We start from the raw sequence: 72,089 nt of genomic DNA on the forward strand, positions 1-72,089 counted from the left end.
AGTAGTAGACAGCAAGCTCCCTGCACCCTTGGGATCCAAAGAGCAAACATATATAACAGGTACCATCTCAGGACCATTATTAGTGTAAATACTCTTGCAATCGTTTCCCTACAATCTCCATTTTTCCATATTTCCATACCTTACACTGGGAAGGAGGGACATACTTCACTTACAATCTAAACAGTATAAGGGCATTTCCCCCAATTTGTCCTGTTTATTTTAACATTGACATTAAAGTCCCATAAATAACTCACTGCTACTGCTCAGCCCAATCATTGAGCTGCCTGCCTACATCATCTTCCTCTGTGTGATGGGCGGTATCATGAAGCACTGTTTTTTTTTTTTTTTTAAGTTTACCAATCTTTTTTTTTTTTTTTTTTTTTTTTTTTTTTTTTTTTTTTTTCACTGCAGTTTATTCAGGAACATTGAACAATCCTCGGACCCCGGGGAAAGCCAGCCCACAGCTTAAATAGCCTCTGGGTAGCCAACCCAGGCGTGCCACGGGGGCAATGCAGATAGGTCCACATACATGGAAGCAAGCCAGATCCTCGGCCTTAGCCAAATGTGGAGTTGTTCGTGACAGAGAGCACTCACCATCAGGAAGGTGGAAGGCGGAAACCAGCTCCATCTTTAAGGCATAGCATTCCACAGCTCTCTACAGTTCCCCCTTTTTGTTTTAGACGCATCAGGCAAGAGTAGAGGTCTGATCTCTGATATTAGAAATAAATTGGGACTTTGTACAGATGTTCATTTAGGTGTCATCCACCCAAAGAGCATCAGACCCTTCTGATACCTTTTTCTCAGAGGCGGGACCTGGGGCATCAACCCGCATGCAATCAGACATGCTCTTCTCTGGGTCCAAAGCGACTGACCCTGAGTGCAGTGCTTAGCCTCGCATCCTGAGCATAACATTTTGGCTTTTTATGGTAGCCAACCATGCTTGGGGAGACTGTCCTCCTTCAGTGGCTGTAAATGCCTGAATGCTCATGGCTGCATTACTCTGTTGTGAGACTCTAATCTTGCATATATACCACAGGGAAACCAAGGAGACCAACACCAGAAGGCCTGCTAACACTCCCATGCCCGCCCATTCCTTCAGCTGATTCACGGCTGCAGCAATCCATGTTGATAATCCTGTGGCTAGTCCTGCGTCCACTCCGGTAGAATTTACTGTGACAATGGCCACTCTCAGCTGCTCCATCATAGTATCGAATTCTCCAGTCCAATTACCTAAAATATATCTCGACAATTGTTTAGACAGATTTGCAGCACAGGAAAAATTCTCATGTTGTATGCTAGTGACACAAAGTCCAGCATACTTTCATTGACAGCCAGGTTGAGCGATTTGCCATAGGGTATCAATTTGCTCCTGCAAGAGGTCAATCCTCTGATTGAACACCATCAAGCTTCCTTTTAGTTGAGCATTAATTCCTTTATGTACAACTAAGGCATGAGCTACATTGGCTAAATGATTATTCAGGGTCTGAGCAGTCTGCCCAGTATGACTCATGGCTAATGCCCTGGTGGTAGCTCCAACAGCCGTCAATGAGATGGTAGTAAAACTGGTGGCTGTAGTTCCAAGATCCCTTTTCTGTCTGAAGAGAGTCATAGCGTGAGGGGCATCAATGGGCACAGGCACCCAGTGAGGCATGCGACAAACCCACTAAAACCTGTGCATCTAAAGAAACTAAGCAAGAGAGAGGACCCTAACTAAAACGTCCAATCCCCATCCAGAAAGGCAAAGAGGATGGACATCAGAAGAAGAAGAAAACAGGAAACAACCTAGGAACCTACCACAGAGGGCCTCTGAAAGCCTCTGCCCTTCAGACTATCAAAGCAGATGCTGAGCCGGATGGGCAACTGTTGGGCAGGAGAACGGAATTTTAGGTAAGAACTGGGAAATAGTAAGACCTGGAGAGCACAGGGTCTCCACAAGGAGAGCAACAGAACAAGAAAATTTGAACATAGGGAACTTTCCAGAGACTCATACTCCAACCAAAGACTATTCATGGAGATAACCTAGAACCCCTGCACAGATGTAGCCCAGGGCAGTTCAGAGTCCAATTGGGTTACATAGTAATGTGAAGAGGGACTGCCTCTGACATAATCTGATTGGCCTGCTCTTTGATCACCTCCCTCTGGGGGGGGGGGGGAGCAGCCTTACCAGGCCACAGTAGAGGACAATACAGCCACTTTTGATGTGAACTGACAGACTAAGATCAGAAAGGAGAGGAGAACCTCCCATATTAGGGGACTTGGGGAGTGGCATGCAAGCAGAGGGAGGAGGGAGGGTGGGATTGGGAGGAGAGGAGGGAGGGACTTAAGGGGGGATGCAGAATGAATAAAGTGTAATTGATGAAAAATTTAAGAAAAAAGGGAAAAAATAATTTAAGAACCTTAAATGACTTTCAAAATTGGAGGAAAACATGGAGTTAGTCAATTGGCATGGAGCATGTCTCGCCCCTGGGGACAATGGTCTCCTGAACCTACTTAGACCTCGGACACCACCACTGCTAGTTCTAGAACTGACGCAGGATGTTCCAACGAGGGGTTAAGGCTTCTCATAATATTTCCTATAAGCCCACACCTGTTTGTCTATATCCCCCATTTTTATTCATTATTAGCCAGATAGAGCCAAGTAATTGTGGTAATGATACTTGCTTTTTTGCCCAATGCTGGAATGCTAGTAAAGTTAGGTATACCCTGGTTACTCACAGACTCTATCATTTTAACATACTTTGCAGCTATGGACTGTGTGGGAGGGACACTGAAGTTTTGGGACTCACTATTCCGTGGTGATAAGCTCAGAGTAAGAGGTTGGTTGAGGTGCCATCTTACTAAGGAAGCCCTGTCTATTCAAAAGATGTAAGAAGGGAGAAGATGTGAGTGTGTGTATTTTGTGTTCACTGGGCCTGGAGTTCAGTATTTCATCTAGACTGGCTGGCTAAAGATCATTTTGTTTCTTCTCTCCTGTGCTGGGGTTACAGATCCATGAAACTGTACCCAGAGTTTTATGTGGACACTAACAGTCTGAATTCAGCTCTGAATTCAGTCTGAATTCAGTGAGACAACAGTATACCTACTGAGCCATCTCCACAGTCCAATTTTATGTTCTTTTAATCATATTTTGTAGGCATTTTAGTACTCTGGAAAGCAAGACTAGAAAGAAAACTATGGTAAGCAGTGTCACTTGGCAGTATATGGAATCATAATTTCCCATAAAAGCTAAATCTCTTACTTAACACTGCTGTGAGAAAAGTGTCTGGATAATGCAGGGGGAATGGAAGGATTGTCAAAATCATGGAGACCTCCAAACATCCACTCTTTTGAACAGAAATTGTCCTGTTAAGGTTTTTAGAAATTGAGGATATAAATGCCAAATGAGAACAATTTATTGAAAATACAAGGTAATAATTCTCTCCCTAGGCTTATACCTCCTGAACATTTCCTGTGTGCTGGAAATTTCTTCTAAAATGAAGATGCTAACATAGTAACTGGAACTCATGAGTTAGCTGACAACCCATTTTCCACGTTTTTCTTCTTTTGCATGCCTATGAGTACTTTTGAATTGGGACTTAGGTGAAAAGTGAAAATTTTTTGGATGTTTTCCTAGTTTTCTTTCCATTAGATTCTTCTATTCCTCTTCTTTCTTAGGATTCCTTGTCACATGGAGGGGAGTGAATAATGATAACCAATGTCTTTCTCCCTTATTCTTGATTTTAGACTTGTGCCTCTTAATATGTTTCAATGTATGTGAGAGAGAATATGCATGAGGCAACATGAAACTGAGGCCCTGCTGCCAGAGAGGAGAGGTGTGGTGAATTAGAGAGCAGTGTCTGATTGAAGGGAGAGAGCATCATGAGATTCTAGCAAATATAGTGAAGCACAGGCAGACTCATTTGACAAACTGCACTATAAAGGAAGACATCACAGAGGGGAAGCAACTCTGCCAGGTGGGAGGGGGCATCTTTAACTTGTTGATGATGTATATCACTCCTTTTCTTGCTGCATTGTCACCGTCCACAATGGATGCCCCCAATTGTGATATTTTGCAAGTGCAAATTCAATGGGAAAGTGATTGCACTTGATTTTGTATTACCTCTGGGTTTTCTACCTTTTGAGCATCAGTATACATGTAGTTTTGTGCCATTGATTATTTTAAATTGTGACCCATTAGAGATCACAACCTGATAGACAATCCTATTCTACACGTGGGGTATTCTCTGACTGTCTATTTCACTCTTGAAGAAAATTTTCATTCAAAACATGGCTTCACTGACGAGAGAAGCTCCTTAGAGAAAAGACAGAGAGAAAGAGAAATAGAAGAGAGATATGAGAGAGAAAACGGGAGCCAGTTTTACTGGGACAGTGATAGGTAGGTTTCAGAGACAGAACAAGATAGACTGAGGTGAAGAACAAATGAGCCAGAGAATGAGAAGATTAAGCACATTGCTGGAGTTAGTCTGAGGTCAAGCAGAGCAATTCAGGAGCTGAGAGAAAAGCCAGATTGAATCAGTCAGCTGGAAGAGGAGTTTGAGCCAGAACAGCTGAGTTGAACCACCCAGCTCAGATCTCAGAAATAACAAGAAAGGGGGAGCTTATTAATCAGTAAGTCTCAGAGGTTGACAGCCTTCCATGTCTAGGTTAGCAGAGAGTGGCAGTAAGCCTTCTAGTCAACAATTGAAACAATTGAATAAAGTTTCTGTTTACACAGTCTCTTTGAGTTCATAAAAAAAAATGTAGAAGGAATTTAAACAAAGAACTATTCAAAGTAGATTTCTTTAGATCAGTACCATGGAAATCAATAAGCCAAGGATGCAGCCTGGAACATCTCCTTTCTTCAGTTCCCTCCCAGGGAATCAATTCTTGCCAATACCTATTTTCGCCTGCCAGAGGCCTTCAGCTCTATGAGGATATCAACTCTTGTTAGAGCCCCCTCATTTGTTGTACCTTTTACAGAGATCTCTGCAAACTAATAGAGACAGTGACTACCGTTCAAAAGAAACTGAGCTCCATTTTTCTTTTTTTCTTTTTGTTTTTTTTTCAATGCAGTTTATTCAGGAACATTGAACAATCCTCGGACCCCGGGGAAAGCCAGCCCACAGCTTAAATAGCCTCTGGGTAGCCAACCCAGGCGTGCCACGGGGGCAATGCAGATAGGTCCACATACATGGAAGCAAGCCAGATCCTCGGCCTTAGCCAAATGTGGAGTTGTTCGTGACAGAGAGCACTCACCATCGGGAAGGTGGAAGGCGGGAACCAGCTCCATCTTTAAGGCATAGCATTCCGCAGCTCTCTACAGTTCCCCTTTTTGTTTTAGATGCATCAGGCAAGAGTAGAGGTCTGATCTCTGATATTAGAAATAAATTGGGACTTTGTACAGATGTTCATTTAGGTGTCATCCACCCAAAGAGCATCAGACCCTTCTGATACCTTTTTCTCAGAGGCGGGACCTGGGGCATCAACCCGCATGCAATCAGACATGCTCTTCTTTGGGTCCAAAGCGGCTGACCCTGAGTGCAGTGCTTAGCCTCGCATCCTGAGCGTATCATTTTAGCTTTTTATGGTATCCAACCATGCATGGGGAGAATGTCCTGCTTCAATGGCTGTAAAGGCCTGAATGATCATGGCTGCATCACACTGTTGTGAGACTCTAATCTTGCATATATACCACAGGCAAACCAAGGAGACCAACACCAGAAGGCCTGCTAACACTCCCATGCCTGCCCATTCCTTCAGATGATTCATGGCTGCAACAATCCATGTTGATAATCCTGTGGCTAGTCCTGCGTCCACTCCGGTAGAATTTACTGTGACAATGGCCACTCTCAGCTGCTCCATCGTAGTATAGAATTCTCCAGTCCAATTACCTAAAATATAGCTCGACAATTGTTTAGACAGATTTGCAGCGCAGGAAAAATTCTCACGTTGTATGCTAGTGACACAAAGTCCAGCATACTTTCATTGACAGCCAGGTTGAGCGATTTGCCATAGGGTATCAATTTGCTCCTGCAAGAGGTCAATCCTCTGATTGAACACCATCAAGCTTCCTTTTAGTTGAGCATTAATTCCTTTATGTACAACTAAGGCATGAGCTACATTGGCTAAATGATTATTCAGGGTCTGAGCAGTCTGCCCAGTATGACTCATGGCTAATGCCCTGGTGGAGATAACCTAGAACCCCTGCACAGATGTAGCCCAGGGCAGTTCAGAGTCCATTTTTCTTTTTTTGGTTTCCTTTTTTTCCCTTACTGGGCCCTCTGTTTGCAATTTCTTTGTGATCTTACAGAGGAGGGACATTTGCTTAAACCTGCACATGAGTTCCATGTACAAAGGCTGTGGTATCACATGTCATCTGTCACATCTTCTTTTGTTAAAATGGGATAATTTTATTGTATTAGACACAGGAATGAACTTGAGAAACACTTGTGTTTGATGGTTATCTTCTGTAGGCCAGGATCTTAATGGATTTATTTTGGGACTTGTACAACTTGTAGAATGCCAGTGTAGATGTTAATGTTTTGAAGAAAATTGACGTTTTGAAATGCCAATGAATTTACTAAGCACATTATATGAGTACACAAAGTCATGCTGTAAATTAAGAAAATTAATAAGGATAATTACCTCTTGTGTGCAGTGTGGTGTTTCAGTGCAATTTTATACACTAGGCAGTGGTCTAATTAGGAAACTTAGGCTCTCTGTCATCCTCATCATTTATTCCTGGGATGACCATGTTCAAATTCTCTGTTCCAGCTATTTGGTTGATTTACGTGGGAGCTCTGGAGATTACATGTGGGACTCCACACAAGTGCTCACAGAGATCCACTTGACTCTGTTTTCTCTGGGGCTGAGGTTAAAGTCTTTTTTCACAGTGCCCTATTGTACACCAAATTTGTATTTAAACAATTCAGAAAATAACATGAGTGTCCCGGTAATTTCCAAAGATTTGTAAGATATCCATGAACACACATGTAGGCTATCACATGTACATACTCTGTAGGCTCAGCTCACTAAATTCTTTTGCCAGTGCTCATAGTGTGCCAGGGAAGTTCGGATTCTTCGAGCCATTGCTGCCTAAGGAGTCATTGTGACAGTAGTTGCTTGCTAGAACCCTCGCATATTTGTACCTTGTCAACTCATGGAAAGACTTTAACACCCAACCCCTCATAGGTATCAAGCCAGACTTACCCCGTGAAGTGGCATGGGAGTCCTTGACAGACTATAGGAAACTGGAAAGAGACAAACAAGTTCTCTGGAGCTCCTTACTTCTGTGGACATTGCCCTTGCTCTATCACCAAGATACCTGTGTCTGCAGAGTTGGCACTCACCATAGGCTTGTAGTTTAGCTAACTTACATGACATCCTGTTACTGGTGATGGAACCACTGGGAGGTTTGTGTCAGTACACACCAGAATGAAGTATGTGGAATTGAATATGTTGACCGTTTCTAGGTCATGTCAGGAGGAGCTTGCTGGTCTGCATTTTGGATTACTGCTTCAGAGAGCTAATCCTTTTCTTTTGCCTTTTTTCTTGTTCTTTTTCATATAATATATATTTTAAAGATTCCTTTATTTTATACATATGAGTGATTTGCTTTCAGGCCCACTAGGAGAGGGAGTTAGAATGCACTACAGACAGCTGGGAGCCACCATGTGTTTGCTGGGAATTGAACTCTGGAAGAGCAGCCAGTGCTCTTAACTACTGAGCCTTCTCTACAGCAACATACAATATATTTTGTTCATGTTTTCCTGTTCCCTTAACTACACGCAGATCCTCACCCCTTTCTTCCCCACATAACATTATGTTCTTTCTCTCTTAAATACACAGACACACACAAATGAAAATCAAAACAAACAAAAAGGCAGTAAGACAAAAAAATAGAGAGCAAAAAAAAAAAAATCACACAAAACCTGAAATACAACCATCAGATTCGTTTTCTGCTAACCATGAACTCCCAGTCATGAGTCCAGCCCTGGAATATGGTTAATATACACCGTGACACTCCATTGGATAAAAATAATTTTCCCTTTTGTAATAGCAAGTCTCAATGATTTCTGGACTCTCCATGGAACAAGTCCCACAGCTCATGAACAAGGGAATAGGAAGAAGTACCTAAATCTCAGGAATGTCAGTTCCTGGGCTGGAGCCCTGAAGTTCACAGAAGGTAGAAAGCTAGCCAAGCACCCTCCCATTAAGCTCTCCTGATTGTGGGCAATGTGAGCATCTACTTTCTGCTCTTGCCATGGTAATTTCCCCTTGATTTGAGACTGTTCCCTCAAACTCTGAGTCAGAATAAACACTTACGTTGCTTTTCTCAGACACTTAGTTAAATTCCTGGGCAGAAAATTAATGAATATATTGCTGTAGCCTAGTTGTTTTTTGTTGTTGTTGTCATTGTTTTCCTCTCTATTTATTCTCTTTAATATGTGTATATGTGTGATCATTGTTGTTACTGGGTGATGCTCACACAGGCATCTATTCTCTCAGTGTATATACCTAGAAATTTCCATCACAATAATTCAGAAAGGTACCACTCCCCAAAGAGCCAGAGGACAGTGTTCTTACCCCATCTGCCTTGTCCAGGTAAAGGAAGATTCCCAGCAATGATGTTGGGAGCATATGCAAGGAAGACAGTGTCTGCAGATCCCCCACTCTGTAAGTGCCTGGGATTGTGTGGTATCTAAAGCGCCTAGTCATAAGGGTCACAATAAAAAATAAATCCATGAATCAGGGATAAATGCAACAGGAAAATCAGCTCTGAGGTCAAATTATGACATTCAAATTTCATATTCTAACGTATGCAAACTTCACAATCACTTTTGCAGTGATGAGTCTTGGCTGGAATTAGTTTTAACCACTTGTTCCTCACTTTTCACATCTGTAAAAAGTGTAACAACCATCTCAAATGTGTTCGATGGGTTAACTTAGCTTTATAGAAAGCACATTGCTTGGTTTACCAGTGGTTCCTCAAATGTGGGTTGCAAACCATTTGGTGTTCCCATATCAGATACCCTGCCTATCAGATTTACATGACAATTCACAACACTGGGAAATTTTCAGTTATGACATGGCTATGAAAATAATTTCATGGCTCAGGTCAGCACAACATGAGGAACTATATTAAAGGGGTGCTACATTTGGAAGGTTAAGAACCACTGGTTGAGAGTCAGCTGTTAACAGATAAATTGTCCTGACTCAGAGAAGGGTTGCTTGTGCCATGCTGGTGAAGGATCTTGTCTCTTTTCTGCATCAGATTAAGGAATGTTCATCCAGACTACAGTCATATAACAAGGAAGATAAGGTAAAGGACACCCACCTTATCAGGGCTGCATTATTGTTCTTTGACAACCAGGAGGTTTTCTCATTCTTGTCCATGTCCTCAATGGCTTGCTTGGTTGGCACAAGGACAGTGAGATTTGAGGTGGTAGTCAGCATGGACGGCAAGGAAATATTCTGAGTCACAGGAGGAGAGAAAGTGGCCTGAGTACTGTTAGCTACTAGCTGAGCAGACTTATATGATAACAGAGAAAATGGCATCCCATGTGATGTAACTCCAGGCACACTGGGAAGATCCTAGTCTTTCCTTCCCCACTCCACCCAGAACATGGCATGATGACTCACTTTCTCTTTTGAGACTCAATCTGTTTTTCCTCCTTCATATGTGGATCTTTATAACAGTGAAGATTTTCCTGATTTGGTCATACTTGTAAATTGGAATGAAAAGGCAGATAAAGAGCCTTGTGTGTGTGCATATGGGTTTTTGAGTGCAAATGTGTACAAAGGTCTACGTGACTTCTACTATGTCTTACAGTAAGAAGATTGCAGAGAATGAAGGCCTGTCTCAAATTCAACAATGTCTCATTCATGCCCTGAAAGGTTACTGTTATGTTCAACAATTGAATAGAAAAATATTCAACCAAAAATAGATAAAAAACAACCCATACCCCCTAAATCTTAATTTATAGAACTTAGATATATTGTTTTTTAGCTCTATTCCCATCACTCAGGGAGTCAGAGTAAGGTGCATCTATGTGAAATAGAGTCCAGACTGGTCTACAAATTGGGTTCAGGACAGCCAAGGCCACACAGAACATCCCTGCCTCAAAACAAACAAAACAAAACAACAACAAGAAAACCCAACAAAGAACTTACTGATTTCTGGTGAATATTATCCTTGGAAAGATTTTCAAGTTTGAACACAAAACCATTTAAAGCAATTCGTGGGGAAATGTGCCCTATCTAACCTGCTACTGGGCTGGCATTGCCAGGGGTGAGACTGGGCATAGCCACAGGGAAGCCAGTATGCCCAGAGAGGAAGCAGTTTCCTGCCTTGCTTTATGGAGAGGGTTGTACTGGGCCTCCACTGTAGAAACAAGTGGTTCTTCAGGATACAGGGAGCTGTTCTCTGAGTGACTGCTGCTGAGGAAGACCTATTTTGGCCCATACTTACATAGAAGGACAATGTTTTATGATGTTTGGCTAGGTCAGACATCCCAATCCATTCAGCCCAAGAAGACAGAGATCTGGAAACTGGGCAGGGGAGACTGGATTCTTTTAGCTTTGCTTTTGAAACAGTGTTTCTGGGTGTAACAGCCCTGGCTATCCTGGACTCTCTCTGTAGAACAGGCTGGCCTTGAACTCATAGAGAACCACCTGCCTCTGCTTCCAGAGGCCTAGGATCAAAGGCATGCCACCAAAACCTGCTTGAGATGAAATTTTTTATGTGATCCTCCATGGGGTTGGAAAGTAAGCTCTACAAATATGTTAGGCAGAGAGCTAAACATATATGCAGTTCCCAGGTGACAACTGTAAGTCCAAATTGTAGTGAATTATTATTTAAGTCATATTAAACTTTCTGAGAAAGCTAAGTGATTTCTTTAAAATCCATGTGGTGGCTAGTGCTATTCTTATGCATTTGAATTGCTTGGAAATCAGCTACATGGCCTTTACCTGCAGTTTCCAGCTTGGCTATCCATGTTAACACTGGTGACCACACCAAGCTCCACTGACTTTTAAATCAAGGTCTCCAGGGGTGGGATTGATTGAGCAGAAAATGAGGAGGAACAGATCCTCAGGTACCTCCCATCTCCACCCCCAAGATACATTGCCAGTTTTCTATTACACAAACTCCTTATCTGTAAACTAATTTATGTTGTTAGGGCTAGTGTGCTAAGGCTGATACTCACATTTATCCACTGGTAAAATACAGCTGCTTCTGAGAGAATTGACAATTCCTTATTCATTCATTCCAAGGAGGGTGGGAGAGCAGAAAGAGAACATAGAAACCTCATCTCAGTCTCTTTCTGGATAGCCAACACCTGCCTCCTTGGCCTGTGCTGTCTACAGAGCCGGCCTCCCTAGGCTGATGTGAACCAGTGCCCCACCTATGTGAGCCTATAAGCAAAAACTGCAGGTGGCCTCCACAGTCAGGGGCCTGACTCTCCTCTAGAGCAGAGGTCCTCAAAATTCCTAGTGCCATGACACTTTAATACAGTTCCTCAAGTTGTCCTCCCCACAACCAAAAATTATTTTCTTTTCTACTTCATAACCGTAATTTTCCTATGGTAAATAACTTTGCTTTTTGATGGTCTTTGGAGAGTCCCATGAAAGGGTCATTCTACATCAAAGGGGTTGAGACCACAGGTTGAGAACTGCTCCTTTACAGGTAGCCATGTGCAACCTATTGCCACTACAAAACCGTGTTGTTGTATACAAAGTTGACACTTGGAAACCATAGAACAAAGAAGAATTACAAAGAAAAATGCAAGAGCAGGCTTGATAAAGTTTTAAATAAAACAATTTTGGACCATAGTAATCTGGGGGTTTAGAGACCTATGGGCTACAGTTAAGACATGCCTGTCCCATTCAGGTTAATTCTAGCTTACTAGACACCTAGGCCTTAAGGAGGGTCCTAAAGCAAACAGCCTCCAGTCAGAGCCCATGTGGAGGAAGCCCCACACTGGGGCATGGGGCTAACATGCCTGGACTTATACTGTAGTTTTGCCACAGCCTACAGAAAACAAGTTTGGACAGAAATGAGTAAGCCTGGGTGAAGTCTCATCAGGGAAGGGCAGAGGAAGTTATTCTAGGATGCAAACTGACTAGGCTGGAAGGATGTTTGAAATGTTAGTTCATTCTTAATTCTTTCTCTTAATTTTGTTTTCCATTTAGAGAAAATTTCATCATATACAAAAGGCTTTATGGATCCAGCTCGAAATCCCTTCTAACTTCCATTAACTTTTGTTACTTCTTTGCTTATCCTGAGAACCTTAATTCTACTATACTCCAGTGACCTGAATTTGCCTGCCAATTGTTTTCCTTGATAAAACTAAAAGGACAGGCAATTTCACATGAATAGTTATATTTCTCTCTCTCTTTCTGTGTGTGTGTGAGAGGGGGTTGAGAGTCATGTGCAAATGGCACGAGAAGCTATTAGTGAGACATTTCCCTGACTATTTGACCACACGCCCACCTTAATTCTTCCCATTTTTTTTTTTTTCAATGCAGTTTATTCAGGAACCTTGAACAATCATCTGACCCTGGGGAAAGCCAGCCCACAGCTTAAATAGCCTCTGGGTATCCAACCCCAGTGTGCCACGTGGCCAATGCAGATAGGTCCACATACATGGAAGCAAGCCAGATCCTCAGCCTTAGCCAATTGTGGAATTGTTCATGACAGAGAGCACTCACCATCAGGAAGGTGGAAGGAGGAAACCAGCTCCAACTTTAAGGCACGGCATTCCGCAGCTCTCTACAGTTCCCCCTTTTTGTTTTAGATGCATCAGGCAAGAGTAGAGGTCTGATCTCTGATATTAGAAATAAATTGGGACTTTGTACAGATGTTCATTTAGGTGTCATCCACCCAAAGAGCATCAGACCAGTCTGATACCTTTTTTCTCAGAGGCGGGACCTGGGGCATCAACCCACATGCAATCAGACATGCTCTTCTCTGGGTCAAAAGCGGCTGACCCTGAGTGCTGTGCTTAGCTTCGCATCCTGAGCCTAACATTTTAGCTTTTTATGTTAGCCAACCATGCTTGGGGAGACTGTCCTGCTTCAATGGCTGTAAAGACCTGAATGGTCATGGCTGCATTACACTGTTGTGAGAGTCTAATCTTGCATATATACCACAGGGAAACCAAGGAGACCAACACCAGAAGGCCTGCTAACACTCCCATGCCTGCCCATTCCTTCTGATGATTCATGACTGCAGCCATCCATGATGATAATCCTGTGGCTAGTCCTGTGTCCACTCTGGTATAATTTGCTGTAACAATGGCCTCTCTCAGCTGCTCCATCATATTATAGAATTCTTCAATCCCATTACCTAAAATATAGCTAGACAATTGTTTAGACAGATTTGCAGCTCAGGATAAATTCTAATATTTTATGCTAGTGACACAAAGTCCTGGAAACTTCCATTGACAGCAAGGTTGAGCGATTTGCCATAGGGTATCAATTTGCTCCTGCACAAGGTCAATCCTCTGATTGAACACCATCAAGTCTCCATTTAGTTGAGCATTAATTCCTTTTTGTACATCTAAAGCATGACCTACATTGGCTAAAAGATTATTTAGGGTCTGAGCAGTCTGCATAGTATGACTCATGGCTAATGCCGCAGTAGTAGCTCCAAAAACTGCCAATGAGATGGCAGTAACTATGGTGGCTGTAATTCCAAGATTCCTTTTCTGTCTGAAGAGAGTTATAGCGTGAGGGGCATCAATGGGCACAGGCACCCAGCGAGGCATGTAAGTAACCAGGGCATAGTTAAATTCACTAGCATCCCGGCATTGGGCAAAAAAGCAAGTAACGTTACCACAATTACCTGGCTCTATCTGGCTAACAATGAATAAAAATGGGGGTTATAAACAAACAGATGTGGACTTATAGGAAATATTATGAGAAGCCTTAACCCCCTCATTGGAACATCCTGCATCAGTTCTAGAGCTAGCAGTGGTGGTGTCAGCGGTCTGAGTAGGTTCAGGAGACCATTGCCCCCAGGGGCGAGACATGCTCCATGTAAATTGACTAACTCCATGTTTTCCTACACTTTTGAAAGTCATTTAAGTTTCTTAAATAATCTTTTCTTTTTTCCTTTTTTAAAATATTTCATCAATTACACTTTATTCATTCTGCATCCCCCCATAAGCCCATCCCTCTTCCCCTCCCGATCCCACCCTCCCTCTCCTTTCTACATGCATGCCACTCCCCAAGTCCACTGATAAGGGAGGTACTTTTCACAGTGATCTCTGCAAACTAATAAGACGGTGACTATCTACCATTCAAGGGAAACTGACCTCCATTTTTCTTTTTTTTATTTCCTTTTTTCACTTCCTGGAACCCTTGTTTTCAATTTCTTTGTGATCTTACAAAGGAGGGATACTTGCTTAAACCTGCACATGAGTTCCATGTACAGTGGTATCACATGTCATCTGTCACATCCTCTTTTGTTAAAATGGGATATTTTTATTTTATTAGACACAGGAATGAACTTGAGATACATTTGTGTTTGATGGTTATCTTCTGTAGGCCAGGACCTTGATGCATTTATTTTGGTACTTGTAGAACTCTTAGCATGCTAGTGTAGATGTTAATGTTTTGAAAAAAAATTGAATGTTTGAAATGCCAATGAATTTACTAAGCACATTATATGAGTACACAAAGTCATGCTGTAAATTAAATAAATTAATAAGGATAATTACCTCTTGTGAGCAGTGTGGTGTTTTAGTGCAATTTTATACACTATACAGTGGAATAATTAGGAAACTTAAGCTCTCTATCATTCTCATCATTTATTTCTTCCTGTGTTGACAATGTTCAAATCCTCTGTTCCAGCTATTTCTTGATTTACGTGGGAGCTCTGGAGATTGCATGTGGGACTCCACACAAGTGCTCCCAGATATCCACTTGACTCTGTTTTCTCCAGGGCTGAGGTTAAATTCTTTTTTCACAGTGTCGTATTGTACTCCAAATTTTTATTTTAAACAATTCAGAAAATAACATGAGTGTCCCTGGAATTTCTAAAGATTTGTAAGATATCCATGAAAGCACATGTAGGCTATCAGATGTACCTGCTCTGTAGGCTCAGCTCACTAGATTCTTTTCCCAGTGCTCATAGGCAGACGGGGAAGGTGGGATGCTCTGAGTCATTGCTGCATAAGGAGTCATTGTGACAGTAGTTGCTTGCTAGAACCCTCGCATATTTGTACCTTGTCAACTCATGGAAAGACTCTAACACCCAACCCCTCATAGGTATCAAGTCAGACTTACCCCATGAAGTGGCATGGGAGTCCTTGACAGACTATAGGAAACTGGAAAGAGAAAACAGGTTTTCTGGAGTTCCTTACTTCTGTGGACATTGCCCTTGCTCTATCACCAAGATACCTGTGTCTGCAGAGTTGGCACTCACCATAGGCTTGCAGTTTAGCTAACTTACATGACATCCTGTTACTGGTGATGGAACCACTGGGAGGTTTGTGTCACTACACACCAGAATGAAGTGTGTGGAATTGAATATGTTGACCCTTTCCAGGTCATGTCAGGAGGAGCTTGCTGCTCTGCATTTTGGATTACTTCTTCAGAGAGCTAATCCTTTTCTTTTTTCATTTCTCTTATTTTTTTTCATATAATATATATTTTAAAGATTCCTTTATTTTATGCATATGAGTGATTTGCTTTCAGGCCCACCAGGAGAGGGAGTTAGATTGCACTACAAAGAGCTGGGAGTGGCTGGGAGCCACCATGTGGTTGCTGGGAATTGAACTTTGGAAGGGCAGCCAGTGCTCTTAACTACTGAGCCTTCTCTACAGCCACATGAAATATATTGTGTTCACGTTTTCTGTTCCCTTAAATCCCCCGAGATCCTCCCTCCTTTCTTCCCCACATAACATTATGTTCTTTCTCTCTTAAATACACAGACACACACAAATGAAAATCAAAACAAACTAAAAGACCGTAACACAAAAAAAATAAAGAGAAAAAAAATTCCCACAAAACCTGAAATACAACCATAGAATTTGTTTTGAGCTGACCATAAACTCCCAGTCATGACTCCAGCCCTGGAGTATGGTCAATATACACAGTGACACTCCATTGGATAAAAGTGATTTTCCCATTTGTAATAGCAAATCTCAAGGAGCTCTGTACTTGCCATGGAACAAGCCCCAAGGCACATGCACAAGGAAATAGGAAGAAGTACCTTAAATCTCAGGAATATCAGTTCCTGTGCTGGAGCCCTGAACTTCACAGAAGGTAGAAAGCTAGCCAAACACCCTCCCTTTCAGCTACCTGGCCTTTACCTGAAGTTTCCAGCTTGGCTATCCATGTTAACACTGGTGACCAGACCAGTCTCCACTGACTTTTAAGTCAGGGTCTCCAGGGATGGGATAGATTATAAAGAGCAGAAAAAGAGAAGAAGCAGCTGCTAAGCTACCTCCCAACTCCACCCCCAAGATACATTGCCAGTTTTCTTTTGCACAAACTCCTTTTCTGTAAAATAATTTATGTTGTCAGGGCTAGCATACTAAGGATGGGACTCACATTTATCCACCGGTAAAATATAGCTGCATCTGAGAGAATTGACAATTCCTTATCCATTCATTCCAAGGAGGGTGGGAGAGCAGAAAGAGAACATAGAAACCTCATCTCAGTCTCTTTCTGGATAGCCAACACCTGCCCACTTGGTCTGTGCTGTCTACAGAGCCGGCCTCCCTAGGCTGATGTGAACCAGTGCCCCACCTCTGTGAGCCTGTAAGCAAAAACTGCAGGTGGCCTCCACATTCAGGGGCCTGAATCTCCTCTAGAGCAGAGGTCCTCAACCTTCCTAGTGCCATGACACTTTAATACAGTTCCTCAAGTTGTCCTTCCCACAACCAAACTTATTTTCTTTTCTACTTCATAACAGTAATTTTCCTATGATAAATAACTGTGCTTTTTGATGGTCTTTGGAGAGTCCCATGAAACGGTCATTCTTCCTCTAAGGGGTTGGGACCCACAGGTTGAAAACTGATCCTTTACAGGTAGGCATGTGCAACCTATTGCCACTACAAAACCATGTTGTTGTCTACAAAGTTGACACTTGGAAACCATAGATCGAAGAACAATTACAAAGAAAAATGCAAAAGCAGGCTTTATAATGTTTTAAATAAAACAATTTTGGACCATAGTAATCTGGGGGTGTAAAGACCTATGGGCTACAGTTAAGACATACCTGTCTGATTGAGGTTAAGTCTAGCTTACTAGATACCTAGGCCTTAAGGAGGGTCCTAAAGCAAACAGCCCCCAGTCTTAGTCCATGTGGAAGAAGCTCCACACTGGGGCATGTGGCTAACATGTCTGGACTTGTACGGTGCTTTTGCCATAGCCTATAGAAAACATCTTTGGATAGAAATGAGTAAGCCTGGGTGAAGTCTCATCAGGTATGGACAGAGGCATTGAAAGTTAGTTTGTTTACTTGGGAAGACAGGAACATGGGAGTTGGAGTTACTGGAGGTATTCGGGTCATAAACTACAGTTGGAAGAGTCCAACCTCCAGGGTGGGGTCAGGTACAATGAGTGCCAATGAGAAGCAAACAATGGGACCTGGAGGCACACAACAGGGGTGTGTGTGTTGGGTCTTCTGGTGGGGGTGTCACAGCATCCAAGGGACAAGCACTGGAGTGGTTTTTGGTATCCAGGCTTAGGGTCCTATGCAATTTCTGGAGTTAAATTATGTAGGAGAAGAGGCAAAAGAATTGGATTGTGTTAAAAAAAACAGATGAGGAAAGAAATCATCACAATGTCACATCTCAAACCCTGGACAAGTTGCTAAGTTTTGTCCTTGTTAATACATCAAAGCTGAGGCTGGCTAGCCAAGTTCTCCAAGCATCCTTCCATTTCTATCTGGTTCAGGGTCCTCCTGGCTTCCATATCCTGCCCATACACTGAAACCTATAGCTCCAGGCCTAGCCTGCCATTCTGCCAGCTGCTTATCCCTATGTAATCCAGTTATTATGGGCAGGCTGGTTGTTCTGGCCCTTTTACCTCTTGTTCACTCTCCTGGCCCAGGCAGCTGCTCTTGGTTTATGACTGTCTCCTCTCTTGCTCTCCCTTCTCCTCTCCCCACAAATGACCCTGCTCAGCGTAGCCATATTCACTGTGGACTCTCCCAGATGTCTCAGCCTCTGCCTCTATTTAACCTTTTATCTACAATAAAAACTTTTTCTCTACTATACTTAGAAGAATTCTTTTCCTTCTTCTTGTTTTTTATTTATTTCTTCTCAGTCATTTGGTGTCAAAACCCAGAATTTCTGTAGGCTTACATGTGGCAAAGGAGTAAGGTGAAGATGCTCCATCTTGAGATTAGAGAACTATTCTGTGGGAGAAAGCGATGGAGAGGTAGTGACAGTTGGGCATGACCCATACTACACAGATAAAATACTCTATGTTTGTGATTAAGTGTTGTGCCTGGCACATGGACAGACACCAATTCTGAGGCAAGTAAGTGTTCTTAGCCTCTGGTTACTGACCTGCGGAGTGGGGTGCATAATAGCACTAAACCCAGACAACTGTGGTGAGTTTTGAATGTGATGCTACTATATAAGGGACCTAGAAAGAACCTCCTATACAGAAGGCATTTGCATGTGCATATGAGCACATATGTACACATGCATGTGAACACACCTCAATCAGGATGAGCACACACACACACATGGGCAGGCCCTCTGATCACTGACCCTGAGGGGGGTAGGGGTGAGTGTAGCCTTGACAGGCCACAGCGGAAGACAATGCAGCCACTCCTAATGAGAACTGCTAGGCTAGGATCAGAGAGAAGGGGAGGAAGATCTCCCCTAACAGTAGACAAGGAGAGGGGCATGAGGAGAGAAGAGGGAGAGAGAGAGAGAGAAGATTGGGAGGAGATGATGGAGGGGCCCACAGCTGGGATACAAAGTAAAAAAAAATGTAATAAATAATTAATAAAAAAATTAAAAGCACACAAAAAATAAAAATCTTTTTTGTTTGTCTTTTGAAAGAGAGTGTCTCTGGTTGTCCTGGACTCACTTTGTAGATCAGGCTGTCCTGGAACACACAGAGATCCTCATGCCCCTTGCTTTATAAGTGCTGGCATTACAGGTGTGCAACATTGCATCTGGCTCTAAAAAGAAAATGTTGACTACTGCTGTTGACACTTACTAGAGTTGTGGCTTTCTTCTCCCTGACATACTTCTTGATAGCCTCATTGTTTGGAGCAAACACTGGGTAAGCACCTGCAGCCTTGATTGCATTTTCCACATTGTATTGTTGCGAAGACAGGCTAGACAATGAGGGGACCCTCGTTCCTAGACAGTTTGAAAAATGGTTTTGCAGAGAACATGTAACTTTCAATAATGTCGCCTTGGAAGATGGAATAGGCAAGCATCTGGTCCAGTCACATGAGTAGGGTTGGTGAGGAGCCACTTAGACCTCTTTGTGGATCAGCACCTGGGAAAAGAAGCCCCAGATTTCTAGTTAGCAAATTCTGTTACCATATGCGGTTCACTGATGACTATGGAAGTCCTCCTGGCTTCTTTGGCCTGTTAAAAGAATTGACTGAAAACATTTTATTTACCAAGGAAGTTATTCCAGGATGCAAACTGACTGGGCTGGAAGGAACTTCGAAATGTTAGTTCAATCTTAATTCTTTCTCTTAATTTAGTTTTCCATTTAGAGAAAATTTCATCCCATACAAAAGACTTTATGTATCCAGCTACAAAATCCTTTCTAAATTCCATTAACATTTGTTACTTCTTTGCTTATCCTGAGAACCTTAAGTCTACTATACTCCAGTGACCTGAATTTGGCTGCAAAATGCTTTGCTTGATAAAACTACAAAGACAGGCAACTTTACATAAATAGTTATATTTCACTCTTTCTGTGTGTGTGTGAGAGAGTGTTCAGAGCCTTTTGCAGATGGGGCAAGTAGCTATTGCTGAGATATTTCCCTGGATAGTTGACAACCCGCCCCCCTTAATTCTTCCCATTTTTGAAACCGAATCCTGCCATGAAGTCCAGGCTGTTCTCAAGCTTTCTGTGATCCTCCTGTTGTAGCTTCCTGAGGTTGGGAACTACAGGCATACCTGGATGCAAAGCTATTTACTGAAGCGAAAGCCAGCTAGTGAGCCAACGCCATTTAGTGGAGCCAATGCCAATTAGTGGAAAAATTACCAAAAACCACACTAGGACCCTAGGTCATGGATGAGAGATTTAGGTGAGAACATGTGCTTGTCATTCTTGGAGCATCCTTGAGATATCTTAAGGAAACATTCTTGAGATATCTTGCAGGAAGTATCTCAAACCATAAAACTGTTTTGCAATCTTCTGCAGCAGTAAATTAGTAAGAGGTAAGTCAGAATGATTATTTATGGGAGTAAGCATGACTTATTTTTACAGGGTCTCAAGGAGTTCATCAGGATGGGAGGAGTAAGGTGAAGGAGTCTGGTGATTGGAATTCTGCCTCCTGGCCTTGGCAGATGAGGATCTTATCAATAGTTCCATTTTTTTCAGAGATTGTCCTTGGTGGTCAGTCTCTGCAGGTGGGTATCTCTGAGACTGAGAGGTAGATAGCGATCTCCTTGCACCCTTGGAAACCAGACAGCAAACTTTGTGTAACCTTGAGTTAATTCCTGCAAGCCTTGCCAGGTGGCTCAGATGTGTTGCTACTGTGAAAAATATTTGCTGTACCCTTTGCTTTATAAGTGTTGTGTGCACATTCAGTAAATTGAGACTTGATCAGGAATCTGTCTTGCCTCCATTATTCACATCTCTGTCTCCCAATTTCCGTCTTTCAGGTTGATCCTGTTCATCTAGCCTGTGGGATGGGTCGGTTGGTGCCCAAAAAAGGGACCTTGAAAAAGAGGAGCAAAAGTGAGAAACACTGGTTTATGGAGCTCCAGATGCCTAAGTAAAAACAGTGCTTCATGATACTGCCCATTGCACAGAGGAAGACAAGGTAGGCAAGCAGCTCAATCATTGGGCAGAGCAGTAGCAGGGAGTTATTTATGGGACTTTAACGTCAATGTTATAATAAACAGGACTAATAGGGAGAAATGCCCTTATACCCTTTAGTTTGTAAATTAATTATGTCCCTCCTTCCCAGTTGAAGTTATGTAAATATGGAAAAGTGGGAGAGTGTAGGGAAAATATTCCAAGAATATTACAATAATAATGGTCCTGAAAAGGTATCTGTTATATCTGTTCCTCTGTGGAATCTAATTACAGATGTGCTGGATCCTAGGCATGAGACTGATAAAATGAAAAATTTTGATCTCACAAGCTAAAGAATTGCTTGAAGAAAATGGAGCAGCCAAAGAAGCAGGAAAAAAAAAAAATTACTTCTAAGGTTATTTCAAAGGTTTATATAGGAGCCCAAACGGATTTGTGTAATTTGAGAGCCAAAAATAATTTAAGAGCTAGATAGTGAGGATGAAAGGGAGTCAGAGAAAGAAACTGCCAAGTCTCATAATTCAGATTGGCTACCTTGCCCTCTGCCCACCCCCTCTCCCCCATGGATTTCCCTGCCACATGTGCAGGAGATACAGGACCACTGCAGGAAGATATTACTGTTTTTAAGAGAAAATCCAATTAGAAGGGAAACAAATAAAGTTATTAAGAGAATTACAAAAATTAAATAAAATCAATAGTAATAATAATAATAATAACAGTAATACTAAATAATAATAACCAAAGTAAAATCGGATTGTTTGCACTGGTGAATTTTAAAGTCTGGTTTACTTTTAAAATTATAAATGTGCCCTATGATTTCACTCCTAAAGAGCATGCTTTGTTTTAATATTACAAAACAGGTTTTAAAAAAATATGAGAGATGGAAGAAAGAATCTCAGGTGTAGAAGATACAATGGAAGAAATCGATGTATCTGTCAAAGAAAAAGTTAAATCCGAAAAATTCCTGACAAAGACCGTCCAAGAAATACAAGACAATATGAAAAGACAAAACCTAAGAATAATAGGTATAGTGGAAAAAGAAGACTCCCTTCTCCAAGGCCCAGAAAATATTTTCAACAAAATCATTGAAGAAAATTTCCCCAAGCTAAAGGAGAGGCCAATTAGAATACATGAGACCTACAGAACACCCAACAAATTTGACCAGAAAAGAAAATCCTCCTTCCACATAATAATCAAAACAGTAAGTATACAGAACAAAGAAAAAAATACTAAAAGCTGCAAGGGAAAAAGGCCAAGTAAAATATAATGGCAAACCCATTAGAATCACACCTGACTTTTCAACAGAGACTATGAAAGCCAGAAGGGCCTGGACAGATATCATGCAGACCCTAAGAGAACACAGATGTCAGCCAAGGCTACTATACCCCGCAAAGCTCTCAGTCCTCATAGATGGAGAAAACAAGATATTCAATGACAAAAACAAATTTCAACAATACCTACAATCAAATACTTTTTGTGTACTTGAACCTCTTTTGGATATATGCCCAGGAGTGGTATGGCTGGATCTTGAGGAAGCATTATTCCTAGTTGTCTGAGAAAGCACCAGATTGATTTCCACAGTGGTTATACAAGTTTACATTCCCACCAACAGTGGAGAAGGATTCCCCTTTCTCCACAACCTCTCCAGCATGTGTTGTCACTTGAGTTTTTGATCTTGGCCATTCTTATGGGTATAAGGTAAAATCTCAGGGTTGTTTTGATTTGCATTTCCCTAATGGCTAGTGAGGTTGAGCATTTCTTTAAGTGCTTCTCTGTCATTCAGTATTCCTCTACAGAGAATTCTCTGTTTAGCTCTGTTCCCCATTTTTTAAGTGGATTACTTGGTTTGCTGCTTTTCAGCTTCTTTAGTTCTTTATATATACTGCATATGAGTCCTCTGTCAGATAAAGGGTTGGTGAAGATTCCTTCCCAATCTGTAGGCGGTCGCTTTGTTTAATGATGGTGTCCTTTGTTTTGCAGAAGCATTTCAGTTTCATGAGGTCCCATTTATTGATTGTTGCTCTTAGAGCCTGTGCTGTTGCTGTTCTGTTCAGGAAGTTGCCTCCTGTACCAATGAGTTCTAGGGTATTTACCACTTTTCATTCTTGTAAAAATTTTCACAAAAAATAATAGATTATGGTTTACAAATTGCACTAAATAAAATTCAATTAAAAGAGATATATTTTTATTTAGGAGTTGAGCTCCATTGTCAAAAAATTACTACACAAATGATCCAATTAAAAACTAGCCATTTAAGACTTTCAATGATTTCCAAAAGCTCCTAGGAAATATCAATCAGATAAGACCTTTTCTTAAACTCACTACAGGGAGCTTAAACTTCTTTTTTATATTCTCAAGAAAGATTCTAACCCTTATTTTCTTCGCTCCTTAACCCCAGTGGCAACAGAAGCCCTTCAGGCTTTGGAAACAACTATCCAAAACAAGCTAGGTACATTTTATTTCCTCTAAGGAACCCCTTCTCTTTGTCTTATGTTCCTCATCCCATAAGCACACTGGGGTGTTTTGGCAACATAATCTTCTGTTGTGGACTCATCTCTCCACCTCTCCCACTAAGGTTCTTGCCCCTAATACTCCTTTGGTTGCAGAACTCATCCTTGTGGGACACAGACAAAACTGTCAATTTTTTGGCAAAGTTCATGATAAAATAATACTGCCCTATTCTAAAGGTCAGTTAGAATAGCTGATGCAAACTACCGATATTTGGCCCATTGTCTGTTCTTACTTTTCTGGGATAATTGATAACCATTATCCTACTAATGAGTTACTTCAATTATTAAAAGCCACACTCTCATCTTCTCCAAAATTACTTCCCCTTAACCATTATCAGAGGCACATTTAGTGTTTACAGATGGCTCCTATAATTGGGTCCCTGCCTATACTATTAATGAAAAAAATTAATTCTATTCAATCTCCTTTTAAATCAACACCAATTATAGAGCATTTTGCAGGAGTTAAAATTTTTCAGATTTTAGTAAATTTCCCTTTTCATCTATATACAGACAGTGCCTGCATATATTGGCCACTCTGTTCCTCAAGATACACATGCACACACACACACACTCACACACACACAGACACCCACACGTGCACGCCACACACGCTTGCATATGCCCTTTTGTACCTGCGTACTTTCCTCCCACAGGTACAGCTAGTCCTCAGCACACGCTGAGAGTTCTCAGCTTCCTGAAGAACTCTCCAGATGCCAGAGAGAGACAGCACCAGTCTGATCTGCAGAATCCAAAAACAAACAGGGAAGGTTTCAGATAAGCCAATGGCCAGGGGTAGGCGAAAGAACACTTCCAACATAAATCAGGACATCATGACTTCACCAGCAAACCCAAAAATTGACGTATACTCCATTTCAGCAGAAGCACAGGAAAATGATTTTAAAGACATGGTTGCCCAATTATTTGAGGCTCATAAGGAGGAAATGAACAAGTCTTTCAAAGAGATGGCTAGTCAATTGGAGGCAAAGAAAGAAGAAATAGACAATATCCTTAAAGAAATACAGGCAAACATAGACAAACAAATAGATACTCAAGTAGAGGAAAAAGTACTGGCATATAAAAAGGAAATGAAAAAAGAAATAGAGGCCATCGTAGAGAGACAGGAATCCAAATTCAAACACACAAAAAAATGGTGCAAGGCATGAAAACAGAATTAGAATCAATAAATAAAACACAAAATGAGAAAACCCATTAGCTGGAGAACTTGGAGAAAAGATCAAGAACCACAAAATTAAGCATCACCAACAGAATACAAGAGATGGAAGAGAGAATCTCTGGAGCTGAAGACACACTTGCACAAATGGATACTTCTCTCAAAGAAAAAGTAAAATCAGAAAAGTTCCAATCACAAAATATCCAAGAAATCAAGGATGCTATGAAAAGACAAAATCTAAGAATAATAGGAATTCATGAAAAAGAAGACTCCAGGCTCCAAGGTCCAGAAAATATTTTCAAGAAAATCATAGAAGAAAATTTTCCCAACTTAAAGAAAGAGATATCCATAAATATACAAGAGGCCTACAGAACTCCAAGTAGACTAGACCAGAAAAGAAACACATCACGTCACATCATAGTCAAAACACAAATCTACAGAACAAAGAAAAGATATTAAAAGCAGCAAGGGAAAAAGGCCAAGTAACATATAAAGGTAGACCTATCAGAACCACACCGGACTTCTCATCAGAAACTATGAAAACCAGAAGGGCCTGGGCAAGTATCATGGAGACTCTAAGAGATCACAAATGTCAACCCAGACTACTATACCCTGCAAAGCTTTCAATCAACATAGATGGAGAAAACAAAATATTCCATGACAAAACTAAATTTACACAATATCTACACAGCAAACCAACCCTACAGAAGATACTAGAAGGAAAACTCCAATCGGATGAAAACAAATTCACCCAAGAAAACAGGGCATACAGATAATATCCCAACAAAAATGAAAAGAAAACAAGCAATGAAACAGGGTTAGATCACCGACTCCATTACAAAAGGAACTAACATGTATTGGTCACTATTATCTATCAATATCAATGGACTCAACTCACCAATAAAAAGACACAGGCTAACAGAATGGTTAAGGAAACAGGATCCAACATTCTGTTGCATCCAAGAAATACACCTATGCAACAAAGATAAACACTACCTCAGAGTAAAGGGCTGGAAAACTGTTTTGCAAGCAAATGGTTCCAGAAAACAAGCTGGAGTAGCCATCGTAATATCTAATAAAATAGACTTTCAACCCAAGTTAATCAAAAAAGATAAGGAGGGCCACTATATTCTCATCAATGGAAAAATCGACCAAGAGGACATCACAATCTTGAATATCTATGCCCCAAATTCAAGAGCACCGACATTTGTAAATGAAACATTATTATAGCTTAAATCATACATTGATCCTAATACCTTAATAGTGGGAGACTTCAACACTCCACTCTCACCAAGGGACAGATCAACTAGACAGACACCAAATAGGGAAATAAAAGCACTCACAGAATCCCTAAATCAAATGGACCTAATAGATGTCTACAGATCATTTCACCCAAACTCAAAAGAGTACATCTTCTTTTCAGCACTGCATGGAACCTTTTCCAAAATAGACCATATAGTGGGTCATAAAGCAAGCCTCAACAGATACAAAAGGATTGAAATAATCCGTTGTATACTATCTGACCACCATGGACTAAAGCTAGACATCAACAAAATCAGAAACAACAAAAAGAAACATGGAAACTGAACAACTTACTACTCAATGACAGCTGGGTTAAGGAAGAAATAAAAAAAGAAATTAAAGACTTCCTAGAATTCAATGAAAAGTAAGGCACAACATACCCAAATTTATGGGAAACATTGAAAGCAGTGCTCAGAGGAAAATTTATAGCACTAAGTGCCTGCAAGAAGAAATTCGTAACATCACATAGAAACAACTTAATGGCCCAACTGAAAAACCTAGAAAAAAAAGAAGCAGATACACCCAAGAGGAGCAGATGGCTGGAAATAATCCAACTAAGGGCTGAAATCAATCAATTAGAAACAAATATAACTATCCAAAGAATCAATGAAACAAAAAGCTTGTTCTTTGAGAAAATCAACAAGATAGACAAGCCCTTAGCCAAACTAACTAAAAAGCAGAGAAAAACTATCCAGATCAGCAAAATCAGAAATGAAAATGGGGACATAACCACAGACACTGAGGAAATCCAAACAATTATTAGGTCATACTACAAAAGCCTATATGCCACAAAATTTGAGAATCTAAATGAAATGGATAATTTTCTTGAAAGATTCCATCTACCAAAACTAAGTCAAGATCAGGTAGAAAGACTGAATAGCCCTATGTCTCCCAAGGAAATCGAAGCAGTCCTTAACAGTCTCCCCTCCAAAAAAAGCCCTGGACGAGATGGCTTCAGCACAGAATTCTAAAAGACCTTCAAAGAAGTGCTACCTCCAATTCTCCTCAAGCTATTCCACAAAATAGAAACAGAAGGAACACTACCAAATTCATTCTATGAAGCTACAATCACCTTGATACCTAAACCACACAAAGACCCAACAAAAAAAGAGAACTTCAGGCCTATCTCTCTTATGAACATTGACGCAAAAATACTCAATAAAATACTTGCAAACGGAATCCAAGAACATATCACAGATATCATCCACCATGACCAAGTAGGCTTCATCCCAGGCATGCAAGGGTGGTTCAACATATGGAAATCCATCAATGTAATCTACTACATAAACAAACTGAAGGAGAAAAGCCACATGATCATCTCCTTAGATGCCGAAAAAGCATTTCACAAAGTCCAACACAAAGTCCAACACCCATTCATGTTTAAAGTCTTGGAGAGATCAGGGATACAAGGCACATATCTAAAGATAGTAAAGGCAATATACAGCAAGCCTATAGCTAACATCAAACTCAATGGAGAGAAACTTAAATCAATCCCACTGAAATCAGGGACAAGACAAGGCTGCCCATTGTCCCCATATCTCTTCAACATAGTACTTGAAGTCCTAGCCACAGCAATAAGACAACTAAAGGAGATCAAGGGGATACAAATCGGAAAGGAAGAGGTCAAAGTGTCACTATTTGCAGATGATATGATAGTATACATGAGCAACCCAAAAAAGTAAACTAGAGATCTCCTTCAGCTGATAAACACCTTCATCAAAGTGGCAGGATACAAAATCAACTCAAAAAAATCAGAAGCCCTCCTATATACCAAAGACAAAAAGGATGAGAAAAAAATTAGGGAAACAACATCCTTCACAATAGCCACCAATAACATAAAGTACCTTGGTATGACTCTAACCAAGCAAGTGAAAGACCTGTTTGAGAAAAACTTCAAGTCTCTGAAGAAAGAAATCGAAGAAGATATCAGAAGATGGAAAGATCTCCCGTGCTCATGGATTGGTAGGATTAACATTGTGAAAATGGCCATACTGCCAAAAGCAATCTACAGATTCAATGAAATTCCCATCAAAATACCAACTCAATTCTTTATAGACCTTGAAAAAAAGATTCTCAGCTTCATATGGAGAAACAAAAAACCCAGAATCTCCAAAACAATCCTGTACAACAACAGATCATCGGGAGGTATCTCCATCCCCGATCTCAAGCTGTACTACAGGGCAACAGTAATAACAACTGCATGGTATTGGCATAGAAACAGAAAGGAGGATCAATGGAACTGCATAGAAGACCCAGAAATAAACCCACACACCTATGAATACTCGATATTTGACAAAGAATCCAAATCCATTCAATGGAAAAAAGACAGCATCTACAACAAATGGTGCTGGACCAACTGGATGTCTACATGCAGAAAAATGAAAATAGATCCATATTTATCACCCTGCACAAAACTAAAGTCAAAGTGGATCAAGGACCTCAACATAAAACCAGACACATTAAATCGGCTTGAAAAAAAGTGGGAAATACCCTAGAACTCATTGGTACATGGGAAAACTTCCTGAACAGAACAGCAACAGCACAGGCTCTAAGAGCAACAATCAATAAATGGGACCTCATGAAACTGAAAAGCTTCTGTAAAGCAAAGGACACCATCATCAAAACAAAAAGACTGCCTACAGATTGGGAAAGAATCTTCACTAACCCTTTATGTGACAGAGGACTAATATCCAGTATATACAAAGAACTAAAGAAGCTGAAAAGCAGCAAACCAAGTAATCCAATTAAAAAATGGGGAACAGAGCTAAACACAGAATTCTCAAAGGAGGGATATCGAATGGCAGAGAAACACTTAAAGAAATGCTCATCCTCATTAGCCAGCAGGGAAATGCAAATCAAAACAACCCTGAGATATCAACTTACACCCATCAGAATGGCCAAGATGAAAAACTCAAGCAAAAACACATGCTGGAGAGGTTGTGGAGAAAGGGGAACCTTCCTCCACTGCTGGTGGGAATGTAAACTGGTACAACCACTCTGGAAAGCTATGTGACCCTTTCTAAGACAATTAGGAATACTGCTTCCTCAAGACCCAGCTATACCACTGCTAGGTATATACCCAAAGTTCGTTCAAATACACAAAAGGGATACTTGCTCAACCATGTGTATAGCAGCTTTATTTGTAATAGCCACAACCTGGAAACAACCTAGATGTCCACCAATGGAGGAATGGGTACAGAAATTGTGGTATTTTTACACAAAGGAATACTACTCAGCAATCAAAAACAGGAGGAAATCATGAAATTTGCAGGCAAATGGTGGGATCTAGAAAAGATCATTCTGAGTGAAATATCCCAGAAGGAGAAAGACAAACATGGGATATACTCACTTATATAGACCTATAAGATATGATAAACATAATGAAATCTATACACATAAAAAAGATAATCAATTGAACAGACATGGGGTAAGATGATCAATCCTCATTTAGAAAGACAGATGGGATGTGCATTGAACGTATGACAGGAGTCTACTGAGTGCATCTGAAAGACTCTATGTAGCAGTGTTTTCAAAGCAAAGACTCATGACCAAACCTGTGGCAGAGTACAGGGAATCATAAGAAAGAAGTGGAGTTAGTCTGATGCGGAAAGGATAGGAGCTCCACAAAGACCAAATATATCTGGGCACAGGGTGTTTTCTGAGACTGACATTCAACTAAGGACCATGTATGGATATAACCTAGAACCTCCACTCAGATGTAGCCTGTGGTAGCTCAGTAACCATTGGTTTCCCAAAGTGAGGGGAACAAGGACTATTTCTAACAGGAACTCAATGACTGGCTCTTTGGTCTCCCCACCCCCGAAGGGAGGAGCAGTCCTGTTAGGCCACAGAGGACAGCTTTGCAGCCAGTACTGAAGATACCTGATAAAACAGGATCAGATGAATAGGGAGGAGGTCCCCCCATCAGTGGACTTGGAAAGGGACACGGTGGAGATGAGGGAGGGAGGGAGGAACTGGGAGGGAATTTAGAGATTGGGACAGGGCTGGGATACAGAGTTAATGAAATGTAACAGATAAAAACATGAAATAAATTAAAAGAAAAATACAATGCAAATCAAATTTTTATTTTCATATTTTAGTAAATTTCCCTTTTCAACTACATACTGACAGTGCCTGCCTATATTGGCCACTCTGTTCCACTTCTTGAAAGGGTTCCCTAAATTAGACCTTTTAAAATGTTGTTCATCTTTTTGTCAAGTTCCAGGAGTTAATGAACTCTAGAAGTCAACCATTTTATCTTGGTCAACTCCTCGAGCATTAAGACCTTCCAGGTCTTCTGTCTTTGGGAAATTCATGTGCCTATGCTGCCACACGTTTGGAATTCTCCATTTCAGTATACCCTGTTGAGCAGGCCAGAAAAAAAAAAAAAATTGTGCCCTACATCATTTAAATTCCCATTTGTTTTGACTGCTGTTTAAAACCACCAGGGAGCAGGCCTGCCAAATTGTCAAACAATGTCCCCCCAGTGTCACTCTCTTGCCCACTCCCCATTTGGGAGTTAATCCCAGAGGCCTCTTCCCAAATGACATGTGGCAGATGGATATTACTCACTTACCTGAATTTGGCAATCTTAAATATCTTAAATTATGTCACAGTCATGTGGAAAGACCCCCTCACATACAAACTGAATGGTACAGACACATCTGGGGTTAAGGATCAGTGTGCCTGTTTGACACCAAGGAAGGAGCAGCCAGATGGCTGCCAGAAGGGCTAATAAGACAAATAGAAGGCCCTCCTCTAAACAGCAGAAAAAATAAAACTAACCTGAGAACAACCATGGACTCCAGACATCCAGGGAGGCAAGCCGTAATGATATCCTACTTCTTTTTTTTTTTTTTTTTTTTTTTTTTTTTTTTTGTACAGATGGAACCACTTTGGATACTATTCCTGGGAGTGATAATGCAAGGCCAGAAGGTGATTAAGGACCAGAAGAACAATGTCCACCAACCCTATAAATATACTTGGAAAGTTTCTTGAAGAACTGGTGAGGTATATTATGTAAAATCATAAGTCACTTTGGATACTGAGTGGTACCCTAACATGTCCTTTCTTGCCCCTGAGTCACTCTTCACCTGTTACCAATGGGAACATGTAAATGGGATTTATGCCTGCCCAGATTATAAGAGGATTACGGGAAGTGGAGGTGCAGGAGCCTTTTACTGTACCTCCTGGGGATATGTACCCTAAGCTGTAATTGCCACAGGAAGCTGGGGACACCTTAATAGTGATGATTGCATTTTGATAACTAATACATCTAAGATTGCTATTGCCTCCTGGAAATCACATTATGATTTGACAAATGCCTGTGACAGGCTAAGATGGTGCTGGAGTGGCAACAGCTCCAGGTCCCCATCTTAGATCTGTCTTTCACTTCTAAAGGAAAAAAAAAAAATCACTTCTTTGGCATAGGGGCCTGACTTGGGGCCTACACCTATAGTACTGGTGTGCCAAGAATGCTCCAGGAGTTATCATTTACCTCACCCTAAGGAAAGAATCAGGTATTCCACCTGTAGCTATTGGACCCAATCCTGTCCTCTCCCCACCCACATAGATAGAACCCAGGAAAAATTATTTTCCCACACAGACAGAGCCTAAAGAAACTGTCCCTGCCTCCCCAACTCCTGATTCCTTCCTTTGCTGATAAGCCTATCCCCCCCTTATATGAAGATGGGATTGATACATACTATATAATTTTTGACCTTGTTAATCATAACTTTTTAGCCCTGATTCATACATTCATGAGCTTACTGAGTCCCATTGGCTTTTATGAAGCATCTCCTCCCTTTTATGAAGGCATTGCTGTCACTGAGGAAATCTACTCCTCTGACCATTCTAAATGCAGATGGTCACAATAAGCTGAGGCTAGATTGACACTGCATTCTGTTTCTGGCCTTGGGTTATGCATAGGGAATTGTATTCCTCAGATACAGACATCATTGTAATGGAACCATTACATAGTCAAGCCACTTTCCCAATTATATCCTCCCAGGTGACAATAGCTGATGGAATTGCAGTGATGGCATTACTCCCTGTATATACACACCCCTCACCTCAAAAGCAATACTATGACATTCTGTGCCATTGTCCCATTAATTCCCCACATAACTTATTATTCTTGGGAAGTTTTTGCCAGTTTTGTGACACCTTAAATGACCATGCACTGCTCAGAACAAAATAGAGGCCATAATTGCTGTTACACTAACTGTGCTCCTTGGACTCTGAGCTGCTGGTGCTGGGACAGGTATGACCTCTTTCATTCTCTCCAATAAGCATTACTCTGACCTTTCCCTGAAAACTGAGAAGGATGTTGAGAGATTGGAGATTGGCATTACCAATTGGGGAAATCCCTCCTCTCATTGTCTGAAGTTGTCCTACTAATTGAAGAGGACTCGACTTGCTTGTCTTCCAGCAAGGGAGTTGCTGTACTGCCCTGAAGGGGAAAATGGTGCTTTATACTGGGATTGTAAGGCACAGCATGGCTAAGGTTAGGGAAGGCTTAGAAGAGAGAAAGAGATAGAGAGAACAAGAGGAAAGTTGGTTTCATAATTGGTTTTCAATATCTCCCTGGATCACCAATCTCCTATTACATTTATTTCATTAGCATGCTACAAAATGAGCCCATTCTTCCCAAGGGTATTTCTTTGACCAGGAGATCAAATTACCTCCATTGGGAGTATTGCCCTTTGATGTGTAAAGGAGGAACTTCTTTCCTTCAGGTAAAGCACCCATAGAAAGGGGCTCCAGAAAGCAGTACAGTTTTGCTAGATGGATTTTTCTTTGTTATTTTTTTTTCCAGAGACAGGGCTTCTCTGTTTAGCCATGGCTAGGTCTGGCTAAACACACTTTGTAGACCAGGCTGGCCTCCCACTCAGAGATCCACCTCTGACTCCAGAGTGCTGGGATTACAGGCCTGTGCCACCATAGCTCAGGTGCTTTATGGATTTTTTTTTTTTAAACTCTAACATTAGCATGTAATTTCTGTAACATGCATTCAGGAAGTTTTGAATCTGTTTTGACTCTGGCTAAACTCTTGTCAATTCTGAGACCTTGTCTGGCTTTTTTGTTGTTACTGTTGTTATCTCTCTACAGAGTGTCTGCTGTGAATTAAAATTGGTTTTACCACTGCCAAAAAATAAAGTGTGTTATGGAACACAGTCTTAGAAATTTATTTTACATGGTGTCTGAGGTCAATTTTTTTTATTACAAAGGCAGAGTTGAATAGTGATAGAGATCAGTGGACATTGGAAATTTAATATTTGCTTTCTGGTTTCTGTACAGATTTTTTCCCAGCACCTAGATTAGAGGAAGGCAGAAACATTTCTGAGTTTTTGGAAACTTTCTCCCATCAATCACTTTCTCATCCTTACTAGCCTCATACTTATATTATTATTCTATCTGTTAAATATTTTACTTACTGAACTTTACCCTGTACTCAGATGTTCCATATAATCTCCCCCAATATCTCTTACCTCATAACAGCTCCATTTGTTCCTGATACATCTGCAAGTGACCTTGTAGATGCTGTGAAGAAAGTGGCTAAAGGAGACCATTATCCTTTCCACCACATGCTGGATATACTTCTTTAAAATAGTCCTCTATTTTCTCTTGATCCCTTCTCTTGATGCTCTGTAGTCCCCTGCTGCTACTTCTAGTTCATTTTGTTGCAACAACCCTGGCAATGTGAATAGTCATGGTCATCCTAAATAAACTCTATGCCCACTTTCTCTCACTGACCCAGTTTTTTTTTTTTCTCCCTATATCTCAACCTTCCCAGAAAAATCACATGGTTTTAGGCTGTTACCAAATGATCTTTTAACTCTCTATTTTCCAAGTCTCTTCAAGAATGCAGACAGCAGTCAGGGGTGGTGGCACATACCTTATTCCCAGTACTCAGCAGACATGGCCAGCCCTATGACCTTTTCATTGGACCCAGAATTTCTATCATTACAAAGACTCTTTTCAGCTACAAAACAGCTACAGTGTCCATACCCTACATTTTTATATCCTCTCAGAGTTAGGAAAGATGGTTTCCTGCTAAAAGATTACACTTCCCTCTTTCCCCTGTGGCCAGACCAAGGAGCTGCAGAAGCAAGGGACTATGATGTACTAATAGTTTCCATCCACATAAAGGTCTCCAGTTGCTCATATGAAACACTTGGGCATCCATACAAGTGGCTGATAAGGTGGGCCTGTGCCTTGAATAAACCTTGTCCTAACTGTGGTAGCTATTTTATCTCAACTTGACAAGTTATGTCATGTGAGGAGGTGCCTGTCTCAATTAAGGAAATTCCTCCATAAGATCAGGGTGTAGTACTGCCTTTAGGGCATTTTCTTATTTAGTGATGGATGGGGCAGGGCTCAGTCTATCTGTGGTAGTGCCATCCATGGGCTGGTGGTTCTTGGTTCTATAAGGAAGCAGACTGAGCAAGCCATATGAAGCAAGACAGGAAGCAGCAACCCTCCATGGCCTCTGCATCAGTTCGGGTTCTCACTCTGTTTCAGAGTACCTGTTATGAGAAAGGAGAAGGTGAAGATGCTCTCTCTTGAGATTAGAGAACTATTCTGTGGGAGAAAGAGATGGAGAGGTAGTGACAGTTGGGCATGACCCATAAAACTCATATAAAATACTCTGTTCATGATTAAATGTTGGGCCTACCAACTCTGAGGCACATAAGTGTTCGTAGCCTCTGGTTACTGACCTGTGGAATGAGTATCACAATAGCACTAAACCCAGACAACTGTGGTGAGTTTTAAATGTGATGCTACTTATAAAGGACCTAGAAAGAACCTGCTATACAGAAGGCATTTGCATGTGCATATGAGCACACATATACACATGCATGTGAACATACCTAATCAGGATGAGCACACTCACACTCACACACACACACACACACAAACACACACACACAAACATCTCATTCAACATGAGTAAATCCAGGATGTTCTGTGTACCCCATAGGAGTCCATGGAATCCTAAGGGGAGCAATGACAACTATTCCATAGAGCCCTTCATAGGGAGATCAGTTGCTCACTAGGGAAGTCTGAGACAACTTGGCAAACAAAAGCTTTTAAGGACTGTTCTGTGTGTAGAAATTTCCCAATAAATTCTGCTGCACCCTGGGAAAAGGAGGAACCCACCAAACATGTAAGGACCTGAAAATGCCAGCTGTCTTCATATAAAATCTGAAAAATGTGCTACTGTTCTGAAAGGGTGGAGTGGGTTTAGAATGTTCTGAGAATATTCTTTAAGAAATGGGACACTGTGGGCCTTGATGGAGGGCAAGAGAGCTTGGAAAGCATTCAAACTGAGGAAAAATACCACAAGAGTAAAACAGAGGTAAAGCAGAAGCATATCTCGTTGGAGAAACGATGTTGAGGATGGATTCTGAAAGTTTAACACACTCCTGTTGGGGCTGATAAAACACTATTCAGGTGAGGGAAGAAGTGAGTAACACCACTTCTTTTCACTGTAACAGTGTCACCTGCTATGTGAGCTTTATAAGGCAAGTGTGTATATTTTATATAACAGTGTACAATATTTTATAACCATGTGAAACCCAAGCACACCCTGTGCATAGCAGAATACAAGCTTATAGGCTAGAGCTAATTTCCTCTGGTTGTTGGGACAGCACCTCTAGGTCCCCACTCTTAACACTTCTAACATTTGATCCAAACACAGCTTGTCTCTATATTCTCAGAAGTTAAAGTCAGTATTCATTTGACTTGCCAACAATCTTCCAAATCAACTGTGGTTGATTGAAGGCAATCATAGATGGGGATTACTTGATTTCATAAATATGTCATAGAGACCATGTCTTCTGTATCCCTTCAGGTCATTCAACAATTGTATGCAGGAGAGGATCTAGACCTTGGCTGTACATATTGAACCTTTTTTTTTTGTTGTTGTTGTTGTTAAATATTTTAGTTTCTCTCTTTCTTTGTTTTCACAGTAGCTGTAACATGGGAAGGTTTGTGACATGCTTGGGTCTTTCTGTTCAGTAGGCAGTGCTGAATGAACAGGTTTTGACAAAAAAATTAAATGGCATATGACTGAAAAATTGAAATGTAGATGACACTTGACAGTTGGCTCACTGGTTAAATGTTGGTATTAGTGTGAAGTAGGAAGCTAGTTCATCTCCTGGTATGAATATTGGAACTCCTGGGAGTTATACCACTTTTGGATTTTATACCTCTGGCTTCTGTGACTATCTGTACTCATATACACACACAAACTCATGCAGGCATGCACACACACATGCGCACATAACACCACTAAAAATAAAAATAAAGGGTTATATGCCTAGGAGTGGTATAGCTGGATCTTGAGGAAGGACTAGTCCTAATTGCCTGAGAAAGCACCTCCCTCTGTCAGATACAGGTTTGGGGAAGATCCTTTCCCTACCTGTGGGCTCTGAGGTCCCATGCACAAAGAGGACCTAAACCCCCTGCTCAGATGTAGCCCATAGACTCAGTCTCCAAGTGTTTTCACTAGTATGCAATACAGGGATTCTCCCTAATGTGAACTCATGGGCAGCCTCTCTGATCATTGCCACTGAGGGGGTTGGGGGTGAGTGCAGCCTTGCCAGGACACAGAGGAAGACAATTCATCCACTCCTAATGACAACTGCTAGGCTAGGATCAGATAGAAGGTTATGAGGATCTCCCCTAACAGTAGACTAGGGGTGGGGCATAGGGAGAGAAGAGGAAAGGAGAGAGAGATTGGGAGGAGATGATGGAGGGGCCCAGAGCTGGGATACTAAGTGAAAAAATAATGTAATAAAAATTAATAAAAAAAATTTAAAACACACAGAAAAAAAACTTTTTTGTTTGTCTTTTGAAAGAGAGTGTCTCTGGTTGTCCTGGACTCACTTTGTAGACCAGGCTGTCCTTGAACACGTAGAGATACTCATGACATTTCCTTCATAAGTGCTGGCATTACAGGTGTGCACCATTGCATCTGGCTTTGAAAAGAAATCTTAAAGTAAAAATGTTGACTGCTGCTGTTGACACTTAATAGAGTTATGGCTTTCTTCTCCATGACATACTTCTTGATGGCCTCATCGTTTGGATCAAACACTGGGTAAGCAACTGCAGCCGTGATTGCATTTGCCAGATTGTATTCCTGCAAAGACAGGCTAGACAATAAGGGGACCCTTGTTGCTAGACAGCTTGACAAAATGGTTTTGCAGAGAACATGTTACTTACAATGATGTCGCCTTGGAAGATGGAAGACAAGCATCTGGTCCAGTCACATAAGTAGGTTTGGTAAGGAGCCACATAGATCTCTTCTGGGATGAGCACCTAGGAAAAGAAGCCTCAGATTTCTAGTTAGCAAATTTTGGTACCATATGCAGTTCACTGATGATTATGGAAGTCCTGCTGGTTTCTTTGGCCAGTTAAAAGAATTGACTGAAAACATTTTATTTACAAAGGAAGTTATTCCAGGATGCAAACTGACTAGGGTGAAAGGAACTTTGAAATGTTAGTTCAATCTTAATTCTTTCTCTTAATTTTATTTTCCATTTACAGAAAATTTCATCTTATACAGAAGACTTTATAAGACTACGAAATCCCTTCTAACTTCCTTTAACTTTTGTTACTTCTTTCCTTATCCTGAGAAGCTTAATTCTACTATACTTCAGTGACCTGAATTTGCCTGCAAAATGCTTTGCTTGATAAAACTACAACGACAGGCAATTTTTACATAAATAGTTAGATTTCTCTCTCTCTTTCTGTGTTTGTGTGAGAGGGCGTGTAGAAGGAGAAGGAGAAAGAGAGGAAAGTAGAAAGAGGAGGGGCTGGTGGAGGTCAGAGTCTTGTGCAGATGGGGCAAGTAGCTATTGCTGAGACATTTCCCTTGATAGTTGACCAACCGCCCACCTGAATTCTTCCCATTTTTGAAACCAAATCCTGCCATGAAGTCCAGGCTCTTCTCAAGCTTTCTGTGATCCTCCTGTTTGTACCTTCCTGAGGGTGGGAACTACAGGCATGCCTGTATACAAAGCTATTTACTGAAGCCAAAGGCAACTAGTGGAGCCAATGCCAATTAGTGGAAAAGTTACCAAAAGCTACACTAGGAATCTAGGTCATGGGTGATAGATTTAGGTGAGAACATCAGCTCCTCAGTCTTGGATCATCTTTGAGATATCTTAAGGAAACATTGAGATATCTTGCAGGAGGTATCTCAAACCATAAAACAGTTTTGCAATCTTCTGCAGCAGTAAATTAGTAAGAGGTAAGTCAGAATGATGAATAATGGGTGTAATCATGGCTTATTTTTACAGGGTCTCAAGGAGTCCCTCAAGATGTGAGGAGTAAGGTGAAGGAGTCTGGTAATTGGAATTCTGCCTCCTGGCCTTGGCAGATGCTGGTCTTATCAATAGTTCTATTGCTCAGAGATTGATTGACCTTGGTGGTCAGTCTCTACAGGTGGGCTTCTCTGAAACTGAGAAGTAGATAGCAAGCTCCCTTCAACTTTGGGATCCAGACAGCAAACTTTGTATAACCTTGAGTTAATTCTGCATGCCTTGCCAGGTGGCACAGATGTGTTGCTACCTTGAAAAAAAATTGCTTGTACCCTTTGCTTTATAAGTGTTGTTTGCACGTTCAGTAAATTGAGACTTGATCAGGAATCTGTCTTGCCTCAATTCTTCACATCTCTGTCTCTCAATTTCCCTCTTTCAGGTGGATCCTGTTCATCTAGCCTGTGGGATGGGTCAGTTGGTGCCCAAAAAAGGGACCTTGAAAAAGAGGGTCAAAAGTGAGAAACACTGGTTTTTGGAGCTCCAGATGCCTAAGTAAAAACAGTACTTTGTGATACCGCCCATTGCACAGAGGAAGACAAGGTAGGCAGGCAGCTCAATCATTGGGCAGAGCAGTAGCAGGGAGTTATTTATGGGACTTTAAAGTCAAAGTTAAAATAAACAAGACGAATTGGGAGAAATGCCCTTATACACTTTAGTTTGTAAATAAAGTATGTCCCTTCTTCCTAGTGTAAGGTATGTAAATATGGAAACATGGGAAAGTTTAGGGAAATGATTGCAAGAGTATTACACCAATAATGGTCCAGAGAAGGTACCTGTTATATCTGTTCCTCTGTGGAATCTAATTAGAGATGTGTTGGATCCTAGGCATGAGACAGATAAAATGAAAAATTTTGATCTCACAAGCTAAAGAATTGCTTAATGAAAATGGAGCAGCCAAAGAGGTAAGTAAAAAGAAAAAGTACTCCTAAGGTTATTTCAAATGTTGATAAAGGAGCCCAAACAGATTTGTGTAATTTGAGAGCAGAAATTAATTTAAGAGCTAGATAGTGAGGATGAAAGAGAGTCAGAGGAAGAAACTGCCAAGTCACATAATTCAGATGGGCTGCCTGTGCCCTCTGCCCTACCCTTCTCCGCCATGACTTTCCCTGCCATATATGCAGTAGATCCAGGACCACTGAAGGAAGATATTACAGTTCTTCAAGAGAAAGTGCAATTGCAAAGGAAACAAGTTCAGTTATTAAGAGAATTAGAACAATTAAAATAAAAATATTAATAGTAATAAATATAATAATAAATAAAAATAACCATAATAAAATTTGATTGTTTGCACTGGTAAATTTTAAAGTCTGGTTTTCTTTTAAAATTAAAAGTCTGCTTTATGATTTCACTCCTAAAGAGCATGCTTTGTTTTAATATTACAAAAACAGGTTTTAAAAAAATATGTAAATGTTTAAAAAGCAGGTACTGCCATTGTTCTTTCTCTTTGTCTTTGTTTTTTTGTTTTTGTGTGCTGGCCTTCTGCTTTGGTTTTTGGTTTTGGTTTGCTCTCCAAGTCTGGCGAAACTTGGAGAGTTTGCAATCTGGTCAAGGGAATATGAAGGACCTTCCAATTTCCTGGGAAGGGGCTTATAAAAGCTCTACTTTTTGGCACCAGGAGAAAGGGTTTAGGAGACCAGACTCCTTCAGTAAGGGTTAAGAAAGAGGACTTAGTTAGCTTCTTTGTTTCAATTACTAATATTTACCACTAGTTTCCACAAGAAGGCACTATTGATGTAAGACTTAGGCAGAAAGTTGGAAATTGTCTTTAAAAAATTTATGATTCTTCTGGTCCACAAAAGGTGCCTGTCCAGATATTTTATTACTGGATTTTGATTAATGATATTCTTCAGGTCAGACATTCACAAACTTTTTTTGTTTTTTCTGACAGAGCAATAATATACAGTATATATAAAGAAATAAAGAAGCTGAAAAGAGCAAACCATGTAATCCAATTGAAAACTAGAGAACAGAGCTCAACAGAGAATTCTCTGCAAAGGAATATAGAATGGCAGAGAAACACTTAAAAAAATGCTCAATGTCATTAGCCATCAGGGAAATGCAAATCAAAAAGTCCATGATATTTCACCTTATACTTATCAGAATGGCCAAGATGAAAAACTCAAGCAAAAACACATGCTGGAAAGTTTGTGGAGAAAGGGAAACCATCCTCCATTGCTGATTGGAATGTAAACTTGTACAACCACTCTGATAATGAATATGTCTTTTTCTCAGACAACTAGGAATAGCCTTTCCTCAAGAACCAGCCATACCACTCCTAGGCATATATCCAAAAGAGGCTCAATTACACATAATGACATTTGCTCAACCATATTTTTAGCAGCTTTCTTTGTAATAGCCAGAAGCTAGAAACATCCCAGGTGCCCCTCAACTGAAGAACAGATGCAGAATTTGTGGAACATCTACACAATGGAGTGTTACTCAGCAATGAAAAATAAGGAAATCATGAAAATTGCAGGTAAATGGTGGGATCTGCAATCATCCTGAGTGAGCTGTACCAGAAGCAGAAAGACACACACAGTCTATACTCATGTATTCCATCATGTAATTTAGGAAGAAACTTTAAAAAGCTGTACATCTAAAGAAACTACACAAGAGAGAGGACCCTGACTAAAATGCTAACTCCCTATCCTGAAAAGCAAAGAGGAAGGACATCAGAAGAAGAAGAAACCTGAAACAAACTAAAAAGCATCCACAGAGGGCTTCTGAAAGGCTGTTCTCTACAGACTATCAGAGCAGATGCTGAGACTTATGGCCAAACTTTGGGCAGTGTGCCTGGAATCTTATGTAAGAAGGGGGAAATAGTAAGATCTGGAGAGGAAAATAACTCCACAAGGAGAGCAACAAAACCAGAAATTTGATCACAGGGGTTTTCCCTGAGAATCATACTCCTATCAAATACCATGCATGGAGATAACCTAGAACCCCTGCACAGATGTAGTCCATGGCAGTTTCTTGTCCAATTGGGTTACATAGTTATGGGAAGAGTGACTGCCATTTACATAATCTGATTGGCGTGGTCTTTGATCACCTCCCCCTGAGGGGAGAGAAGTCTTACCAGACCTCAAAAGATGACAATGCAGTCACTCCTAATGAGCTCTGATAGACTAAGTTCAGAAGGATAGAGAGGAGGAACTTCCCTCTCAGTGGACTTGGGGAAGGGCATGTGTGAAGAAGGGTGTGAGAGGGTAGGATAGGGAGGGGAGGATAGAGGGGCTTATGAGGGGATACAAAGTGAATAAAGTATAATTAATTAAAAAAATATAAAAATAAAAAAAGAACTGATGGAATTGGACATTGAATTGACCCAACCCCTAACTGAAGCTATCTCCCTCCCTCCAAAGACAAAGAACAAGGTTCCTTATACCCTGCAGGATTTTCCTGTAACTCCTAGTAGAGCACAGGCTCCTGCCCTACCCCCTGCCAATGAGGTCCAGTCCACCCCAGGCCCTGTAGTTGAAGGAGAGGATGAGGAGGAGAATCTTACCTCCAGTGAAGGGGCCCCTGCAGATGAAAATGAAATTTCTGCCACCTCAGCTGGGTAGAGGGATGAAACATATGAACAACAGTATTGCTGCAATGGGCTTAGATATATAAAAGAACTACAAAATACAGTTTCACAATATGGGACAGTTGTTCCCTTCACACTGTCCATAAATGAAACTCCTAGTGAAAAGTGGCTGACACCCAATGATGGGTAATTTTTGATTCCTGCTGTATTATCAGGGGGCGATTTTGTCCTCTGGAAGTCAGATTTTAATGAATTTTTCAAGGAAACCTCATGGTGTAATGAGGTGCCTGGCAGAGATTCCAAACACTGGACTTTGAAAAAATTATGAGCTAATAGCCCCTATGACAACAATAAGCAACAAGTCAAGTATCCTCCTGGTCTTCTTTATCAAATATAAACTGCAGAACTCAAGGCTTGGAAACAGCATCCCCCTAAGGGAGCTGTAACAAACTCCCTACCTAAAATCCAGCAAGAACCAGAGGAGCTCTATAATAATTTCATCAGCCATCTTACTGACATGTCCCTACAGATTCTGGGCTCACATGAAAATGAGAGTGATCTCATAAAAGGTCTGGCTTTCAAAATTGCCAAACCTCCCTGCCAAGCTCCCTGATGGCCATACCCTGAAGGCAAAGACATTTCTGTTTATATCAGGTACTGGGAAGGCATCAGCTCAGCTCAATCTATTGGCATAGCTGTTGTAGCTGCATTCCAGGGCCTAACTCAGGGCACCCTCCCTAAAGCTTGCTTTATTTGCAAACAACCATGACATTTGGCCATGGACTGCAAGGCCAATAAAACTGAGCACCAGCTGGCTTCTAATTGAGGTCCCTCTGGGGATACAGGGTTTGTCCCCCAAACTTCAACCCCTCAAGCTCAGGCATCTCAAATATTTCCCCCATTCCCAGACAATCAGGCCATCCCTCCCTACCCATAGCAACAGGCTGGAAGTCCAGGGTTGGAGTTGTCTTTATCCACCAGCAGTATCCTAACACTTGGGAATTCAGGTGTTGCATAGGGGAGTTTTTGGCTCCTTGCCTCTAAAAAGGGTACTCAAGGCAATCCCCTACCAAAGCAGGGAAACTTATTAAGGGGCCTATCTCTGGCCCCAAACATGAACCAAACCTCTGGGGCTACTGGGTTTGTCCCCCAAACATCAACCCCTCAAGCTCAGTAATCTCAAACATTTCCCCCATTCCCAAACAATCAGGACATCCCTCCCTACACATAGCAACAGGCAGGAAGCACAGGGTTAGACTTGTGTCCCTCCAACAGCAAAATCCTAACACCTGGGAATTCAGGTCTTGCATAGGGGAGATTTTTGGCCCCTTGCCTCCTGGCACCTTTGTTCTACTTCTTGGTCTCACTAGTTCAATTCTCCAGGGACTACATATCTCTCCCAGAGTTATTTACAATGATTATACAGGAGAGATAAAGATTCTAGCTTCTTCCACTACTGGTCCCTTAACTAGTTACCAGGGACAAAGAATTGCCCAACTGTTATTGCTTCCCCCTCACTCATTTTAACCAGAAAAAGTTTTGAAAATCCAGAGGCAGCAATAATTTTGGTTCCTTCCATGCTTACTGGATTCAGACTATTACTCTGGATCAACCCTTCCTTAATTTAAAATTAGATAGAAAAAGTTTTGATGCCACCATAATTACACACACACACACACATACACACACACCAATGTCCTCCCTCCTGGCCCATTTCAGCTTCCTTATCCAACTTCAGGGTCATAGGAAGAAAGTCCAATCCCCAGCAAAGTTCTAAAGTCCCCACATGGACAGATAAGAAAGGAAGTGTGTGCCTGGCCTACCTGTTAATCTCTGGGGTTGGGATATTCTTCCCGAGTTAAATCTCATTATGTGTAGTTCAAATGAAATTGCTACCCACCAACTGCTAAAAATAAAACAGGCCCTCCTTCCCAGACAAGGCTTATGAAAACATTAGCAGGGAATAAAAGAACCTATCCAGGTAATTGAAAACATGACTATGCAGTATTAGGCATGACAAATTTAGCCTAATGGTTGTTGGCATCCCTCAACTCCATGCAGACAAAATCACTTGGAAATCTGATGAAGCTGTGATTAACCAATGGCCTTATCCTCAGAAAAGTTATCAGGATATATGGCATTAGTACAGGAACAGGTTGCCACTGGTCACATTGGACCTACTACTTCTCCTTGGAACAAACCTATTTTTTGATGTTAAGAAAAAGTCTGGCAAATGAAGGTTAGTGCAAGACCTAAGAGAAGTTAATGAAATTATGCTTACCATGGGTGCTTTACAACCAGGACTGCCTACCCCTGTAGACATCCCTGCTGACTTTTATAAGACAGGTATGGATCTTAAAGACTGCTTTTATACCATCCCCCTGCATCCACAGGGTAAAAGTGCTTTTCTTTCAGCCTGCCAGTAACAAACTTCAAAGGGCCTATGCCTTGCTTCCAATGGAAAGTTTTGCCCAAGGCATGGCTAATAGTCCCACTCTGTGTTAAAAGTGTGCAGCCCTAATTATAGATCCTTTTAGAACATTTTGGCCTTCTATTTATATAGTATGTTATATGGATGATATCCTTTTAGTTATACCTGATAGCTCACTGTTGCTTCTTTCTTGTCAAACCTTTCACAAAAATAGATTATGGTTTACAACTTGAACTAGATAAAATTCAATTAAAAGATACATATTTTTATTTAGGAGTTGAGCTCCATTGTCAAAAAATAACTACACAAAATATCCAGTTAAAAACTAGCCATTTAAGACTTTCAATGATTTTCAGGAGCTCCTAGGAAATATCAATCAGATAAGACCTTTTCTTAAACTCACTACAGGGAGCTTAAACTTCTCTTTTATATTCTCAAGGGAGACTCTAACCCTTCTTTCCTTTGCTCATTAACCCCAGCAGAGACAGAGGACCTTCAGGTTGTGGAAACAGCTATCCAAAATCAGGGAGTTACATTTTATTTCTTCTAAGGAACCCCTTCTCTTGGTCCTGTGTACCTCATCCCAAACTCACACTGGGGTGTTTTGGGAACATAATACCCTGTTGTGGACCTATCTCTCTGCCTCTCCCACTAAGGTTGTTGCTCTTTATACTACTTTGTTTGCAGAACTCATCCTTGTGGGACACAAACAACGCTGTAATGTTTTTGGCAAAATACATGATAAAATAAAACTACCCTATTCTAAAGATCTGTTAGAATGGCTCATGCAAACTACTGATATTTGTCCCATTGTCTGTTCTTCCTTTTTTGGGATAATTGATAACCCTTATCCTGCTAATGAGTTACTACAATTATTAAAACCCACACTCTCATCTTCCCCAAAATTATTTCCCCTCAACCATTATCAGAGGCACATTTAGTGTTTACAGATGGCTCCTGGAATGGGGACCCTGCCTGTACTATTAATGAAAAAAAAAAACTAATTCTATCCAGTCTTGTTTTAAATCAGCGCACCTTGTACAGATTTTTGCAGTAGTTAAGGTTTTTCTGATTCTAGAAAATTTCCCTTTTCATCTATATACTGACAGTGCCTGCCTATATTGGCCACTCTGTTCCACTTCTTGAAAGGGTTTCCTATATTAGACCTTATAAAAATGTTGCTCCTCTTTTTGTCAAGTTCCAGGAATTAATAAACTCTAGAAGTCAACCCTTTTATCTTGGTTACCTCCTAGAGCACTCAGAAATTCCAGGGCTTCTCTCTTTGGAAAATTCATGTGCCTATGCTTCCACATGTTTGGCATTCCCCTTTTAGTAAAACAAATATTTCCATGTAATTAATATGTCACTTTTAGCATTATACTGTTATGGTATGATATTAGTTTAATATGTACAAGTAATAAAATTTGATAAAACAATATAAAAAAAGAAAAAAAGAAAAAGCCCATCTTAAAATTTGTATGGACTCTCGAGAGGCCTTAGTCAGAGTAGTATTGAATTCAGCAGTAAAAACAAACAACCCACAACTCACACACACACACACACACACAAAAAAAAAAAAAAAAAAAAAAACCCTGTTGAGCAGGCCAGAAAAAAAATTGTGCCCTGCATCATTTAAATTCCCATACGTTTTGACTGCTTTTTAAAATCACCAGGAAGCAGGCACAGGATTTTGAAGGGGTAGGATTTTGGAGTACTGTGGGTGACCTGAGGCTGGGGGAGGACTGTGAAGGACTGTGAAGGCAGGCCTGTTTTTGATGGAGGCCTAGGAGGACTGTGGAGGGCTGCTTGTGACTGGAGGCTGGGGGAGGACTTTGGAAGGCTGTGGAGGGCTGTGTGTGACCTGAGGCCAGGGGAGGACTGTGGAGTGCTGTGTGTGACAGGAGGGCGGGGGAGGGCTGTGGAGGGCTGAGGAGGGCTGTGAAGGGCTGTGGAGGGCTGTGGAGGGCTATGGAGAGCTGTGTGTGACCAGAGGCCAGGGCAGGAATTTGGAGGCATGTGGGTGACCTGAGGCTGGGGGAGGACTGTGGAGGATTATGACTGCAGGCCTGTGTTTAATGGAGGACAGGGGAGGACTGTGGAGGGCTGTTTGAGACTGGTCTGGGTAGGCCTATGCAGGGCTGTGTGTGACCTGAGTCCTGGGGAGGTCTGTTGAGGGCTGTGGTGTCCACTGTGTGACTGAAGGACAGGGGAGTACTACAAAGTTCTGGGTGGGGTCGGGGGCCTGGGGAGGACTGAGGAGGGTTGTGGTGGCACTACGGTGACTGGAGGATAGGGAACTACTGTGGAGGGCTATGAGGGCAGGCCTCTGTGTGAAGGAGGAATGGGGAGGACTGTGTCTCTAGGCCCAGGTGTGAACCGAAGACTGGGAAGGACTGTGGCTGGAGTCTCTGGTGTTAACTGAAGCCACAGGGGAAGACTATGATGCAAGGCCTTTGTGTGACTAAAAGCCCGGGAAGGACTGTAGCAGGGGTGGCAGTGTGTGACTGAGCTGGGGGTGGGGAGTGGAATGGAGGGCTGACGACATGGCCAGCTGAGGTTGAAGGAGGCAGGTACTGGCTGAGAGCTGTGACTTAAGCAAATGCTCTCTTATTGCAGGGCAGAATATTTTAAGAATGTTTGAAGTGCCTGTGGAAAATCTGGAGAAGGTCAGAAGTATGTGGCCATGGGTAAAGAGCATGCTTCTGAAGACTGGACTTGACAAAAGCAAAAAAGAATTGCTGAAGGGCCTTAAAGGCTTTGACCCAAGTGAGAGATACTTTTATGATACATCTTGGCCAGATGTTTCTCCAGGGGAATTTTTCAGAAAGCAAAGGAGATACTGAAGCAAGCCATACTGCTGTAGCCTGTGTGAATACTCAGCAGATGTGCTTACTTCTCTGAAAAATCATTTGCATCGTTGCCATTAAGATGAGGCTGACCAAGAGTTGCAGATCCAGTGTCCAGATTGCTCATTTGTTTCACGGCCTGATGTGGTGAGCAAACACTTCCAGTTGTTCCATGAGGCTGCTGTGAAAGTTCACAGCCCCAAGGACAAGGTTTGGGGCAATGGGAAGCCACTGAAGGGTTGTATAAAATATTTCACACGTTTAAAATGTAACTTTTCCAACACTACCTTCTGGAGCATGAAGAAGCATGTGCTGATCACCCATTTTCACTCTTTACTTAATGCCTATGTTGGCTTTCACATTAAGTAAGACCAGAAATAGTTAAGAGCCAGTGATATTCCTTCTGTGGCAAGCACTCTACCACCTGAAAGATACTTTTGTAAAAAGTGCAGTACCAGGATGGGCAGCCAGGATGTTCTGATGGCCCATATTTTGACATCAGATATACACAAGGATTTGGAGAATAAGTTGAGGTCTATAATTTCAGAAGACAAAAAGAGGCCGGGGCTTCTGGAGCAAAGGCCTATTGTTGCAAAGGCAGGCTTGTCCAGACCACCAAAGAGCAGGGCTGCACACACAGCTGCTCCAGCCAAGCCCGCTCGTTCTTACTTTGCCTTGACAGAGAAGACCCCAAGTCCAACCATGGTACAGCCAGTGACCTTGGCCTAACCTGTGATCTCCACCAATGTACAGCCACCAAAGGGGGTCCCAGGCTCTTCCTGGAGCCTCAAAAATTCTCATTTTGATACTGCCCAGTCCAAGGTGGCTTTTAGCCATCTACCTGTGGGCCAGACCAACCTCACACTGAGGCCCTCATCTCCATCAACTGACCTTTACTCAGGCAAGGCTTCATCTAATAAGCCTGTACACCCTCATGCACTATATGTAAGCCATCCACTTGGGCCTGTGAATAAATCTGTGGGAGTGAGCAATCAGTCAGTGAGTCAAGCCATCCAGCCTGGGATTTTACCACACACACAGCCCATGGCATCTACAAGTTGAAAATCAGGACCTGCAGTCAGATCAGTGGGGCTTACAAGTAGGCCAGTGGAGCCCACAAGTGGATTGGTCAGGCCTGGTTCTCTGACTTCTGGCTATTCAAACAACCCTGGTGTTCTCCAGTCCATGCCACCAGGAACAATTTCTGTGGGTGAGCTGGTCTCATTTGCAGGCCTTCCTGAGGTCAGATGACCTCTGCTTCTGTGATTCCTGCATAGAGTGCAGCTTCTGGGGTTCTCCCCACTGGTCAAGCAGTGCAGTCCACAGTTCCCCATATAGGTCAGACAGTCTCCTCACAGGTTCTTACCTATTGTCAGACAATGTCTGATAGGGTTTTCCCTACAGGTCAAGTGGTATCATCTGGGTTGCTATCTCCCCAAAGTGTGGTGTTCTCAGATGTCCTTGTGAACCAGGGTGTGAGCACTGGTATTCCTCTGCTTGGTCAGCCTGTTAACTCAGGTCCATCTGTTGGGCCCAGTATGCTTCAGTTCAGTCAGTCTGTTGGCACCAGCATCCTGCCGGAGAGACAGTTAGTAAGAGCTGACACTGCACATAACACCCTGTTCCACAAGTCAGGCTCTGTTTTCAGGAAGCTGCTTCCAACAGGCTCACAGGTCAATGAGAAGCCCCTTTACATGTTGGACCCCATGCCTCTCACTCTGCCTATTCCTCAGGGATCTACCATCATGACTGTTTCATCCCAGGTGTCCACCCAATTCCAACCCCCCAGTGTGGGTATGCCGATTTCCAGTGCTTCAGCCAGCTTGTCTTCCTCCCCAGGGCTGGTAAGCAATGCAGACCAGAACATATTTGTTCAGGTCTCCTTACCTGAGGTGGATATGAATCTGGTTGCCACCCAGGTCAAGAAGTGGAAAATCTGCCCAGTTTGCAATGTGTACTTCCCATCCAGTGTCTACCAGGCTCACACAGAAGGGGCTCACAAACAAAGTGAGTTCAACTCCAGTGAGAAGCTTGAGCCAGTAAAGCTGGCCTTGTGTGCACCATTTCTGAAGTGGACAAGAGATAGAGCCAAGCATTGCCTCTCCTGCAAATGTCTAGTCTCAGAGGAGGAGGTAATGTACACTTACTCACACATGGCTTGGGGTGCCTGTTTTGCCCATTTCCTTTCCACAGCATTCAGGGTCTCTTAGAACACAGCAAAATTAAACACCTGTATTGTTGGATTATCTTAACTAGGGCTTCCTGTTGAGCCTAGATGCTGATGGCAACCTGTTCTTCCCCTATCATGATTTCATCATCACTCTGCCAACAGAGGACATTGAAGAACAGGAGGTCCACCTGGCTATTCTCTAAGGCACATATTTCACATCTCTTGTGCCCTTGTATGTTAAGATGTGGTCTCAGGCTAAGCTTGTAACTCAGCTCAGAAGAGGAGAGCTGAACTGCCCCCTCTGTTTGACAACATTTATGTTAGTCAATGCCTACATGTTACACTTGAAGAACAGATAATATATTTTGTAGAGAAAAGCACCCACTTTTGAAAATGATGTCTAATTGAGTGACAGAAATATTGATGATTAGAAAAAGATATGACAGAAGAGCATATGCCCAACTCTCATGACAAGAGAGGAAAGGGAAGTTCCTTAGATAAAAGAGATAGAGAGAGAGAGAATTAGAAGAGAGAGGAGAGAGAGAGAGATGACAGGATACAGTTTTACTGGGACAGTGATAGTTTGGTTTCAGAGAGAGAACAAGCTAGACTGAGGTGAAGAAAGAATGAGCCAGATAATGAGAAGAAAAAGCAGATTGCTGGAGTTAGTCTGAGGTCAAGCAGAGCAATTCAGGGGCTGCGAGAAAAGCCAGATTGAATCAGTCAGCTGGAAGAGGAATTTGAGCCAGAACAGCTGAGTTGAACCACCCAGCTCAGATCTCAGAAAGAACAAGAAAGGGGGATCTTATTAAGCAGTAAGTCTCAGAGCTTGACAGCCTTTCATGTCTAGGTTAGCAGAAGGAGGCAGTGAGCCTTCTAGTCAACAATTGAAACAATTGAATAAATTTTCTGTTTACACAGTCTCTTTGATTTTATTTAAAAAAATGTAGAGTGTTAGCAGGCCTTCTGGTGTTTGTCTCCTTGGTTTGCCTGTGGTATATATGCAAGATTAGAGTCTCACAACAGTGTGATGCAGCCATGATCATTCAGGCCTTTACAGCCATTGAAGCAGGACATTCTCCCCAAGCATGGTTGGATACCATAAAAAGCTAAAATGATACGCTCAGGATGCGAGGCTAAGCACTGCACTCAGGGTCAGCCGCTTTGGACCCAGAGAAGAGCATGTCTGATTGCATGCGGGTTGAAGCCCCAGGTCCCGCCTCTGAGAAAAAGGTATCGGACGGGTCTGATGCTCTTTGGGTGGATGACACCTAAATGAACATCTGTACAAAGTCCCAATTTATTTCTAATATCAGAGATCAGACCTCTACTCTTGCCTGATGCTTCTGAAACAAAAAGTGGGAACTGTAGATAGCTGCGGAATGCTATGCCTTAAAGATGGAGCTGATTTCCGCCTTCCACCTTCCCAATGGTGAGTGCTCTCTGTCACGAACAACTCCACATTTGGCTAAGGCAGAGGATCTGGCTTGCTTCCATGTATGTGGACCTATCTGCATTGCCCCCGTGGCACGCCTGGGTTGGCTACCCAGAGGCTACTTAAGCTGTGGGCTGGCTTTCCCCGGGGTCCGAGGATTGTTCAATGTTCCTGAATAAACTGCATTGAAAAAAAAATAACTAAAATAAAAAATAAAAAATAAAAAAAAAATGTAGAGGGAATTCACACAAAGCACTATTCAGAGAAGATTCCTTTAAATCAGTAACATGGAAATCAATAAGCCTAGGTGGCATTCTGGAACATCTCCGTCCTTCACTATCCTCCCAGGGAAACATTTCTTGCCAATACCTATCTTGGCCTGCCAGAGGCTTTCAGCACTATGAGGATATCAACTCTTGCTAGAGCCCCCTCATTTGTGGTACCTTTTACAAAGATCTCTGCAAACTAATAGAGACAGTGACTATCTACTGTTCAAGAGAAGCTGAGCTCAATTTTTTTTTTTTTTTTTGTTTCCTTTTTTGCCATACTGGGACGTCATTTTGCAATTTCTTTGTGATCTTACAGAGGAGGGAAATTTGCTTAAACCTGCACAATGTACAAAGGCTGTGGTATCACATGTCATCTGTCACATCTTGTTAAAATGGGATATTTTTATTGTATTAGACACAGGAATGACCTTGAGAAACACTTGTGTTTGATGGTTAACTTCTGTAGGCCAGGATCTTGTTGGATTTATTTTGAGACTTGTAGGACTTGTAGCATGCCAGGGTAGATGTTAATGTTTTGAAGAAAATTGAAGGTTTGAAATGCCAATGAATTTACAAAGCACATTATATGAGTACACAAATTCATGCTGTAAATTAAGAAAATTAATAAGGATAATTACTTCTTGTGAGCAGTGTGGTGTTTCAGTGCTATTTTGTACACTATGCAGTGGTCTAATTAAGAAACTTAAGCTCTCTGTCATCCTCATCCTTTATTTCTTCCTGGGATGAACATGTTCTTATCCTCTGTTCCAGCTATTTGGTTGATTTACATGGGAGCTCTGGAGATTACCTGTGGGACTCTACACATGTGCTCACAGAGATTCACTTGCCTCTGTTTTCTCTGGGGCTGAGGTTAAAGTCTTTTTTCACAGTGTCGTATTGTACTCCAAATTTGTATTTAAACAGTTCAGAAAATAACATGAGTGTCCCTGGAATTTCCAAAGATTTGTAAGATATCCATGAAAGCACATGTAGGCTATCACATGTCCCTGCTGTGTAGGCTCAGCTCACTAGATTCTTTTCCCAGTGCTCATAGGCTGACAGGGAATTTGGGAAGCTCTGAGCCATTGCTGCCTAAGGTGTCATTGTGACAGTAGTTCCTTGCTAGAACCCTTGCATATTTGTACCTTGTCAACTCATGGAAAGACTTTAACACCCAACACCTCCTAGGCATGAAGCCAGACTTACCCCTTGAAGTGGCATGGGAGTCCTTGACAGACTGTAAGAAACTGGTAAGAGACAACCAGGTTTTCTGGAGCTCTGCTCTTCTGTTGACATTGTCCTTGCTCTATCACCAAGATACCTGTGTCTGCAGAGTTGGCCCTCACCATAGGCTTGTAGTTTAGCTAACTTACATGACATCCTGTTACTGGTGATGGATCCACTGGGAGGTTTGTGTCACTATACACCAGAATGAAGTGTGTGGAATTGAATATGTTGACCCTTTCCAGGTCATGTCAGGAGGAGCTTGCTGCTCTGCATTTTGGATTACTGCTTCAGGGAGCTAATCCTTTTCTTTTTCCTTTTTTTCTTATTTTTTTTTTCATACAATATATATTTTAAAGATTCCTTTATTTTATGCATATGAGTGATTTGCTTTCAGGCCCACCAGGAGAGGGAGTTAGATTGCAATACAGACAGCTGGGAGCCCCCATGTGGTTGCTAGGACTTGAACTCTGGAAGAGCAGCTAGTGTTGTTATCTACTGAGCCTTCTCTACAGCCACATACAATATATTTTGTTCATGTTTTCCTGTTCGCTTAACTTCACCGAGATCCTCCCCCCCCTTCCTTCCCCACATAACATTATGTTCTTTCTATCTTAAATACACAGACACACACAAATGAAAATCAAAACAAACAAAAAGGCAGTAAGACAAAAAAATAAAAAGCAAAAAAAAAAAAAAAAAAAAAAAGACACAAAACCGGAAATACAACCATGGGATTCGTTTTTTGCTGACCATAAACTCCCAGTCATGAGTCCAGCCCTGGAGTATGGTTAATATACACAGTGACACTCCATTGGATAAAAGTGCTTTTCCCTTTTGTAATAGCAAGTCTCAGTGAGCTCCATACTCGCCATGGAACAAGCCCCAAGGCACATGCACAAGGAAATAGGAAGAGTACCTTAAATCTCAGGAATATCAGTTCCTGGGCTGGAGTCCTGAACTTCACAGAAGGTTGAAAGTTAGCCAAGATCTGTCCCTCTTAAGCTCTCCTAACTGTGGGCAATGTGAGCATCTAATTTCCCCTCTTGCCATGGTAACTTCCCCTTGATTTTAGAGTGTTTCCTAAAACTCTGAGCCAGAATAAACCCTTAAATTGCTTTTGTCAGACACTTATTTAATATCATGGGCAAAAAAAGTTAATGAATACATTGGTCTAGCCTAGTTGGGTTTTTTTTGTTGTTGTCATCGTTTTCTTCTCTTTCTATTTCTTCTCTTAAATATGTGTATATGTGTGATCATTGTTTTTTTTTTAATTTTTCATCAATTACACTTTATTCATTCTGCATCCCCCCATAAGCCCCTCCCTCCCCTCCCAATCTCACCCTCCCTCCTCCCTCTGCTTGCATGCCACTCCCCAAGTCCACTGATAGGGGAGGTTCTCCTCTCCTTTCTGATCTTAGTCCATCAGTTCACATCAAAAGTGGCTGTATTGTCCTCTACTGTGGCCTGGTAAGGCTGCTCCCCCCCCCTCAGAAGGAGGTGATCAAAGAGCAGGCCAATCAGATTATGTCAGAGGCAGTCCCTCTTCACATTACTATGTAACCCAATTGGACTCTGAACTGCCCTGGGCTATATCTGTGCAGGGGTTCTAGGTTATCTCCATGAATAGTCCTTGGTTGGAGTATGAGTCTCTGGGAAGTTCCCTATGAACTGGGAAATAGTAAGAGCTGGAGAGGACAGGGTCTCCACAAGGAGAGCAACAGAACAAGAAAAAGTGTGATCATTGTTTTAACTGGATGATGCTCACACTGGCATCTATTCTCTCATGTACATACCTGGAAATTTCCATCACAATAATTCAGAAAGGTACCATTTCCCAAAGAGCTAGATGACAGTGTTCTCACCCCATCTGCCTTGTCCAGGTGAAGGAAGCTTCCCAGCAATGATGTTGCTAGCATGTGCAAGGATGACAGGGTCTGCAGATCCACCACTCTGTAAGTACCTGGGACTGTGTGGTATCTAAAGCTCCTAGTCATAATGGTCACAATAAAAAATAAATCCATGAACCAGGGATAAATGCAACAGGAAAATCAGCTCTGAAGTCAAATTATGACATTCAAATTTTATGTTATCCCATATACAAACTTCACACTCACAGTGTTAAGTGATGAGCCTTAGCTGGAATTAGTCTTTAACCACCTGTGCCTCACTTTTCCCATCTGTCAAAACTGTAACAACCATCTCAAAGGTTTTCGGGGTGTTAACTTAGCTTTATAGAAACCACATTGCTTGGTTTACCAGTGGTTCTTCAAATGTGGGTTGCAAACCCTTTGTGGGCCACATATCAGATACCCTGCCTATCACATTTACATGACAATTCATAACACTGGGAAATTTACAGTTATGACATGGCTATAAAAATAATTTTATGGTTCAGGTCACCACAACATGAGGAACTATATTAAAGTGGTGCTACATTTGGAAGGTTGAGAACCACTGGTTGAGAGTTAGCTCTTAACAGATAAATTGTCCTGACTCAGAGAAGGGTTGCTTGTGCCATCCTGGAGAAGGATCTTGTCCCTTTTCTGCATCAGACTAAGGAATGTTCATCCTGACAACAGTCATATACCATGGAAGACAAGATGAACGACACCCACCTTATCAGGGCTGGATTATTGTTCTGTGACAACCAGAAGGGTTCCTCTTTCTGCTCCATGTCCTCAATGGCTTGCTTGGTTGGCACAAGGACAGTGAGATTTGAGGTGGTAGTCAGCATGGACTGCAAGGAAACATTCTGAGTCACAGGAGGAGAGAAAGTGACCTGAGTACTGTTAGCTACTAGCTGGGCAGACATATATGATATCAGAGATGATGGCATCCCATGTGATGTAACTCCAGGCACAATAGGAAGATCTGAGTATTTCCTTCACCACTCCACCCAGAACTTGGCTTGATGACTCGATTTCTCTTTTGAGACTTAATATTTTTATTTCCTCTTTAATGTGTGGATCTTTATGACAGTGAAGATTTTCCTGATTGGGTCATACTTGTAAATTGGAATGAAAAGGCAGATAAAGAGTCTTGTGTGTATATGTGTTTGAGATTGCAAATGTGTACAAAGGACTATGTGACTTCTACTATGGCTTTAGAGTAAGAAGGTTGCAGACAATGAAGCCTGTCTCAAACTCAACAATGGTCATTCCTGCCCAGAAAGGTCATTGTTATGTTCAACAATTGGTTAGAAAAATATAAAACCAAAAAAACATAAAAAAACAACCCAAATTCTCTAAATCTTTGTTTATAGAACTTACTGAAGCCAGATATGTTGGCGTGTTCCTGTATTCCCATCAGTCAGGGAGTGAGAGGAATGTGCATCTCTGTGAATTAGGGACCAGACTGGTCTACAAATTGGGTTCAGGACAGCCAAGGCAACACAGAAAATCCCTGCCTCAAAACAAAACAAAACAACAACAACAACAACAAAACCCAACAAAGAACTTACAGATTTCTGGTGAATATTCTCCTGGGAATGATGTTCAAGTTTGAAGACAAGTGCATTTAAAGAAGGTTGCAGGGAAATGTGCCCTATCTAACCTGCTACTGGGCTGGTATTTCAAGGAGTGAGACTGGGCATAGCCACAGGGAAGCCAGCATGCCAAGAGAGGAAGTAGTTTCCTGCCTTGCATTATGGAGATCATTGTACTGAGCCTCCAATGTAGAACAAGTGGTTCTTCAGCATACAGGGAGCTGTTCTCTGAGTGACTGCTCCCTGAGGAAGACCTATTTTGGCACATATTTACATAGTAGGACAATCTGTTATGATGTCTGGCTAGGTCAGACATCCCAATCCATTCAGCCCAAGAGGACAGAGATCTAGACAATTGGAGAGGGTGAGACTGGAATCTTTTAGCTTTGCTTTTGATACATTTGTTTCTGGGTGTAACAGCCCTGGCTATTCTGGACTCTCTCTGTAGAACAGGCTGGCCTTGAACTCATAGATAACCAACTGCCTCTGCCTCTAGAGGGCTACAATCAAAGGCATGTTACCAAAATCTGCTTGAGATGAAATTTTTCATGCCGTCCTCCACTGGGTTGGAAAGTAAGATCTACAAATATGTGAAGCAGAGAGATAAACACATATGCAGTTCCCAGGTGACAACTGTAAGTCCAAATTGTAGTGAATTATTATTTAAGTCATATTAAACTTTCTGAGAAAGCTATGTGCTTTCCTTAAAATCCATGTGGTGGCTAGGGTTATTCTTATGTATTTGAATTGCTTGGAAATCAGCTACCTGGCCTTTTACCTGCAGTTTCCAGCTTGGCTATCCATGTTAACACTGGTGACCAGACCACGCCCCACTGACTTTAAATCAAGGTCTCCAGGGGTGGGATAGATGGTAAAGAGCAGAAAAAGAGGAGAAGCAGCTCCTCAGGTTCCTCTTAAGTCCACCCCCAAGATACATTGCCAGTTTTCTTTTGCACAAACTCCTTATCTTAAAATAATTTATGTTGCCAGGGATAGTGTGCTAAGGATGGGACTCAAATTTATCCACTGGTAAAATACAGCTGCTTCTGAGAGAAATGACAATTCCTCATTCATTTATTCCAAGGAGGGTGGGAGAGCAGAAAGAGAACATAGAAATGTTATCTCAGTCTCTTTCTGGATAGCCAACACCTGCCCACTTTACCTGTGCTGTATATAGAGCCAACCTCCCTAGGATGAAAAGGTGAGGATTGAAATCATCACGGTGTCAGGTCTCAAATCCTGGACAAACTGCTAAGTGTTGTACTTGTTAATACATCAAAGCTGAGGCTGGCTAGCCAAGTGCTCCAAGCATCCCTCCATTTCTAGCTGTTGCAGGGTCCTCCTGGATTGCATATCCTGCCCCTACCCTGAAACCTTCAGCCCAGGGACTAGCCTGCCATTCTGCCAGCTGCTCATCCCTATATAATCCAGTTATTTTGGCTAGGCTGGTTGTTCTGGCCCTTTTACCTCTTGTTCAGTCTCCTGGCCCAGGCAGCTGCTCTTGGTTTATGACTGTCTCCTCTCTTGCTCTCTCTTTTCCTCCCCCCTCAAATGACCCTGCTCAGCTTGGCCCTGTTCACTGTGGATTCTCCCAGATGTCTCATCCTCTGGCTCTATTTAACCTTTTATCTACTATAAAACTTCTTCTCTACTATACTTAGAAGCAGTCTTGTCCTTCTTCTTGTTCTACTATACTTAGTAACAGTCTTGTTCTTCTTCTTGTTTCTTTTTTCTTTCCTCTCAGTCATCTGATGTCAAAACCCAGAATTTCTGTAGGCTTACATGTGACAAAGGAGTAAGGTGAAGATCCTCCCTCTTGAGATTAGAGAACTATTCTGTGGGAGAAAGAGATGGAGATTTAGTGACAGTTGGGCATGACCCGTACTACACGGATAAAATACTCTATGTTGGTGATTAAGTGTTGTGCCTGGCACATGGACAGACACCAACTCTGAGGCAAGTAAATGTTAGTAGCCTCTGGTTACTGACCTGTGGAATGAGGATCATAATAGCACTAAACCCATACAACTGTGGTGAGTTTTGAATGTGATGCTACTTCATAAAGGACCTAGAAAGAACCTGCTATACAGAAGGCATTTGCATGTGCATATGAGCACACATGTATACATGCATGGGAACACACCTCAATCAAGATGAGCACACACACACACACACACACACACACACACACACACCTCATTCAACATGAGTAAATCCAGGATGTTCTGGCTAACCCATAGGAGTCCATGGAACCCAAAGGGGAGCTCTGACAGCTATTCAATAGAGCCCAGCATAGGGAGATCAGTTGCTCATTGTTAAATCTCAGACAACTTGTCAAACAAAAGCTTTTCAGGACTGCTCTGTGTGTAGAAATTGCCCAATAAATTCTGTTGCACCTTGGGAAAGGAGGAACCCACCAAACATGTAAGGACCTGCAAACGCCAGCTGTGTTCATATAAAATCTGAAAAATGGGCTACTGTTCCAAAGGGGTGGAGTGGGCTTAGAATGTTCTGAGAATGTTCTTTAAGAAATGGGACACTGTGGGCCTTGAGGGAGGGCAAGAGAGCTGGGGTAGGCATTCAAACTAAGGAAAAATGTCACAAGAGAAAAACAGAGGTAAAGAAGAAGCCTGTTTGGTTGGAGAAACAATGTTGAGGATGGATTCTGAAAGTCTAACACACCCCAGGTGGGGCTGATATAACACTATTCAGGTGAGGGAAGAAGTGAGTAAGACCATTCATTGTATGAATTTTCACTGTTACAGTGACACCTGCTATGTGAGCTTTGTAAGGCAAGTGTGTATATTTTATATAACAGTGTACAATCTTTTATAACCATGTGAAACCCAAGCACACCCTTTGCATAGCAGAATACAAGCTTATAGGCTAGAGCTAATTTCCTCTGGTTGTTGGCACAGCACCTCTGTGGCCCCACTCTTAACTCTTCTAACATTTGATCTTAACATGGCTTTTCTCTATATTCACAGAAGTTAAAGTCAGTATTCATTTGACTTGCCAACAAACTTCCAAATCAATTGTGGCTGATTGAAGGCAATCTTATATGATGCTTATTTGATTTCATAAATATTTCATAGAGACCCTGTCTTCTGTATCCCTTCATTTCATTCAACATTTGTTTGCAGGAGAGGATCCAGACCTTGGCTGTACATATTGAAACTTTTTTTTTTTTGATAAATATTTTAGTTTCTCTGTTTCTTTGTTTTCATAGTAGCTGTGACATGGGAAGGTTTGTGACATGCTTGGGTCTTTCTATGCAGTATGCAGTGCTGAATGAACCGGTTTTGACAAAAAAATTAAATGGCATATGACTGAAAGGTTGAAATGTAGATGACTTTTGACAGCTGGCTCACTGGTTAAAGATCGGTATTTGAGGGAAGGAGGACCCTAGTTCAGTTCCTGGTATGAATATTGGAAATCCTGGGAGTCATAACACTTTTGGATTTTATATCCCTGCTTTCTGTGACCATCTGTACTCATATACACACACAAACTTGTGCAGGCATGCACACACACATGCACACCCAAGCACCACTAAAAATAAAAATAAAGGGTTATATGCCTAGGAGTGGTATAGCTGGATCTTGAGGAAGGACTAGTCCTAATGGCCCAAGAAAGCACCAGATTGATTTCCCAAGTGGTTGTGCAAGTGTACATTACCCCCAGCAATGGGGGAGGGTTCCTTTTTCTCCATGTCTTCTCCAGCATGTGTTGTCACAGGAGATTTTTATTTTTTAGCCATTCTGATGGGGATGAGGTAAAACCTCAGGGTTTTTTAATTCGCATCTCCTTCTTGAGTAAGGATGTTGAAGATTTCCCTAAGAGTTTCTGTTCCATTTGATTTTCCTCTATTGAAAATTCTCTGTTTAGCTCTGAACCCCACTTTTAAATGGGATGACTTGGTTTGTTGGTGATTAATATCTTATGTTTTTCATGTATTCTGGATAGTAACCCTCCCTCTGTCAGATACACTTTTGGGGAAGATCCTTTCCATACCTGTGGGCTAGGGGGGCCCACGCACGAAAAGTACCTAAACCCACTGCTCCGATGTAGCCCATAGACTCAGTCTCCAAGTATGTTCACTAATATGCAATACAGGGACTCTCTCTGATGTGAACTCATGGGCTGACTCTCTGATCACTCCCCCTGAGGGGGGTGGGGATGAGTTCAGCCTTGCCAGGCCACAGAGGAAGACAATGCATGCACTCCTAATGAGAAATGCTAGGCTAGGATCAGATAGAAGCAGGGGAGGATCTCCCCTAACAGTAGACTAGAAGAGGTGCATAGGGTGAGAAGAGGAAAAGCGAAAGAGAGATTGGGAAGAGATGATGGAGGGGCCCTCAGCTGAGATACAAAGTGAAATAAAATGTAACAAATAATTAATCAAAATATTTAAAAACACACAAAAATTAAAAATCTTTTTTGTTTGTCTTTTAAAAGAGAGTATCTCTGGTTGTCCTGGACTCACTTTGTAGGCCAGGCTGTCCTTGAACACACAGAGATCCTCATGCCATTTCCTTCATAAGTGCTGGCATTACAGGTGTGCACCATTGCATCTGGCTCTGATAAGAAATCTTAAAGACAAATATTGACTGCTGCTGTTGACACTAGAGTTTCAGGTTTCTTCTCCCTGACTTACTTCTTGATGGCTTCCTTGTTTGGAGCAAACACTGGGTAAGCACCTGCAGCCATGATTGCATTTGCCAGATTGTATTCCTGCAAAGACAGGCTAGACAATGAGGGGACCCTCCTTCCTAGACAGCTTGAAAAATGGTTTTGCAGAGAACATGTAACTTTCAATGATGTTGCCTTGGAAGATGCAATAGGCAAGCATCTAGTCCAGTCACATGAGTAGGGTTGGTGAGGAGCCACTCAGACCTCTTTGAGGATCAGCACCTGGGAAAAGAAGCTCCACATTTCTAGTTAGCAAATTTTGGTACCATTTGCTGTTCATTATTGACTATGGAAGTCTTGCTGTCTTCTTTGTCCAGTTAAAAGAATTGAGGGAAAACATTTTATTTACCAAGGAAGTTATTCCAGGATGTAAACTGACTGGGCTGGAAGGAACTTTGAAATGTTAGTTCAATCTTAATTCTTTCACTTAATTTTATTTTCCATTTAGAGAAAATTTCATCTTATAAAAAATACTTCATGGATCCAACTACAAAATCCCTTCTAAATTCCATTAACTTTTGTTACTTCTTTGCTTATCCTGAGAACCTTAAGTCTACTATACTCCAGTGACCTCAATTTGCCTGCAAAATGCTTTGCTTGATAAAACTACAAAGACAGGCAATTTTACAAAGATAGTTAGATTTCTCTCTTTCTTTCTGTGTTTGTGTGAAAGGGGGTGTTGAATGAGAAAGAGAAAGAAAGGAAAGTAGAAAGAGGAGGGGCTGCTGGAATTCAGAGTCTTGTGCAGATGGGGCACATATCTATTGCTGAGACATTTCCCTAGATGGTTGACAACCCGTCCCCCTTAACTCTTCCCATTTTGAAACCGAATCCTGCCATGAAGTCCAGGCTGTTCTCAAGCTTTCTGTGATCCTCCTGTTGTAGCTGTCTGAAGGGGGGAACTACAGGCATGCCTGGACACAAAGCTATTTACTGAAGCCAAAGCCAGTTAGTGAGCCAAAGCCATTTAGTGGAGCCAATGCCAATTAATGAAAAAGTTACCAAAAGCTGCACTAGGACCATAGGTCATAGGTGATAGATTTAGGTGAGAACATCTGCTTGTCATTCTTGGATCATCTTTGAGACATCTTAAGGAAACATTCTTGAGATATCTTGCAGGAGGTATCTCAAACCATAAAACAGTTTTGCAATCTTCTGCAGCAGTAAATTAGTAAAAGGTAAGTCAAAATGATGAATTATGGGAGTAAGCATGACTTATTTTTACAGGGTCTCAAAGACTCCATCAAGATGGGAGGAGTAAGGTGAAGGAGTGTGGTAATTGGAATTCTGCCTCCTGGCCTTGGCAGATGCTGGTCTTATTAATAGTTCCATTTAAAAGAGATGGTCCTTGGTGGTCAATCTTTGCAGGTGGGCTTTTCTGAGCCTGAGAAGTAGATAGCAAGCTCCCTGCACCCTTGGGAACCACAAGCAAACTATGTATAGCCTTGAGTTAATTCTGCATGCCTTGCCAGGTGGACAGATGTGTTGCTACTGTTAAAAAAAAATTGCTTGTATCCTATGCTTTATCAGTGTTGTTTGCACATTCAGTAAATTGAGACTTGATCAGGAATCTGTCTTGCCTCCATTCTTCACATCTCTGTCTCCCAATTTCCCCCTTTCAGGTGGATCCTGTTCAACTACCCTGTGGGATGGGTCGGTTGGTGCCCAAAAAAGGGACCTTGAAAAAAAGGGGCAAAAGTGAGAAACATTGGTATTTGGAGCTCCAGATGCATAAGTAAAAACCGTACTTTGTGATACTGCCCATCGCACAGAGAAAGACAAGGTAGGCAGGCAGCTTAATCATTTGTTCAGAACAATAGCAGTCAATGTTAAAATAAACAGGATGAGTTGGGAGAAATTCCCTTATACCCTTTAGTTTGTAAATGATGTATGTCCCTCCTTCCCAGTGTAATGTATGTAAATATGGAAACACGGAGAGTGTAGGGAAACAATTGCAAGAGTATTACACCAATAATGGTCCAGAGAAGGTACCTGTTATATCTGTTCCTCTGTGGAATCTAATTAGAGATGTGTTGGATCCTAGGCATGAGACTGATAAAATGAAAAATTTTGATCTCACAAGCTAAGGAATGGCTTAAAGAAAATGGAGCAGCCAAACAGGTAGGAAAGAAAAATACTTCTAATGTGATTTTAAATGTTCATAAAGGAGCTCAAACAGATTTGTGTAATTTGAGAGCAGAAAATAATTAAGAGCTAGATAGTGAAGATGAAAGGGAGTCACAGGAAGAAACTGCCAAGTCTCATAATGCACACTGGTGGCCTGTGCCCTCTGCCCTCCCCCTCCCCCCATGGCTTTCACTACCACATGTGCAGGAGATACATGACCACTGCAGGAAGACATTACTGTTCTTCAAGAGAAAGTGCAATTGGAAAGGAAACAAGTCCAGGTATTAAGAGAATTAGAAAAACTTCAATGAAAACAATAGTAAAAACAATAATAATAATAATAATAATAATAATAATAAAAGTAATAGTAATAGTAAATAATAATAACAATAAGAAATTTGGATTGTTTGGTCTGGTAAATTTTAAAGTTGGTTTACTTTTAAAATTATAAATGTGCTTTATGATTTCATTCCTAAAGAGTATGCTTTGTTTTAATATTACAAAAACAGGTTTTAAAAAAATAGGTAAATGTTTAAAAAGCAGGGACCACCATTGTTCTTTCTCTTGTCTCTGATTTTGCTTTTGTATGCTGGCTGTCTGCTTTGGTTTCTGGTTTTGATTTGCTCTCGAGGTCTGGGGAAACTGGGAGAGTTTGCAATCTGGTCAAGGGAATATGAAGGACTCTCTAATTCCCTGGGAAGAGGCTTATACATCTCTACATTTTTTGGCACCAGGAGAAAGGGTCAGTGAGACCGTATTTTGTGTGATAATAGGGCTGTGGGAGCCCACTCTCCATTTGGAAGCTGTGGAGAAGGCCATGGGTGCTCTGCTCCTTCTGGTATCTATGTGTGTGGAGGGGACCCATGAGAGGGTCCACTCCTTCTGGAATTTGTAGTACTTGTGTCCAGTAAAGGCTGGTCAAGCCCTGGTATTTGAGTATTCTGGTTACACCAAGGTGACAATGGAGGATTTCTATGTTCCTTAGCTATGTCTATACGTGTGTTTATTTTTATTTGTGGACAAACAGATGATATTTTGAAATCTGGCTGATGATAATAATATTTTTACATGAGACAGTTTGACTCAACACCTCTGAGTTTGGTCCTGGACCATCAGAGTTTAATTTTACAATACATTTTAAAATGTGTCAGGTATTTTAAAACAATAACCTTTGGTAATTCTAACACGATACTTAAATCAGTTTCTCAAACCTTTAGGTGAGGTAAAAAGACCTTGGTATTTATTTTATGAATTATGAGAAGTAAAAATCAAGCCATGCTGTTTGAGCCAAGTAAACAAGAACCGCAGTTATTACAATACATCATGTTAAAAAAACAAATAAACAACAACAAAAAAAAAACAACTATGAAATACATTCTTCATTTAAAAAGGCTGGATATCACCTGACAGCAGTGACAGCTAAATACCACTTGAGATAAAGCTGGACACAGAGAGAGACATTGGGACACAAAGAGAGACAGGGCAACCCAAAGAAGGACACCTAGTCTACATGCTGATTTAATGGGTGTCGGGTTAACACTTAACATAGGCAAAAGTGTGCAAGCAGTTTCTCACGCAGGCAATTTTACTTAGCCAAAACATGAGAGGTCTCACTCGAGGTTGCACAAAGTTTGCAGTCTGTTTCTCAAGGTTGCAGGGAGTTTGCTATCTACTTCTCAGTCTCAGAGCACCTAGCCTGCAGAGACTGACTGCCAAGAACCGTCTCTGAGAAATGGAATGATGGATAAGACCCGCATCTGCCAAGGCCAAGAGGCAGAATTCCAATTACCAGACTACTTCAGTAAGGGTTAAGAAAAAGGATTTAGTTAGCTTCTTTGTTTCAATTACTAATATTTGCCCCTGGTTTCCACAAGAAGTCACTATTGATGTAAGACTCTGGCAGAAAGTTGGAAATTGTCTTTAAAAAATTTATGATTCTTCTCGTCCACAAAAAATGCCTGTCCAGACATTTTATTACTGGAATTTGATTAATGATATTCTTCAGGTCAGACATTCCCAACCTGACTTGGCTGAGGTAGTTTCTCAAACTGGAAAGTTCCTCAAAAAATGATTCTAGAGGCAGTCCCAAATGCCTTGAAGTAGGTAGGGACAAGGCTGCACTACCCCAACATTTCTGAGTTCCCTCCCTATCTCCATACTTATGCCAGAACCAGAGGCTGCAGACCTAGTTCAGCCTGCAGCCAATTTCCTTTACCCTCCCTTTACAACTCTTCACTTGCAGACACAGGATGGTCCTAATGACCTAACTTTCCCTGAAAAGGCCACTTCCCTTGAGGAAAAAGCTGCCAGATCCTGTAATGTAGACTGGCAACGCCTCCCATCTTTCCTGGCTCTGGCAGCTGCCCCCTTTTTATCGACTCCATATATTAAAGTTCCTCCTTTCTGTGCACCATCCTTACCTTTTGATTCTGACATAGAGGATGCAGCTCAGTACACTGAAACTGAACTCAGTCAGGAGGTCAAATCCCTCAGGGAATCTACTTCAAAAGAAAGGAGAGCATTTAACACAACTTAAAGAACTGCAGGAAGTTGTCTCCTGTACCAATGTGTTTTATGGCCTCCCCCATTCTTTTTTCTAAGGGATTTAATGTGTCTGGTTTTATGTTGAGGTCTTTGATCCACTGGAAGTTTAGTTTTGTGCAGTCTGATAAGTATGGATTTATTTGCATCTTTCTACATGTAGACATCCAGGTTGACCAGCAACATTTCTTGAAGATGCTATCTTATTCCATTGTATGGCTTTGGCATCTTTGTCAAAGATCACGTGTCCATAAGTGAGTGTGTGGGTTTATTTCTGCCTTTTATGTTCGGTCCATTTGATTCACCATTCTGTATTTATGCCAGTACCATGCAGTTTTTATTAATGTTGCTCTGTAGTACAGCTTAAGATCAGGGAACGAGATACCTCCAGAAGAGCTGTTATTGTAGAGGATTGTTTTAGCAATTCTGGGTTTTTTGTTATTCCATAGGACATTGAGAATTTATCTTTCCAGGTCTGTAAAAAATTGTGTTGGTAATTTGATGGGAATTGCATTGAATCTGTACATTGCTTTTGCTAAGATGGCCATTTTTACTGTGTTAATCCTGCCAAGCATGAGCATGGGAGATCTTTCCATCTTCTGATCTCTTCTTCTAATTCTTTCTTCAGAGACTTAATTTTTTTTCAAACAAGTCTTTGACTTGCTTGTTTATGTCACTTGTGGCTATTGTGCAGGGTGGTGTTTTCAAGCCGTACCACTCCTATGCAAATATCCAAAAGAGGCTCAATTACACATAAGGACATTGGCTCAACCATGTTCCTAGCTGCTTTCTTTGTAATAGCCAGAAGCTGGAAACAGGCCAGTTGCCCCTCAACTGAAGAATGTATGCAGATTTTGTGCTACAACTACACAATGGAGTATTACACAGCGATGAAAAATAAGGAAATCATGAAACTTGCAGGTAAATGGTGGGATCTGGCATCATCCTGAGTGAGCTGTTCTAGAAGCATAAAGACATACACAGCCTATACTCATGCATTCAGACATGTAATATAGGAAGAATCTTTTAAAATCTGTACCTCTAAAGAACCTACACAAGAGAGAGGCCCCTAACTAAAATGTTTACACCCTATTCCAAAAGCAAAGAAAAAGGTCATCAGAAGAAGAAGAAAACCAGAAAAAAACTAGAAAGCAGCCACAGAGGGCCTCTGAAAGGCACTTCTCTACAGACTATCAGAGCAGATGCTGAGACATATGGCCAAACTTTGTGCAGTGTTCATGGAAACTTATGTAAGAAGTGGGAAATAGTAAGATCTGGAAAGGAAAATAACTCCACAAGGAGAGCAACAGAACCAGAAATTTGAACACAGGGGTCTTCCCAGAGACTTGTACTCCAATCAAGTACCATGCATGGAGCTAAACTAGAACCACTGCTCAGGTGTAGCCCATGGCAGTTTCGTGTCCAATTGGGTTACATAGTCACGGGAAGAGGGACTGCCTTTTACATAATCTGATTGGCCAGCTCTTGGATCACTACCCCCTGAGGGGAGAGAAGTCTTACCAGGCCTCAAAAGATGACAATCCATTCACTCCTGATGAGCTCTGATAGACTAAGTTCAGAAGGAAAGACAGGAGGATCTTCCCTCTCAGTGGACTTGGGAGGGGCATGTGTGTAGAAGGGGGCAAGAGGGTACGATAGGAAGGGGAGGATAGAGGGGCTTATGAGGGGATACAAAGTGAATAAAGTGTAATTAATTAAAAGAAATATAAAAATAAAAAAAGAAGAACTGGGGGAATTGGATCTTGAATTGACCCAACCCCTAACTGAAGCTGCCACCCTCCCTCCCAAGACAAAGAACAGGGTTCCTAATACTCTGTAGGATTTTACTGTAACTCCTAGCAGAGCACAGGCTCCTGCCCTACCCCCTGCCAAAGAGGTCCAGTCCACCTCAGGCCCTGTAGTTGAAGGAGAGGATGAGGAGGAGAATCTTTCCTCCAGTGAAGGGGCCCCTGCAGATGAAAATGAAATTTCTGCCACCTCAGCTGGGTAATGGGATGGAACATATGAACAACAGTACTGCTGCAATAGGCTTAGATATATGAAAGAACTAAAAAATGCAGTTTCACAAAATGGGCCAGTTGTTCTTTTCACGCTGTCCATAAATGAAACTCTGAGTGAAAAGTGGCTGACACCCAATGATGGGTAATTTTTGATTCCTGCTGTATTATCAAGGGGCGATTTTGTCCTCTAGAAGTCAGAGTTAAGAATTTTGCAAGGAAACCACATGGTGTAACACAGTGGCTTGGCAGCGAATCCAAACAGTGGACCTTGCAAAAATTATGAGCTAATAGCCCCTATGACTCCAATAAGCAACAAGTCAAGTATCTTCCTGGTCTTCTTTATCAAATACAAACTGCAGGACTCAAGGCTTGGGAACAGCTTCCCTCTAAGGAAGCCCTAACAAACTCCCTAGCCAAAATCCAGTAAGGACCATTGGAGCCCTACTGTAATTTCATCAGCCATCTTACTGACATTTCATAATGGATTCTGGGCTCACATGAAAATGAGAGTGAATTCATAAAACCTCTTCTTTCCAAAATACTAACCCCAAGCTGCCTTATGGCCATACCCTGAAGGCAAAGACATTCTGTTTATGTCAAGTACTGTGAAGCATCAGCTCAGCTCATACTATTGGCGTAGCTGTTGGAGCTGTATTCCAGGGCCTAACACAGGGCACCCTCCCTAAAGCTTCCTTTATTTGCAAACAACCAGGGCATTTTGCCAAATAATGAAAGGCCAATAAAACTGAGCACCAGCCGGCTTCTACTTGAGGTCCCTGCAACAATGGCCCTCAGATTGTATCTCTAAAAAGGATACTCAAGGCAATCCCTTACCAAAGCAGGGAAACTTGTTAAGGGGCCTATCTCTGGCCCCAAACATGAAACAAACCTCTGGGGCTACTGGGTTTGTCCCCCAAACATCAACCCCTCAAGCTCAGTTATCTCAAACATTTCCCCCATTCCCAAACAATCAGGACATCCCTTCCTACACATAGCAACAGGCAGGAAGCACAGGGTTAGAATTATGTCCCTCCAAAAGCACAATCCTAACATTGGGAATTCAGGTCTTGAATAGGGGAGTTTTTGGACCCTTGCTTCCTGGCATCTTTGTTCTACTTCTTCTTCTTGCTAGTTCAATTCTCCAGGGACTTCATATCTCTTTCAGAGTTATTGACAATTATTATACAGGACAGGTAAAGATTCTAGTTTCTTCTACTTCTGGTCCCTTAACTAGTAACCAGGGACAAAGAGTTGCTCAGCTGTTACTGCTTCCCTCACCCATTTTAACCAGAAAAACTTTTGAAAATCCAGAGGCAGCAATAATTTTGGTTCCTTCCATGCTTACTGGATTCAGACTATTACTCAGGATGGACCCTTCTTCAATTTAAAATTGGATGGAAAAAGCTTTGATGCCACCATAATTACACACACACACACACACACAAACAAATGGCCTTTCTCCTAGCCAATTTCAGCTTCCTTAATCCACATCAGGGCGGATGAAAGTCCAATCCCAAGCAAAGTTCTAAACTCCTCACATGGACAGCTGAGGAAGGAAATACTGTGTGTGCCTGGCCTACCAGCTAATCTCTGGGGTTGGGATATTCTTTCCCAGTTCAATCTCTTTATGCATAGTCCAAATGAAATTTTTACCCACCAAATGCTAAAAATAAAACAGACCTTCCTTCCCAGTCAAGGCTTAGGAAAATATTTTCATGGAATAAAAGAACCTATCCAGGTAATTGAAAACATGACTATGCAGGATTACGCATGACAAATTTAGCTTAATGGTGGTTGGCATCCCTCAACTCCATGGAGACAAAATCACTTGGAAATCGGATGAAGCTGTTTGGGTTGACCAATGGCCTTTAGCCTCAGAAAAGTTATCAGCATGTATGGCATTAGTACAGGAACAGGTTGCCACTGCTCACATTGAACCTACTCTTCCTCCTTGGAATAAACCTATTTTTTGTTGTTAAGAAACGTCTGGCAAATGGAGGTTAGTGCAAGACGTAAGAGAAGTTAATGAAACTATGCCTACCTTGGGTGCTTTACAACCAGGACTGCCTACCCCTACAGACATTCCTGCTGACTTTTACAAGACAGTTATGGATCTTAAAAACTGCTTTTTTATCATCCCCCCTGCATCCCCAGGGTAAAAAGTGCTTTTCATTAAGGTTGCCAGTAACAAACTTCAAAGGGCCTATGCCTTGTTTGCAATGGAAAGTTTTGCCTCAAGGCATGGCTAATAATCCCACTCTGTGTCAAAAGTGTGTAGCCCAGAAAACTGATTCTTTGAGAACATTTTGGCCTTCTATTTATATAGTATGTTATATGGATGATATTCTTTTAGTTGTACCTGATGGCTCACTGTTGCTTCATTCTTGTAAAAATTTTCACAAAAATTAATAGATTATGGTTTACAAATTGCACTAAATAAAATTCAATTAAAAGACATATATTTTTATTTAGGAGTTGAGCTCCATTGTCAAAAAATTACTACACAAATGATCCAATTAAAAACTAGCCATTTAAGACTTTCAATGATTTCCAAAAGCTCCTAGGAAATATCAATCAGATAAGACCTTTTCTTAAACTCACTACAGGGAGCTTAAACTTCTTTTTTATATTCTCAAGAAAGATTCTAACCCTTATTCTCTTCGCTCCTTAACCCCAGTGGCAACAGAAGCCCTTCAGGCTGTGGAAACAACTATCCAAAACAAGCTAGGTACATTTTATTTTCTCTAAGGAACCCATTCTCTTTGTCTTATGTTCCTCATCCCATAAGCACACTGGGGTGTTTTGGCAACATAATCTTCTGTTGTGGACTCATCTCTCCACCTCTCCCACTAAGGTTCTTGCCCGTAATACTCCTTTGGTTGCAGAACTCATCTTTGTGGGACACAGACAAAGCTGTAAATTTTTTGGCAAAGTTCGTGATAAAATAATACTGCCCTATTCTAAAGGTCAGTTAGAATGGCTGATGCAAACTACCAAGAATGGTCCAGGAGTTATCATTTCCCTCACCCTAGGGAAAGAATCAGGTATTCCACCTGTAGCTATTGGACCCAATCCTGTCTTCTCCTTACCCACATAGATAGAACTCAGGAAAAATGATTTTTTCCCACACAGACAGAGCCTAAATAAACTGTCCCTGTAACCCCAACTCCTTCCTTTGATGATAAGCCTATCCCCTCCTTATTTGAAGATGGGATTGATACAATCTATATTATTTTATACCTTGTTAATCATAACTTATTAGCCCTGATTCATACATACCTGAGCTTACTGAATCCTATTGGTTTTTTTTATGATGCTGCCCCTCCCTTTTATGAATGCATTTCTGTCACTGAGGAAATCTACTCCTCTGACCATTCTAAATGCAGATGGTCACAACAAGCTGAGGCTAGATTGACACTGCCTTCTGTTTCTGGCCTTGGGTTATGCATAGGCAATAGTATTCCTCAGATACAGACATTTTTGTAATGGAACCATTACACAGTCAAGCCACTTTACCAATTATATCCTCCTAGGAGACAATAGCTGATGGAATTGCAGTGATGGCATTACTCCCTGTATATATACACCCCTCACCTCAAAAGCAATACTATGACATTTGTGTCATTGTCCCATTAATTCCCCACATAACTTATTATTCTTGGGAAGATTTTGCCAGTTTTGTGACCCCTTTAATGACCATGCATTGCTCAGAACAAAAATAGAGGCCATAATTGCTGTTACACTAACTTTCCTCCTTGCACTCTGAGCAGAGCTGCTGGTCTGGGACAGGTATCACCTCTTTCATTCTCTCCAATAAGCATTACTCTGACCCTCACCTGAAAACTGAGAAGGATATTAAGAAGTTGGAGATTGGCATTACCAATTAGAGAAATCCCTCCTTTCACAGTCTGAAGTTGTCCTACAAATTGAAGAGGACTAGACTTGATTGTCTTCCAGCAAGGGAGTTGCTGTGCTGCCCTGAAGGGAAGAGTGCTGCTTTATACTGGGATTGTAAGGCACAGCATGGCTAAGGTTAGGGAAGGCTTAGAAGAGAGAAAGAGATAGAGAGAACATGAGAAAAGTTGGTTTCATAATTGGTTATCAATATCTCCCTGGATCACCAATCTTGTTCCTTCAATTGTGGGACCCATTGGGTGTTCCTTCTCCTCATATGTATTGGCCCGTGGGACATTAAAAGACTTAACTAGCTTTATAACCAGCAAATTGATTCCCTGGCATCTAAACCCTTACAAGTTCATTATCACAGATTTGGTTTGGCTGACAGAGTCTTAGATGAGCCCCAGGGCAACTGCTGAGAGTCTGTCTCAAGGGTCTTGACTGCCTGCATTTGGCTCTCATGAAAAAATCATAAAACTCAGATAAATGCTTGCTTGATGTATCTTGGGTACCTGTAAGGGGTACAAGATGAGGTAGGGCAAGGGGAGCGCCCAATTGCCTGTTTCTGAGTCCCCTGACAATGAAACCTAATTGCATTGATGTTTGTGTCTGATTACCCCTAAACACAGCCTGCTGCTGATGCCCTCAGGTGTTGATGGGGTCTATTTCTCCTTCCCAAAAAGATACTCATAAAGGGTATAAAATGCCTTTGGAGGATCAGGTCAATACTTCCCCCTCTGTTTAATGCCCACGATCTGTTGGGGGACATATGAAGGCCCCAAGGAGAGTTTGCTCTGGGAAAGAGCTCAGTGGGACTTTCCCACAGATTTATGACCCCCCCAGGACACAGTCCTGAGAAGAGTCACAATGTGTTCCTGTGACAGGCTTATTGCAACTGCCAACAGGCTTATCTGATCTACTTCCCCTCCCCTCTGAAGCCTCTGGTATTTTCCCACCACTTGTGGTGGTCTCTCCATTCCCTCCTATACCCTGTCCTTCAAACCTATAAAAAGCCTAAACTGTTTCAATAAAGTTGAAACCTCGACAATAATCATTACTGCCTGGTCTCCATTTCTTCTCCTGCCTATTCTTATTTTACGGGTAGGTGTCCTCCTCGATCACTCCACCTCAGAGTCCCTGCTGATCAGGG

This window comes from Meriones unguiculatus (assembly GCF_030254825.1).
Source record: "Meriones unguiculatus strain TT.TT164.6M chromosome Y unlocalized genomic scaffold, Bangor_MerUng_6.1 ChrY_unordered_Scaffold_35, whole genome shotgun sequence".
Lineage (NCBI taxonomy): Eukaryota > Metazoa > Chordata > Mammalia > Rodentia > Muridae > Meriones > Meriones unguiculatus.